This window comes from Peromyscus eremicus, chromosome 19 (genome assembly GCF_949786415.1).
Source record: "Peromyscus eremicus chromosome 19, PerEre_H2_v1, whole genome shotgun sequence".
In the NCBI taxonomy this organism is placed as follows: Eukaryota; Metazoa; Chordata; class Mammalia; order Rodentia; family Cricetidae; genus Peromyscus; species Peromyscus eremicus.
The window spans coordinates 69,511,580-69,583,668 of record NC_081435.1 but is presented as its reverse complement, the minus strand read 5'-3'; the positions used below and the strand labels follow the sequence as shown (position 1 = coordinate 69,583,668).

Sequence of the window (72,089 nt, the reverse complement as noted above, 5' to 3'; positions counted from 1 at the left end):
TGATGATATGATTGAGTAGTGATGATATGATTGAGTAGTGGTGATATGGTTGAGTAGTGGTGATATGGTTGAGTAGTGGTGATTGATATGGTTGAGTAGTGGTGATATGATTGAGTAGTGATGATATGATTGAGTAGTGATGATATGATTGAGTAGAGGTGATATGGTTGAGTAGTGGTGATATGATTGAGTAGTGGTGATATGGTTGAGTAGTGGTGATATGATTGAGTAGTGGTGATATGGTTGAGCAGTGGTGATTGGTTGAGTAGTGGTGATTGGTTGAGTAGTGGTGATATGGTTGAGCAGTGGTGATATGGTTGAGTAGTGGTGATATGATTAAGTAGTGGTGATATGGTTGAGCAGTGGTGATATGGTTGAGCAGTGGTGATATGGTTGAGTAGTGTACAGATAACCCTTGAGGAATGTGAGCCCTCTTTGTCTATATAATAACCAGTATTAGTTACTTTCTTTGTTTCTGTGACCAAATACCCAGCATATGCAGCTTAAGGAGGAGAGTTCATTTTAATTCACATTGAGAGTCCAAGCCATTATGGAGAGGATGTCAGTAGCAGGAGCATGATGTGGCTGGTCACATTGCATCCATAGTCAGGAAACAGAGCCATGAATGCTGATGCTCAGATTGTTTTCCTTATGAAACCCAGTCCCTCACCCCATGGAATGCTGTCACTGATATTTAGAATGAGTCTTCCCACTTCTCAGGCTATAAAACTCCTCTCGGACATGCCCAGAGATTCATTTCCATGGTGATTCTAGAGCCTGTCAAGTAGAAAATTGATATGAAACATCACTGGAGGGTAAGCCACATAGGGAATACGTGTCTGTGTTTCAGATCACAGCATAAAAGTGTGAATGGATTTCTGTTTGTAAAGAGAATGGTAAGGGGAAAGCTGTCCATGGGACACATGCAGACAGAGCAAGCAGAATAGACAAATGACTAAAGCTTCATGAAGTTCAAGTTCAAACCAAAAGCCACCTGGGGGAGGAGCTACTCCCTGCTTCCCCACTGAGTCCATCAGCTCTTTGCTCCTGTGCCACTAGCAGATATTTGTTTTATGGTCCTCCGTGTGGTGGAAGGCAGTTTGTTGCACATATAAAGGTAAACAAGACACAGTGCAATACGAGAGAGGACAATCAGCGAGCAAGTGTTGCTAGTGGAAGGCTCAAAGCACCCACCAAGGTGATGTGACTTGGCCATATTCATTTTTTTCTGGGCTCCCACAGCCATTGAGAGAATAGTCATTTACTGGAGGGAAGAGGAATTAGGAGACATAATAGCTGAATTAGTATTTCCAGCAATTTCTGAGATGGTCCTAAACATACCTCTTGTGTGATATTTTGTATGTGTTCTAACAAATAAGCCAGCTTGGAGTCAGAGGGCAGAGCTAGCCACTACTTAACCATAGAGGTCTGGAGGTCTGTACAGAGAGGAACAGGAAGTGATAAAACAGAGTGGAGACAAGATCTCAGCCTTTTTGGATTAGAGGAAGGGAAGAGGAAGGAAGCGACTGTGGCTGCTCTCCTGCTTCTCTAATTTTTCAGGTTTTATCCCAATATCTGGCTCCTGTTTTTATTGATAAGATTAATTAGATTTACGCTACAGCCTCTGTCATTTTGTACTATATTTATGCAAAGTGACAGAAATTCTAAGCATTAGTGATTATAAAACTGAAATGGTAATTGACTCTGGAGAACACTGAAGATTCCTTGCTTCCTACAGTACCAAATACTCAGCCAAGATTTAATGCTTTTAGAAACATTTTGCAGTTCTTCATTCATTATTTTACACATGTATGTATGGAGCAGGAGCACATGTCCCACATGCATGAAAGTGTAGGTCAGTTGATAACTTGTGGGAGTCAGGTCTCTTTGTCTACCATATGAGTTCTGGGGATTGAACTTGGGTTGTCGGGCTTGGCTGCAAGCTCCTTTACCCTCTGAGCCATTTTACTGTCCTAAGATTTAGTTCTTTATGTAAAAATATGTCCACCCTTCTTATTAGCATGAGAATTCACTTTGGTCTTTAAGAATGGTAAAATTATACCTATGCCAATGAGTTGTCTTAAAATAAATATCTTTATGACTTATTATTAACAACAATTTGATTTGCATACCTATTTTGAGGTAAAAAGGGACCTGGGGGGAACAAGGACTCAGAAGCCCTGATTCAGGCTGCTCAGTGGAAATCAGTGATCATGAGTGTTCAAGAGTAAGGAAGCTGTGAGCTGGTGAGGAGGATACAGAGGGTTGGCATGGTGAGCACTGCTCCACTGTCTGTAGCTGGAATTACAGCAAGTGAAGCTAATTTTGGCACGCTGAACACAAGTTCTGAATAAGAAGGAAGGTCCAAGCCTGGCAAATGATCAAGAAATGAACATCCTTGAGAGCTGAGCATTCTGGGCTGGCCTTCTGAGGAAGAGCAGAATGTGGGCATGGGCTCTTGTTACAGGGATCAAGGCCAATAAAACTGGGCAAGCTGACCTCTGAGACATGCTGGGAAGTAAGGACAGAATGGTATTTCTCTTCAGTGGAAATGACTCAGGCTTGAGTTCACTCACTGTCTACCCACTCTGCAAGCTGAAACTGCTGCCCCTCAAATGTCTTCTGGGATCTGTTCAGGGGTGGGTGACTTTCTTAAACTGACACCCTCACTCCAAGCCTGTGTGTACATACCTGGAACTGTTACTTTACCCAAACTCTTTAGATAAACATTTGCAAGGGATTTCTTGCCATCATCTTTGAAAACTTTTCTTTCAAAATAAGAAAATATAAATTCTTTCTTAGGGACAAAATAAGACACACACAAATGCTTCCAACTTCTTTTATTTATTTTTTTTGAAAAAATTATACAGTACATTTTGGTCATATATTCCTTTCCCCCAATTCCTCCCAGATCCTCCCCAATTACCTAACCTAACTTCTTAACTTTAAGTTCTTAGTCTCTCCCTCTAAAAAACAAAACAAAACAAAACAAAAAGCAAGAAAACACACACACACACACACACACACACACACACACACACACACACACACACACACCGGAATACAAGCAAAAGACAAATAAGACAAAAGTTGTCCGAACAAAAGAAAATGAAATTAAAATGTCTACAAAATTACCATTGAGTTCGTTTTGTGTTAGGCATCTATTTCTGGGCACTGGGCCTACCCGAAGTGTGATACCAAGTTCCATATTAGGTACCTAATCCCTGTGGTTATAGGTATGGTACTATGCACATTGAAAGCTTCAATGGGCCATGGGAGGGGAGGGGAGCAATGGAAGAATCCACTGCTTTCCTAAACCCGATTCCTTCTCCCTGCCTTGTGCTGTCTTTGCCTGCCACCTAGTTTCTCATCCTGGATGTATCTTGAGCCCATTGAGACTCCATTGGATAGAACTGTCTTCCTCTGCTAGCAGATATCTGTTACAGAAAACTTCTTGGTTAGAGGTGGGAGCCCGTGTCCACTTCTCTTTCTCCACACTGGGACCACATTTGGCTTGGACCTGTGCAGGCCTTGGCATGCAGCCACAGTCTCTGTGAGTTCCTGTGTGCATCAGTTCTGTTGTCTGGAAGACACTTTCCTTGGAGGTTTCTACTCGTATACTCTTTCTGCTTCCTCTTCTACATAGATCCCAATCCTTGAGGGGAGGAGTAACAGAGCTTTCCCTGGACCGCCAGCTCCCAAAGGATGACACAGAGATTTCTTATTAATTATAAAATCTTGCTTTAGCTTAGGCTTGTTCCCAGCTGGCTCTTAAGACTTAAATTAACTTCTTTATATTAATCTACTTTTTGCCATGTGGCTCGTTACTTCTCCTCCATACTATACGTCCAACTTCCTCCATGTCTCTCTGGTGAATTCCCTACCTTAGATTCTTCCCAGAGTTCCTATCTCTGCCCAGAAGTCCTGCCTAACCTCTCATGTCTAGCTATTGGCCATTCAGTTCTTTATTAAACCAATCAGAAGGTGCCTTGGCAGAGACACATCTTCACAGTTTACAAAAATATTATGTATTTAGAGCCTCCAAAGTCTCTCACTCTCTGCACATTGTCCAGTTGTGGGTCTTTGTGCTAGTTTCTATCTACTTCAAGAAGCTTCTCTTAGGATGGCTGAGTGAGGCACTGTCCTATGGGTACAGCCATTAGGTGTCATTTTATTGCATGCTTGTTTAACAGAGTAATACTCTTTGATTTTTCCCCATAGGCCCATGGTCTATCTAGTCTCAAGTTCTTGATCACTTTATCAGTATCAGGTATTGGTTACATCTCATGGAATGGGCCTTAAATCCAATCAGAAAGTGGTTGGTTACTCCCATACCATTTATTGCACGATTATACCAGTACATCTTGCAGGCTGGTTACTATTGTAGGTTGCACGATTTGTAGCTGAATTAATGATTACCTTTCTCTTCTGGTAGCATGCAGAATACCTTCCAGTGCCATGAATGCTAGTCAGTAGCCTCTAGTTAGGCAACAGCTTGATTTCTCTGTGTTCAATGAGATGTGTGTTGTCTTTAACATCAGTGCCAACCAGTAGCCTTTGCAATAGCCTGTGATATTTGGGGGTTCCCACTGGGCCCATTTGGCCAATGATTCAACAAGATATAACCCATTTCTGGCACTGGTTGTTTTACTTGGTGGCAAAAGATGTCTAGTTGGGGCATTGTCTCCCCCATCATTTGGTGACTCCATTTGGACTCCTTTCATATATGTATATATTTCAGGAAGCTTCTACAGGAGTAGGTTTCCATGTGACCTTTAGTGTTAGTTGTTCCATCCCATATTCCCTCCTTTACCCTCTTCTCCCATGCCCTCCACTAATTAATCCTTCTATTCTGGTTTTCCTTTTCTCTCTCTCTCTAACACTCTGTTTTATTTCTCCTTCATTGGGATATCCCTGCTTCTCCGCCCACCCAAGTCCCATATTAGGTACCTAACCCCTGTGGTTATAAGTATGGTAGTATGCACATTGAAAGCTTCAATGGGTCATGGGAGGGGAGGGGAGCAATGGAAGAATTGGCTGCTTTCCTTCTTCCTGCCTTGTGCTGTCTTTGCCTGCCACCTAGTTTCTCATCCCGGATGTATCTTGAGCCCCATCCAGCCCTTTTCTCTGCTCCCTCTCACAAAGGCAGGCTGAGAAAAAGAGAGGAAAAGCCAGTGATAGAGTCCTGGCTATTAACGTCTTACTACTGCTTCCAGTGAGCATTTCTGCTCTCTCTGTCCAGATAACTGGCCCCAGATTTCCCATTTGCACTCTCAGCTGCTCGCTGTTTTTATTGGCTGATTCTTAATCAGAGAACCATTCTCTAATGAGGATTCATTTATTGAACATCTACTATATCAGTGCAGAAGATCAAATAATGTGAGAAATATATTCTGGTTTCAAAGCCAAATCATTCTCTCCTTTTGAGACAAGGTCTTTACCCACAATCCTCCTGCTCTGCCTCCTGAGTGCTGTGACTCCAGGCCTGGACTACCATAGAGGGCTAGAGTAAATGTTCTTAAAGGGATTTGGAAAAACAAGCTGTAATTTGCCATGGAAAGGTGTGAATTCTGCACAGGGAAACTGGACTTTTGTTCATTATGGCTCAATTATACCACATCATTGCCAGCTCCTGGGTTTTATGCACTTTATCTAAAGAAAAGGTCCATCACTCCCCCTGCTTCCTTCCCATTTTGTTTGCAAATTAAGTTCCAGGTGTTCGCATAATGAATAATTATGTAATGCTGAAGAACACATCTTTTAGCATCCAATTAACGTTGTTTGTATCTTATTGAAAAGGGCCCATCAATAAGATGAATGTCTTTCATTTGGTCTGGATTATAGCTTTGTATTGAAACAGGTACAACTTATTTAAACAGGAAAAACAAACCCAAGCTTTAAGGTAAGTGGTGCAGTGAGGCACTTTCCAGCAGACTGAACACTGCTGACTCCTCACTGAGTCACACAGGGTGAGGATTTAGGCTCATTTGGAAGCAAGGCACATATGTTGCCCTGTTCCTCATATTGATCAGCGTGAGTCTTCTGAGCTAATATGAAGTGAATGCCTCTCTTACTGCATATTTTAGGATTGCTTTACTTTCTGCCCCAAGAATCAGAAGTGAGAAAGGTTTAACTAGGAAGAACAAATGCGACGCTCAGCTACTGACAGAAGTGAGCAACTGCCTCGCTACAGTAAGCCCTCAGCTTTCAGAAATGCAGCTTTTAAATGATCTTTCTGAAAACGTAAATTAAAAAATACATTTTTATTCTGACTTCTTAGTAACAAAGGCATCATAAGCCACACACTAAACAGTTCTTATCCAAGTCCCACACACTAAACAGTTTTTATCCAAGTCTTATGTCTTCCAAAGCATAATTGCACGGTGATAAATTATCTGTCATGTCCAGGGTAGGCATTAATATGTTTTTGTCAATAGAATGATTGAACAATGGGGGATGAGGGTCAAAATTTCTACAACAGAACTTTGAAGGATGTGATGAGGCTAATTTAAAAGATGATATTACTTTGAAATACATAGTCTTGCAATATATTAACATAATGAAGGATAAACACATGTATTTTGATAACAAAACAAAAAATCATAAAACTAGAAGACACACTTTCTGGATATCATGTGTTTATTTTTGCAATCAGGGCATTTTGGAATCACATTCTAGTTTCCATAGGTATAGGATGCTTTTGTACAGCAGAAAGCATTGCTAGGAGGAAAAAGCACATGTGGGAAAAAATCATTTAAAATGCTAGTTCACAGAGCCTACCACACTGTAAAGTACGATTGCATAATTCACGTATGAAAGAAATGATCAATAAGCTGAAAACATTAAGAAATGACTCCGGGGTTTCTCTGCGAGATGAACTCACAGCTGTGCGCTTCTCTCTGGTTTCCAACTGCCCAGTAATGGTGCTGAGTCTGAACCTGCAGCAAAATTGAAGTAGAACAGTGACTTTGTGGTAAGCACTTCCCATCCCATCCGAAGCTGTCGCACCTCTTCCTTTAGCCTGCCCTCAGGTATGCCCACTGCTTCCTCTGTGCTGGGAAGGAGCCCTTGGCCATATTATGGCGCCATGACTTTGAATATGTGTCATTTTTTTCCAGGCCATATAGGTCATCTTTGTACAGCATGGGTTGAATACTATTGTCATCTGTTTTTGTTTTCAGTTGTGTGTGTATGTGTGTTTTGTGTATGTGGAGATGTGTGTGTGTGTGTGTGTGTGTGTGTGGTTTGTATAGGTGTAGTTTGTGTGTGCATGTAAGTGTGTGTATGTGTGTGAGTGGAGATATGTGTATACCACAGCATATGCAAAGGTCAGAGGGCAACCTTGAATTACATTCCTGGCCTCTTCATTAGAGACAGGGTCTCTTGTTCACTGTTGTGTGTACCAGGCTAGTCAGCCCATAAACTCACAGAGAGTGTCCTGTCTCTGTCTCTCTTACCACTTTAAAGGGGCTGGGACTACATATGTGTGATGGTGTGTCTGGGATCACATGGACTCTAGGGATCTGAATTCAGGTCTGCATGCTTTCATGGCAGATGCTGAGTCATCTCCCAGCTCTGTTTAAATGCAAACATATTTCAAGCACATACGCATATAAGCATACAAAGACATCAGAGCACAAAAGGTCAACAGTGCTGTCTTTGGTGTTATGCAACAACGGTAGCTGGGGATGAAGCCTCTTCCATCCTGGGGTCTGTGTGGCTCTGGATCTTCTGCTGTTTGTTAAAACAACACCCATTGGCTGCAGGGCCACCGTGTTCAATGGCCTCTTCAACTTGGTGATATTTCCCAAAACTCTACTTCCAGATAAGGTGAGGAGTCGAGGAGGGAGGGCTGCCCATTGTCTTTGTTTAGTTTGGGGAGCTGAGACAATTTGATTCCCACAGCAGTGCTTTTCTAGGATCTAGTGGATCTTGGTAAGAATTTGTGACTTTAAAAAGGCTTCTGGGTTGGAGAGATGGCTCAGTCCTTAAGATCACTTCTTGTTGTAGAGGACCCAAGTTTGAGTTCCAGCACCCACATGGCAGCTCACAACTGTCCGTAACTCCAGTTCCAGGGAATCCAACGCCTCCCTCTGACTTCTTTGGGATCCAGACATGCATGTGGTATACAAATGTACATGCAGGCATACTACCTACACATATAAAATAAAACAAATAAATCTAAACATGTTTATGAAGGCTTGGGAGAGTATGACATCAAATGGGGATGAATCACTATGTAATTCTTCATATTGGCCATTCCCCGATGTTCAGAGGATTCTGAGTATTTACTCTTCCCTCCAAATAGGCACATGGGAAGAGAAGGGACAATCTGTTGGCTACAAGTGGTAGAACAGATGTGTGAATCATTATTATAATAAGTTCTGACACAAAAAATACTGTGTGTGGAGTGCAGGCAAAACCATGCGCAGCAAATCTGTGTTTGCACGGTTGTCTTTAATGTATCTAAATGTTGATAATTAGCACACTTCCAACTGGTACTGAGTAGACACCAATGTTCAAGAGCAACTGGATGTTTCACGTTCTGGGAACTTAGGGTGGGAGACACTCAATGGTCACTGAAAGTCAAACTGAGACAATAGCTCTTGAGTTTGCTGCTCCTGATTAAAGGCATGGGCACAAATGGGAGTAAGCAAAGAAAGAAAGCTTTATTAAAGAGAAGTAAGAAAAAGCAACTAAGGAGAAGTGAAAGAAATTCCAGAGAGTTAGGAGGGGTCTCAAGAGAGGGAAAAACTGTTGAGCTATTTATCCAGGGTTTTTATAGGACTAGTGGCAGAAACTGGACAAAGACTGAGTTATGTTCTCTTGCAACTAGTTAATTCTCTGAGCCTATCATAAATTGAACCAACTGGGGAGTCCCCCACTCTATGCAGGTCCCCCTGGCCCAGCCAGGAAGGTGATCATATGCCCCCCACTCTGTGCAGGTTCCCTTGGCCTGGCTGGAGAGATGATCATATGCTTTTTACATGCTGCCCACCCAGCTGGGGGTGGTTGAAGCTCTACTCTCTCCATTTCTAACTTCTGTTTTGATAGCTGTGACCTTGATTCATCTGCTGACCCTTTTGCCCTGGCAGGCATTGCTACTCTGTGACCTTATTTGGTGTCTCCTATAGAGGCTGTCAATCGTGCTATGCTCTCCCGGTTCTTGCATTTATGTGAGCAGGTTGTAGTTTTGCCACAGTGTAAGGCTGACTCCTATCATAGCTACAGAGATGCGGCTACAATTGCCTTGTTATCTCATATTCAGATCTGTAGGGGGAAGTTTCTCAGTTCCACCTAGCCCTATGGTCCGGATGAATCTCTCCTACCTGAGCTCTCGCAGCCGCTTATAAAATAATCACTCAGAGGCTTTTATCAATTACAAACTGTATGGCCTATGGCTTATGCTTCTTGCTAACTAGCTCTTATAACTTAATTTAGCCCATTTCTATTAATCTATGTGTCTTCTTGGCTTTACCTGTGTTGCATTACATCTTGCTTTCCCAGGTGGCTCTCAGCATCTCCTCCGACCCTGCCTTTCTCCTCCTTGTATCTCTGCTTGGATTTCTTGCCTGCCTCTAAGCTGCCTTACAATAGGCCAAAGTAGCTTATTTATTAGCCAATGAGAGCAACATATATTCATAGCATACAGAAAGACATCCCACAGCACTTCCCCTTTTCTGTATAATCAAAAAGGAAGGTTTTAACTTTAACATAGTAAAATTATATACAACAAAAGAGTTATTAAGCAGGAATTACAGTTAGAGTATCTAGCCTATTTATATTTGGCAAAATTAAAGAAAATATTTTATCATCTATCTTTGTGAGTCTAAAGTTTTATATCTAATTTACCTTTTTTCATGATTAAGGAAAACTGTAACTATCTAGTCTTCATCAAAGACCCCAGAAGGATATAATATTACCTAAGTAAACAAGAAGTGCATTGTAAGGAATTTCCAAAATTCTAGAAATGACAGAGACAGCTGGCTGCCTGACAGTAACCCAAAGTTCTTCTGTGACATTAGTTATCCATCTTCAGCCTACGGGCCTAGAGTCTCTGGAAGAATTTTTAGTGAAGCAGGAAATTTGAAGGATTATCTCGCCTATTGGCAAAGTTCATCAGTCACTTTCCTCTATGTCCTGCAGAACGTCTGGCAGTATTTTCTGTGAAGCAGGAGTTGAAGGACCATCTTGCCTTGTTTTGACAAAGTTCAGTGGTCACTTTCCTGTGGGTCCTGTATGTCCAGGTTACACAATAAACAGTCAAGCAGTCCAGGCAAGAGTAGTTTCTTACCCAAATGGCTAGTTTTGTCAAGAAAAAGATAAACTCCATAATGAGTTTCTTCAATGCCCATATCATCTTTGAAGCAATTGGTGCTGCCAGGAGCAGATGTGTCTCATTGGCCAGAAAAGCCTAAATTTTTAAAACATTTTAAATGCCATATTCTGTAGGTCTTTGGAGTGTTTGAAGATTACCTACCTAGTTGAAATATATCTATGTATACCTAGAAAACTTAACTAACATGACTATAAGTTTGATTATCATCAATGACTAATTATTAATATGTATTTTTTAATTATGCATTATAATTTTAAATGAGTTGCATAAACATAATACCTTAAGCAAGAGCAGAAATAAATATACAGTATAACAAAATTAACTTTACATTTGTATCAATAAACTAAAATCCATAGCAATGTAAAACATTTCAAACAAGTTGTTGCTTTTTAAAAGTAGATTCAATAATCTACCCTTTAATTCTATCATATCTATACAGATCCTTATGAGAAAAACTATTCTTGAGAAATTCCAAGAGAATAGATGTTCAGTGTTCTCATTGCAAGTGTGACAACCAGTGAAGTGCTGTATTGTCTGGCTGGTTAAGCCTAACCATTACACAATGCATACATGCTCCATGGCACCGTACTGTGTCTACTGGACACACAATTCTAGCTGTTAACTGGAAAAAAAAGAATAAATTCAAAAAGAGAAATGAACTATTTCTACCATCCTTCAAAGCTCTGCTTTCCAGCTTGGGTCTTTCAGTGACAACTGCCATTCCAGCCTCTGTAAGCACAGACATTCTACTTATAGTTAATATTCATATAAATACAGTGAATAAGCATGGACCTGCATGTGTCTGGCTTCTTTCTCTCAGTGTCTGTCTGAAACTCCTCTACTCCCAGTAAATAAGTTATTGCTTCACACTTACAATATTATGTAATCAAATGACAAACATTAGTCAGTTTTGAATTGTTACAAAAATCTGCCTCTATTGTTTGGTAAATTTCATATCAGTTACTTTTTAGTATATAATATTGATCTTTAAAATGAATACAATAGAGAATGCCACATATCCATGCAGGCATGGTGGTCCTATGCTATTACCCCAACACTCAAGCGACAAGAGGAGTTCAAGTTCAAAGACAGCCTGAGCTCCATTTGAAAACACAATGAATGCCACAAATCCTGATTCAGACAAAACCAGAAAATCCTCCTGTTTTATACCCCCAAGCCATGTGAGCACATGATATTGGGAACTAACTTGATTGTGTCTATCTATAATTCTATAAATTTAATAAAAATGGCACATGGCAATTCTTATTTCTTAGCCTACTGCAATTTTTATACATTTTCACCAAAATTCATGACAGCTATGAATTTTCTAAATAAAATTTTGGATTTTCAATATGACTTTTTTATTCAGATCTTATTCAAGGCCTCATGTGAGGCACTAGGAAAGTCTTAGAAGAATGTATTAGACTATCTCAGAGCACTGTGGACAGGGAGGCCACATGCCTGAAATTCACCGAGTCTGACATGTTATTCGACTTGATTCTTCTTGAACTGTGATTTTTGGTGAGGGATTTGTAACTGAGTTTAGGATCATTTGTTAATATATTATACATTTTCCAGGATTTCAGAGTCTCTTACTATCTGAACTTCCATATTGAATATGGCTGTCACGTGTCCTTCACTATGGTGGGGTAATGTGTAGACAAGTGATGGTTGACCCATAGGAGTAGCTCAACTTGAGGGGCAGGTGACCTTGCAATTGGCCTTGGTAGTTCTGTGTGAGTCTCCAGGGGTCTAACATTGTGCCACCAACCCTCCACAGAAGCAGAATGAAACCCTAAGGTCTGTGCTTACTGCAAATGTACAGTGTGGTGCTGTCTGTGGGTTACCAAGTCACACCACTGTCCACACAATGTCTGAGGTATTTGAGTCTATTGGTCAATGTTTTCCTTGATGGCTCTTTGGTCACCCTCATTATTAGTATGTGGAAAATGCAGTGGCTGCATTTAAAAGATGAGGACTTATCTCCTGGTTACTATAAACACTTCCAGAAGATATTTAAGATGATTGTTCCAGTGACATCGGGGAACTCTGTTGTCTCCTCATATAATATAAACTCAAGGAAACCATTTCAAACCATGGAGTCACAGTGTGGAGAAGGAGGGACCATGGTGGAAACAGAGATGGTGCCATCTTTGAGACTCCATCTTGAGTGGGTATGCAGTGACAAAATCACTTAGGTTCTTGGAACTCCTTCCTCTCTGGAAGCTAGTGAAGATTGATCACCAGTCACTGCACAGGCTGTTTTGGGTCTCCCATTCTTCAAAGCCCACAGCTCTGTTCTTGGAGATTTGTCTCGTTTGCTTCATGGAAAGGAAAGGCGACACTCCACATGAGGACTCAAGAAGCTTGTGGTTTAGCAAGGCTGGGGTCGATATTTCTAATCAGTGGTTTCAAGTCAAATAACCACAGCTCTGCCAGACTGAAGGCCACAATGGATGGCCACTGGCTGTGATGGAACTGAATTCAGCTAGAACAATGGCCACAGTGGATGATGGATTGTGGGGACAGAAGGGAATTAATTGATTAGTTAATTAATTTGTTCATTTTTCTCAAAATTACCCCAGAACATACGCCCTAATAGTTCTGTAAAATCTCACTTGAATATTCTCCAAACTAGTTTAGCTGCTGGTAAAGGGTCAAGTAGTAAATGCATTGGTGTTTCTGGGTCATTGGATTGCTGTAAACTGTCCACTCCTGCCTGTCAAGAAGAATAGCAGTCAGCCCATGTTTAAGTGATTGGCAAGGCCATCTTCTAACAAACTTCATTTACAAAGAAGGTGATGGGCGGGGCTGAGCTGAGCTGGCAGTCTGGATTTCCAACCCCTGTCCATCATCCTTCAGACGGCAGTTCAGAGACTCTGAGGAGCAGAGTGCAACTAATGCGGAACTGCACCAGGCCATTGTCACTAGGAGGCTCTTCTCCAGGCAGGAGCTGGGATCAGTCCTGAGTCAAGGGAACTTCTACTCCAGTTGTTGGACTATGTCCCTCATTTGAGAAGGGCTTTCCATGCTTCACGCATCTTTCATTGTAAAGCTTGGAAGTGTCTGTGTGAAGACCTCTGTCTTGAGTTATGCAATAATTTTTGAGTTAGTAGCCATGGCACAGTCTACAGAAAAAGTTTTGTTAAATGTGCCTGTGAGAATCTAAACAAGGTGGTAATCCCAGCACTTGGGAGGAGGAAACGAAAAGTGCTGTGGATATCGCTCTGTATAAATAAAATGTTGATTGGCCAGTAGCCAGGCAGGAAGTATAGGCGGGACAAGCAGAGAAGAAAATTCTGGCAACAGGAAGGCTGAGTAAGGAGACACTGCCAGCCTCCACCATGAGTACCAACATGTAAGATACTGGTAAGCCACGAGCCATGTGACAAGGTATAGATTTATAAAAAGGGTTAATTTAAGGTAGAAGAACTAGATAACAAAAAGCCTGCCATGGCCATACAGTTTGTAAACAATATAAGTCTCTGTGTGTTTACTCAGTTGGGTCTGAATGGCTGTGGAACTGGCGGGTGAGAGAGATTTGTCCTGACCGTGGGCCAGGCAGGACTAGAGAAAACTTCAGCTACAAATGGTGTCCAATGTGCCATTCTTAAGATGTAAGAACTAGAAGCCTGAGCCATTAGGCCAAACAGTTTAAATAATATAAGAGTCTGTGTGTTTATTTTATAAGTGGGCTGTTGGACTGCTGGGGCTTGGCGGGTCCCAGGGAGAAAACTTCAATAACAGGGAAGTGATAAGGCAAGGTGGAGAAAGAGCTTGGCCCCTTTTTTGTCTGAGGATTTGGTAGAGGTAAGAAGTCTCTCTAGTGGCTGGCTCCTCCTCTGATTTTCAGCATTTACCCCCATAGCTGATCCCGGGTTTTTATTTTAAGACCAATTAGAATTCACGCTACATCTGGTGTCCAACTTTTGGAGCACTAATTCACAAAAATAGCTGCTTGCCTGTGACTTTGTAGCCACTGGCACAGGCTGGAGCTGCAAGAGGGGGCTTCTGCTGGAGTCACCACCTCACAAGCGATTTAAAGGAAGAGAGCCTTCCTTCACTCACGGCTTCTGCAGTTACAGTCCCTGGCTGGCCACTGTCTGTGGACCTGCATCTCTGGAGCAACAAGGAAGGGAAAGACAGAGAAATCACCTCGTACCAGCAAGGAAACAGAGCAAGGAGTGACCAGGGAAGGAAGCAGGGCAAGACTCTATGAACCATCAGAGTGAGGGGTGACCAGGGAAGGGCTCAGGGCAAGACACTCTATGAAACATGCATCCAGCTACTTATTTCTTCCAATCAGACTCCACTCTGCAGCTTTACCACCTCCCAATACTCCATTAAGATTCTGAATCTATTTGTTCGGTAATCCATCAAGGAAAACAGAAACCTCCTGAGCCAATCACTTCCAAGAAGCCCCAGCTCTGAGAAAGGCTGTACCAGGGGCTGAGCTATCTCAGGAATACCTGCTTTACAAACTAACATTCCTCCTCTGGTTGCCATAAGCCCAATATACATCTCAAATGCAGAATGCATGCATGCATTCTACCCCTAAAGGGCCCCATAAAAACACCTGTTCCAACAACATTCCAAAGTTCCGTTTCTGTTGAGATTCAAGGCAAACTAAGCTTCAAGCCGCTTCAAAATCAAAAAGAGAATAACACACTTCCCGCATACGATGACATGGGGTAGATATACTCATTCCGAAACAGAGGAGGAGGAAGAGCGTAGAAAAGGGGGGTGGATCCAAACACAGACAAACCACAGCTCTATGTAGATCTGTATTATTTAATGTTTCCCCATTATTATTTAATGTTTCTGGGAACAAACACTGTGCAAACGATATCAAGGTCTGCCATCAACCACGTAGACCTCTCTGTGTGTTCAGATGGATGGATATGGGGAAATACTTCTCTAGGTGGCGCTATGTGGGGAAGGAGCCCCAGAGACCTCTCATCAAATCTACAAGTCTTTCAAATCCGTTAAAGCTTGTATCCCTTCGAGCCTATGATGGAATCCAGAGGGATTTCCGGGTTGACTTCACAGAGTCTTTTGTTTTGTTTTAGTGCAAAATACTTGGGTTCTTTTTTAATGGCCGTGATCTTTTCACCAGCCACAGTTTCCCCGGCACCAACTTCTTACGTGTGTCTTGTCATCGCCAATGGCAGCCATCTCAAACCTTCTCAATTGGCTCTTCCTTTACTGTCATCACTGTAAAGTGGCTAAAAGAAGCCGGCGCTGTCTGTGCGGTGTTAACTGTTCCTCATTCAGAGGAAGAGGACGCATTTCAAAGGGCATCGAGATTAACTCAGGCACAGAAGGTGGTGGTTGAGACAGAGCTTTGTCTGCCTGATGTGGGCTTTCAACTGCTCCCTAAGCAGGACAGGGGCCCTTCCTTAGGACTCAGTACCCAGCCAAGTCTCTCTCCCTGGCCCTTTTCTTATTACAAATATATTATCTTGGCATCTTTAGGTCCTGCCCTCTTTCTTACAGATCTTAGAATTAGTTTATCAAAATGTACAAAGTACTCTCCTGGGATTTTTTGGGGAATGTGATGAATTAATAAATAAATTTCTGAAGAACTGATATTTTAGCAATACCTAGTATTCTACTTTATGAGTTTAGAGTATCTACTTATATACTTGTATGTTTAGTCAGAACTTTATAGTTTATCATAAACAGATTGTGTGCATTTTTATTAAATTTATATATAAATATTTTATTTGAGTGCTGTTGTTAATGGCATTTAAAAATTTTAATTTCTGATTATATATTAGATAATGGTTTCAGCTGATTTTTACTTAAGTAGACACGGTTCTCTTTCTTGGCACTATTAAAGAAGTCATCTTTTTAACTGTATCTTCTAACCCATTGTGTACATATATTTATACGTTACATGTGCATACATCACCTTTTATATTCCCTCTTTTGTCTTATCTCAGTGTTCTCATCCTGAGGCGAAGGTGACTCCTTTCATCTCTGCTTGTTATGTGTTTCCTTTCTGGTCTACTGTCTCCAAGGCTGGTTGTAAGCCTCTGATTTTCCTCTACTAAGGTGGATGTATTCGGCCTGAGCCTTATGAGAAAACAGTCACAAATAGCATTTATTGATTGCTCTTGACATGAATGAGTGATTAATTCCTCCCATAACCTTTCTGTAGCCATGAAATTCCCATTTGTCCTTCCTCACATTTGCAGGATGCGTGCATTTGGAGTTTGTAATAAACCCTCAGACTCAGAGAGCACTTATTTTTCAGACAGGATTTTGTCTTTAATTCATTTCATAGCAGCTATGAGTGAGAAAGAGTTGCCTGGAATTCTTTCTGTCGCTCATTTTTAAGGTATTTTTTTTTCTTTATTTTATGAGAGAACTGAACCAAATCCTTCCAGCCCCCAGTCTCAGAGCTCACTGTCTGGCCAGGGTGCTTTCATGTGTGTTTCTAGGGCATGATGAAAGATGTGGATCCATCATTTCTGGGTCCTTTACTTCTGATCTTTGCTACTTTCATTCTCTCTTTCCTTTGTTGTGTTTGATCTGCTCACTGGAGTCTCCCTTGGGAAGAGTCTGTCCCTGAGGTGTCTGATTTTCAGGTCTGAGATTCTCACATTCTTGACCCCAAGACAATTCCATGGTGTAAGAACTCCCTGCACGGCCTGTGCAGGTGCATTTAGATTTGCGTCCAAAAAATGGCCACACAGAGTGTAATATGTGACACATGAGAGGTAAGTGCCTTGCTGAGGACAGCATGAGATTCACAGAGGTAAGGTCACCAAGAGGACCACTTAATGATGCTTTGCTGGTGGTAGACACGGGGGTCGGTAAACTGGTACGCCAAACTGTGTGCATGGGACACACACTCCTTTTCCTGTGCATCTGAGGACTGAGAACATCTGGTGAAGGGGTGGGTGTAAGAGATGGATACTGGCTCAGGACCGCCAAGACCAAGTTCTCAGCACAAAGGAATTTTTTTTTTTGCCCCAGAGGGACAAAGGGCAGGAAATAAGAGACAAAGACAGAAGACAGAGGACCAGGGAAAAGGGGAAGGGAACCAGGGAGAGGGGGCAGAGGGGATTTGCTCTGGAGGGAAAAAGGACTGCTTCTGGGTACAGAGGAGACAGACATGGCACATAGGAAAATGGCAGTTTATAAAGGGAAAAGAGGAAACTCTGTGTTAGAATGAGGTGTTTAATTTTAATTGGGCATGTTAATTAGATGAGTCAAGGGGGCTTTTGATTGCTGGACCTCAGTACTTCGATAGCTGGACCTTGGTAGTCAGCCTCAGGAAGAGGGACTAGACCTTGGTGGCTAGCTTTAGGAATTGTAATCTAATGTTTTTTGGCAAGGCAGAGGAATGGGGGAGAAAGGCAAGGCCTGCCAGAGCCATGCTTGCCATGCTTGGGCCAGCTAGAGTCCCTTCAGCGGGGGACAGCATCAGTTGCTGCCTTAACCTTTATTTCCTGTATTTTGTGCCAGTCTGTGCTGAGTAAAACCTGTTCATCGGATGGTATTCTTCCCTTTGCTCCAGTCACTCTAGAAGAAGAAAATATTGAATAAGCTATGACTGCAACACCTTAGAGGTTGAAAATTCTACCTTCGTTTTCACCGTGCCTTCCGAAGCCATACCGTGACGCCTGATGTCACACTCTGTGAGGAGTGTTAGTGTGTTTGTGTGTAAGCCAGAGGTTAACCTCAAGTATCTTCCCCAGCCACTCTCCATCTTGTGTTTTGAGACAGAGCCTCTCACTGGTGTGAAGCATGCTGAGTCTGGTAGGCAGGCTGGCCTGTAGGCCCCAGGGATCAGCCTCCCTCGGCTTTCCTCACGCAGGATGTACAGGCAGTTGCCACCACACCCAGATTTTCATGTGGATTCTGGGCTGGAACTCAAGTTCTCACTCTTTCACTATGAGCATTTCCCCAACTGAAGTCATCTCTCCAGACCTGGGGTTTTATTTAAACACTTACTGTTCACAGCTGTATTTCAGTTTTATCAATCTTTTTTATTTTACTCAGACTTCTGAGGCTTTTCTTTCTTTTTTTTTCTTTTTTCTTTTTGCTGAAAAATCCCCTGATCAAAGCTTAGGGAAACCTGCATAAATAAAATATGCATCAGATCCAAGTGCTAATGGAAATGAAGTTTTAAAATTCATAAATATTAAATTATTACATCAAGAATTTCAGAATACATGTGCTTGATCAGAACCATGAAAGCTTCTCTAATTGAATCACAAGTTGAGCCCATTCATTATTTATGGACACTTTTTTTTTTAATTTAGAAGTGTTCTGATCATTTGATACACACTTGAGAGAGGTGTATAGAAAAAAAGGGACAAGAATTGTATTGGTTGCATCCTTTGTTGCTATGACAAGATACTTGGCTAGAAGCAATGAGGATAGGAAGGGTTAATTTCCTCTTACAATTCAGGGGATAGAGTCCATCACAGTGAGGAAGTCGTGGGAGTGGGAGCATGCGGTGGCTTGTCTGCTTTATCCACAGTGAGGGATCACAGAGAGATGAATGATGGTATTGAGCTCACTTCCTCTTTTTTATGTAGTTCTGTACCCCAGAATGGTGTCACACAGTGGGGGTGGGTCTCCCCTCCTCCATCAGCTTATTCTAAATAGTCCCTCACAGACATGCTCATCTTTTTAGTCTAGATCGTGTCAAGTTGATGATCAACAGTAACCATCCACAGAGGTATGAGAGTGAGAGGGTAGCACATTTGGTGTGTCTGGTACTAGATATGGCTGGTGTTCTGGGACTAAGTCCTCAGTCCATGATTTCTTGTGTATAGTCTACAAAATTTTACATACAACTAGATAGTAATATTGATGTCTTGAAAACTTGTCATAGATGGGCAGGTATTTAATTTAGCATCCAAGCAAAAGCACATTTGAAAGTTAAATGAAAGCCAGTCAGTGCCCCTCTACAGAAAGAGTGGAGCTCCAGAGTTCGACAAGCCAGCCACTTTGGTCTTCATGGTCTGTACCTAGGTCTTGGGTTTGGAATTCCATCTCCCGCCTCTGCTCAACACTACCACTGGGACATAGCATGCTGGCCTCTTACTTACAGTTCAAGTTGGCCTCCACACTTCAGACCTTTGTTGGCCCGTCTCTGCCCTGAGACTGAAAGCCACTGAAGGGTCCCCTCTCCCAGATGTTACCTTAAGTTCGCCTTTCCTGTTTGTTGCTATTTGTCTTCAAAGTGCCCCAAGTCGAGTTCTCTGGTCCTCAAATTTAGATATCAGTCCCTGTATTTCTACCCAATGATTTGTTTACTCTTGCCAAACTTATACACTGGATTTTCCCAAACCTGCTTTTCTCCAATTCTCTGACCTGCCTCCTATCTGCAGATGAATACTCATTCCTTACAGAATATTTCCAGACCCTTTATCCTGACCCAGAGTCTCACAGTTTTATGGTGAGACATTTGAAACTCCACTTTCCACAGGTCCTTTCAGAGTCCTTCAGTTGACCTCTACTGTGTACCAAATACACCACCAGACTTGACGGTGGGCTCTTCTGTGCTGCCCACAGATGCAGAACTCCAGGGCCTCCGTGCAACACTCGGCCATCTTTACAGAGCTCTTCCCTCATCTGACTGTGGTATATGACCACATAAAGGAAGTGGCTGAGCCTTGCTCTCAGACCAGGGAATGTCAGAGCCTCAGTCTCACATGAATGAGTAACTGGTGAAGCCACTGTCTGTCTTCAAGGAGAACTTGTCGCAGTCATAGGATCCTCAGGGAGCTCTCACAGCTTTAGGTAATGGCAGCAGCGACTTTATTGGTCCCAAGTGTCTTGGATGACAGGGCTGGTGACGTTGGGTGGGGCTTGCTGAAAACAAATCTGTGCCCCATCTTTCATCAAAGGCTCAAACTGAACCCTGACAAGTGAGTAAAGTATTGACATTATAGTCATGTCTGTGGACGTCCCTTTGTACCTACTTTAAAAACTAACATTTAAAGTTAGTTTGCAGAGTAAGAGTTTCATATGGCGTTTTCATACCTATGTTGTTGTGGTTGATTTCTCCCTCCAACCCTGCAACCCTGCTCCCCCTCATCTCCCTGCCCCTTTCCTGCTTTGCCCCCCATTCCCTCCTATACTTTAATATCTCAATGCATTCTATTGTCTTCCTTATTTCATCCTTAAGTGCTCTTTTCCCCCATCCCTTGCCTCTTTATATTTCCTGGCCAGTACCCACATGTATTCCCATCCACCCCCACACATGTCCTTAATGAGCAGATGTTAGAACTCATGTATGAGAGAAAGAACATAGAGCATGTGTCTTTCTGATCCTGGGTTACCTCACTCAATGTAATGTTTTCTAGTTGCACCCATTCCCCTGCAAATTTTAGGATTTTAATTTTGTTTCCCACTGAATAAAATTCCACTGTGTACATAAAGCACATTCTCATGATCTGGCTATCAGTGGTAGACATCCAGGTTGATTCTGCTTCCTTGCTGCTTTTGAAAGATCAGCAATGAACATAAGTATGCAAATATCCCTGCAACGAGATATACAGTCCTTTGGGTAGATGTTTGGGAGTGGTATAGCTGGATTACCAGGTACTTAACCAGTATTTACTGCCCCTGCCATTCAGCACACAGACTTCCACTCAGGGTGCTCTCTCTCTCCTAGCGACTAGGCCCTCCCATCACATCTCCACTCTAAGATTGTGAAAGACCTCATATGACCTTCTTTGTGCTATTGTGATTCTATCTTGTTTTTGCTGTGTACCCACTTATAACTTCCTGACTGAATAGCTACAAGCTCATTAGCAGCAGATATCCTCCAAGCATGGCATGGCGTCTCTGGGTTCCCTTTCCATGGGATTCTGCAGCCTTCCTGGCTTCCTCTGGATTTTGCCTCCTGCAATGATCTGCCTACAATCTGCTTTTCTGCTCTTCTGAAATGGGAGCCTTTTTTTTTCTTCCAGACATAAAATTTAAGATCCTCATGGGAAACATTCATAAAGTAATTCTGTCCCAAAGAGGCAGGGTGGAAGATTTGTGAAACACAAAGCATAGGAATTCTTTTCTGTTCAGACTTCAGATTGGAATGCTGGTGTCTATGCTCTCTGTCACGTTTGGAGAAAATGCTTCCATCCCAGTCCAAATTGAGGTTTTTATTGTGATGGTGACCCAGTGTTCTTTCAAAATTGCACTCATGTTTTTGTCTCTGTAGTTACTGCCACAGAAATACTTACATTTTGTTATTTCCAAAGGGAAAGTGCCTTTGGTCAACATGTCTCATCTGGAGCTTTACCACAGTGCATGCTCACCAGGAATGGAAGTCAAATCCTCTGGGTTTCATATTAATTCTGCCTAAGAAACAATGCGCATATCCCTTAGTGTTTTGGGCTGATGCAGGCTCAAAATTCCTTATCTGCTACTGAAAAGTCAACAACAAACAAACAAACAAACCCCAAACAAAAACCTTTCTTGAGAAATTGAGATTCATATACATTTTTACTTTTAAGTCATACTTTAACTTATGTAGACTGGTTACAGTCTGTGTCCTATACATACACATTCAACAACTGATAATAGGATACTTTCAGCTCTCATGGAATGCTCTCTAAGGTGAAAAAAAAAAGACTTAATTGCAAAACACATCAGGCCCCAAGAGATTGAGTAATTGGAATATGGACTTTTAATGTGCAACTATACATTGAATATCTCAAAACTGTAGAATCATAATAGACAGAAAATAAAATGTCTCTGTCTTCAACTCCAATCTATAATGCAGGAAATCCATGGATTACTGAGAAAGGAACTATTTATTAATGGACTATATGAGGGAAGAACTCATGGTACAGGATAAGACAAATTCAGTCTCAGAGTCCCTGGAAGGCTGAGACCTGGTCCCACGCTGCTTCACACTGCTTGACTCAGTCTTCATCATCCAAGAGCATGAGAGAGAAGGGGCCCCGCTTATGTGTTTCCCAGATCTTAAGCTAGCCAAGAGGCCATACCCTAGGGGCTGGTAACCCAAGGCCATAGGAGGAACAAATACCCACTACAAGTCTACTTCCTTTATATACATAAATGTATTAGTCAGTTTCTGGCTATTCTAATGAATTCTTGGGGGCAACTAATTTACACAGAGAAAGGGTTGCTCTGACTCACTCATGGTTGTTTTCAGTCTGAAGCTGGATAGTCCACGGCTTTGCTTTCTGGCAGAGGATAGACATCATGAGAGGTGTAGATGTGGAGCAAGCCCCTCATTTCGCAAGACAATGAGAAGCGAGATTTCCAATGGCGGGGAGGGAAGTGTTCATAGACTATTAAATATTATCCCTTTCACAGGTGGCCTTCAGGTTTCTTCGGGGTTTTGTTAGGACAGATCTTTCTGTGTAGCCCTGGCTGGCCTAGAACTTGCTATGTAGAGTAGGCTGTCTTTGAAATTGTACTGATATACTGGATGCTGGGATCACAGGCATGGACCTCCTCCCCTGGCTCAAATTCTGATAATTGGAAAGGTTTAAGATCTTCTTTTCTGACCAGAAGGAAATCACCTTCCTAGCTGAATCACAGGTCAAGGAATCCATTGGAAGATGACCCAAACTAGAAATGTCTCTGGTGCCATGAAGAACAACAGATATCCTTAATAGAACAGCATCTCAGGGAACAAATCGCAAGTTAGCTCCCACTCATTTAAAATGATTACATAATCTATCTTAAGATTTGAAATTTGGGGTTTTACTGACATTGCAGCTCCCTTTTGTTAGTGAGCTGGCTTCACATGCACCAGCTGCTTTCGACAGAAGTCTAAAAGACAGTTTAGACAAGCCTTATTTTAAGAGAGTTCTTCACTTATTGTTGAAAAAAAAAACTTCCAGATAAGAAGATGAAGCCCTTTCCATGGTTCATATTATCATTTTCACATCCTTCCTGACTCCAAGGTGTGGTTTAGGTGTAGATGCTGCACAGAACTTAACTCCCAGCCATGCAGTCTAGGGTTGCCTGTCTGTGCTTGTCTTGTGCCTTTCAGGCAGGGCTGATGGCCATTTTATTACTTCTCAGACCTGTTTCCACAAAACTGTATAATCACATATTGAACACTTCACCTGTGAATGGGCAGCTGGTCTTTGTGAAGATAATCTTTACCTTGAGATGGTGTGGTGGTTTGAATGACAGTGTCACTCATAGGCTTATGTATTTGCATGCATTTGCATGCTTCACCCCCAGTTGATGAACAGTTTGAGGAGGTGTGTCACTGCGAGCGGGCTGTAAGGTTTTAGAAGCCCACGCCAGGCCCAGTGTCTCTCCCTGCCTGCCTGTGGATCAGAATGCAGAGCTTCCAGCAACAATGCCTGTCTGCAGAAACAAGGTGGACAGTTCCTAAAGAACAGCACCCCAAGGTCAACTATGGCCTCATACACATTCCCACAAGAGCATGTCCTCACACCTACTTCGATAAAGTTTCTCTCGTCTAGCTGAACCTCCTTTCCAGCTCATTTGCTTGGTTCTGAGAGTATACCTCTGGGTACCCTGGAGCCATGTAAGTCCCTTTCTCCATCACACAGGGCCTCCTAGGTTGATCCAAAGTCCTGGCAGATAGTGAGTGTCCTAGCAAGAAGGAGGTCCAAGCCAGGAGCCACAGAGCTCTAGACTAAATAGGACCCTTGCAGAAAGTAAAGGAATGTGTGCTAAAAGGAACTGTTTGCTCAATGCAGTCAGCATGTATTGAAAAGACAATATTAATTTTGTTCTTGCACGGTGGGAAGACTCTTCAAGGCAATTGAGCTCTATTAGCACAACAAAGAACACATTTTGCTGTTGTTTTTATTGTACTTGATTAATAGTAGTTTTATGCTTATCTGACAGATATCATATAGTTTCAAATATGCCTTAACTTTTATGTTCAAAGTGAATCCATTTTCCTTCATCGACTTTTATGAATACAAGATCAAATAAATACCAAAGGAAATTTGGAGTCATATTAAAATCACAATCAAATTAAGCTGCTCAGATCACACAGAGTACTGTGTGGCAGTTCCATTTACATTCTGCTCTTCAGGATGGGGCTGGGGGTTCTGGGTTTCCACTGAGCTCCTTCTGGGTGAAGGCCACAGTCAGGTTCAGAGACCATGACTTTACATCAAGAGTACCTGGCAAGCTAGATGGAGAAGGTAGAGTTAACAATGCTTCTAGAAATGCATGTTGCTTATTTTCCAAGGAAATTGACTGCAGAACCCACGTGCTATGTGTGTGAAAAGGTGGTGTGCCGTCTCCTGTTTCACCCCATAGCATCCATCACAAACACAGAATTCCTTTGTTTTACAACTGCATTGTTGGGGTGGGGCCTGACACCTGCAGGTCCTCAAGGGATGCTGGTTAATGTTTGCCCAGCGTGGGCAGCATATGTCAGCATTTCATACTTGTTGGGCCTCATAAGGCCTGGGCATGAGGCCCAGTGTAACTTCCCGAGCCTAGCTTGAGTTTGGCAACCTGTCTTCAGACATGACTTCAGCGTACGAGTGACTCAGCTCTACCAGACCTAGAATCGCCTCTGCCTAGTAAATGCTGAGATGGCATCATCTCATTGGCCCGCTATCCTTACCCCATTCCCAGTCACCCCAACCTATATAAGTCCACTCCTGATGCAATAAAGCGAGTTCCTGCTTTGACAAGATTCCCGGCTCAGTGTGCTTCTCTCTGGTGGACATGGGGAGGTCTGGGCTGTCGACACTCACCATCCTGCTCAGCCCCAGGGAGAGACAGGCTGGACCAAGCCTACATCAGCCCTACTTGTTGGTCAGACCAACACATACTCTCTACCCCAGGACCAATTGAAATTAGAAAGATTAATCTCTACACACGAGAGCTCCTAAATTGGATCAAAAGATTAGAAAGGCCCACTCTAACTGTGAGTGGTACCATTTCATGGTCTGAGTCCCAGGCTGAATCAAAAGGAGGAGGTGAGCTGAGCACCAGCTTTCATCTCTCTCTGCTTCCTGACTGATGATACAATGTGACCAGCTGCCTCTTGCTTCTTGTCTCCATGGTGATGGACTGTATCCTCAAACTGTGAGCTAAAGTACATGCTTCCTCAAGATTTTTTGTTTGTTTGTTCCTGGGTTTGTTTGTTCTTGTTCCAGCAGTGCAAAATGTAACTGATGCAACAATCACACTCCATGTTAGGGCATCTTCGGTTACACAGTAACAACTACGAACTTTCTGTTCTTCATTTGGACAGTCATGTGGTCAGTTAAGCTTATTTTAGCAGGTGTTTATTGTGACTCCTTATGCTACAGCATTACCTTCACACTGCAAGAAGATGCACACTGGCCAGTGGGTCCTTGGGTTTTGCAGTTGTTTCTTTTTAATTCCATTGGTCAAAGCAAAACAAATGCATGTACACACAGATTGCCTAGCATCAAAGATGAATCCATGCAGAATGCCAAGTAAGGGGCGCAAACTGTGTCCACCCACACAAAGGGCACGGACATCACCTGTGGCTCTGGGAGCATTTCTCATCTGTCGGGCTTCCATGGTTGGAAGAATGGCAGTGGTGGGAACTGAGCTCAGAAAGCGGATCAAAACATGGAAATACAGAAAGATCTTCACGGCAAAGTAGAACACAAAACAGAACACTGTTTGTGTTCAAGAGAGGCGGCATGACCCAGGCTAGAGCAGAGTGCACAGTGCAGGGTCTGAGCAGGGTTTTTGTAGGAATGAGTAGGGGAGTAGGGTAGCAGAGTTTCATTAGTGACAGAATGGGGAAGTGAGTTATTTCTCTAGAGAAGTTGTTTTTCAGAACTATGGGATGGTCGATAGGTGAGCGGCCAAGACCCTGGACAGCTTCTGTGGTGCCCAGTGAAACCACCACCTTCAGTTTTGAAAACATCAAACAATACATTTTTTTTCTCCATTGATGGAACTGTGTTTTGGTTTTCTACAAAACAACTTGTATGTTGTCATTGATAATAGTCTCACTTTGTGAAGACAGCTGAAGCCTTTCCTGGCCCAGCTCTTTGTCACAAGTGCTCACCTCTCACCCTTCCATCCTGCCCCACCTGACAGAAACAGTCCCTTTCTGGACATGACAAACACTGCTGGTGACTTACAGCTGTAACTCACACACCACAATTCCACATCCATCAGAACTTGACCTGTTTGGGGCTATAGCCAGTGAGAAAACAGAAACCCCAAAGTTCAGAGGTCATGGGGGGTTGTCAGGACACTGCTACGGTTCTCTTGTTCATCCAGGACAGAGCCTGGCACCCCAGGGACTGTACCGGCCCTTCTTTCTGTACCCCACATTCTTTTCACGCAGAAGATGAAGCCGACGGAGATTTAAACCTTTGAAGTCTTTGCTCACTGTCCTTGCTCTACAGAGACACCAAAGTGTCCCAGCATTCAAGTTCCAGATGTGCAGATGCTGGCACGCCCAGATGTGCAGATGCTGGCACACCCAGCAAAAGCACCATCTTCCTCACTTTGTGTCTTTGGACCTCTGAAGTGATTCATTTGTTCCATTAGCTATGCCGCCCGTCCATGAAAGCAGCTCTAACACCACAGAGGAGTCTGAGTGTTTGTGGTGATCTGAGTTTCCATGGGAACAAGGATCCACAGCTCCTTCTGGGGTCTTGCGTTTGTGCCATCTATTCCTCTGAGGCAAGAAGGTTTGTGATGAAGTCAGACGCCAAGCCTGCTGAAGCAGCAATGCTGTCAGGCTCTGGCCATGGATGTGCTTCCCATGGTGGTCAGAAAAGAGAGCTCAACTCCAGATACAGAGTTCTAACTGAAAAGAAGCCAACCTCAGTGACCATGGTATGACCTCTGTCCCTCATTCTCGAAGAAGGCCGATGGCATTAGCGACAGAAAACCTGACCATATTAACAGATTGAGTGGAGTGCTCTGAGGGGTAACTCTCTTCCTCCCTGTGGAGAGGAGGTTGAGTGGATCACTCGGTATCCTTTATCTGAAGTATTCCACCCCCTCCATGCAGTCTAGATTTTGCTAGCCAGGATAAACTACAGCAGTTCATGAAACTGGTGCCCCCTTTGTATATTGAGAAGTTAACATGAACTGTCTTAGTCACGGGTGCAAATCATCGTGGACCACAAGATAAAAATGAGAGCCGTCACGTTAGTCAGCCCTCTGAGACTTCCAGCCCACTGTGATGGCTGACCTGCTGTGGTGGCTGAGAGCATTCATTGGCTGCTTTAGTGAAGTTTATTCCAGTTTCCACTCAAAGACCACTATACTAGAATTCTACTAGAATGTATATATGTATGAATTCTTTAGTGTCTGGACAATAAAGATGGACCCTTAGTCTCCAGACACCACAGAGAACATGATAATAAATCATTGAAATTTTAAGTAAATTTATTTTTTTGAGATATTGTATTAGTAAAATCATAAGCAATATTCAGTAGGCAAAGATCTTTGATTTCAGGATAGTCAAAGAGTTAATAAAATAACTTTTTAAATGTTGTCTTTTGAACATGAGAGGACCATAATACTCATGAACTCACTGCTCATATAGTTACCTTGCACATGGTCAAGCCAATGAGATCAGTCAATATTCTAATAGGCGGAACTAGCCGGATTAAGTGGATTACAGAATTATAATGGAAAGGACATGAGTGTGGGAAGGGGACATGTTGGGAGTGTCAGGGGGTGGGGAGGGATAGTTAGGGATGGTTACAATCAAGATGCATTGTATATATATATGAAAAGGTCAAAGAATAAATAAAAGATATTCTGAAAAAAAAACCCCATCTTTTAAAAGAATACCTAAGACTTTTTTCAAAGAATGCCTAAGATCTGGTTAGACAGAGAAGAAGAGGGACTTCCCCAGATACCAGAGCTGCTACAGGGACTCCATATGAATTTTAGAGTTTTTATTATTTCTCTAAAAATAGTGTAGATGTTTGTTGGGAACAGCATTGAATCTATATGTCACTTTGGGTAATAAGGATGTTTTAACACCATGTCTTCTCTTCCATGCACATGACTTCTGAAATCTGATGACATTATGCACTTTGATTCCAGGGTATGTTACAATGCTAGAGTGACTGAAAACTTGTGATCACAGCATAATAGAACATACATGGGCCAATGGAATAAAAAAGAGAGACCAGAAAGAATCCTAATATATATCACCAACAGGATGCTGGGAACATCTGATGTTAAGAGAATGCTGTCCTTGTTGACTGGTGTGGGCAATTGGATATCAGCATGAAGAAGAATGAAAGTTAACCTTTGTTCTATGTAGACAAATTTCTAAACAGCCAAATACAAGGGTAATAGCCAAAGAGATCAGAGAAATAGCGAAGAGCTACTGATTAGCCTTAACTTACCACCACGCCGTAGCTTCCTAAGAGAGAGCTTCTTACTGTCTAACTTATGCTTTTATTGCCTTTCTGTTCTGCCTTCTCATTGGCTCTAAGCTCAGCCACATGACTTCCTCACCACTGCCTGTCTATACAGACCTCCAGGTCTCTATGGTTGGTATTGGGATTAAAGGTGTGTGTCACCACGCTTGGCTGTGTCCTTGACCACACAGAGACTCTGCCTGCCATGTGACTGGATTAAGGGCATGTGCTACCACTGCCTAACTCCTGTTTTTTTGGCATGCTATGACCTCTGATCTCCAGGCAAACTTTATTTATTAACATGCAAATAAAATATCACCACAGTCCTACACGATTAAAAAAAACAATGAAACATTGACTTAAGACCGACAACTATTAAAAACTCAGGAGAAAACAGGTGAAGCTTCCTATCATTTACCCTGGCAATGATTTATTTACTGGACTTCACACCCAGATCACAGGCTGCAAAAGCCCCCAATGGGCAGGCAGGGTTATGGTAAGCCGAAGAGTCATGTGGGGCTGCAGCAGACAAGAACCGATGCTGGTCAGTGAGGCAGACAGTCAGCCGAAGCTGGAGGACGCAGCTTCAGGCTTCTGAGTGCAGACCTACAGTTCAGAAGCAAGTATTTGCCAATTGTGAATTGATAAGGGTCCTGCATCCGAAATATACACTAAAGTTCCCCACCAGTGATGGTTGGTCTTAATACAGACTTGCCACAAATTAGAATTGGTGAGTAGGGAGCTTCACCTGAGGAATTGTTCTGGTTTGCCTTCATGGATGTGAAAGGCCCACCCTTACTGTGGCCACCCTTGGTAGCAACCAGATTATAAAGGGGCCTGGCAGAGAGAGATTGCTCTAGTTAACGCCTAGCCTCCCCTTTGCTACTGAATTTATTTGTCCTGTTGCAGCTGCTGATGGCTTCCCTGAAATTAGAATCACCTTTCCAGGCTTCCGTGAGGGGCTCTCCAGGAACTCTCCAGGTTTTGGGTGCTATATTGGGACTGCTGAGGCACCCAGCCTCCTGTCCTGAACCACTACTGGGTTCTGAACCTCTCCGGCAGAATCTTGATTATTACACTGACAAAACCCAGTAACCCGACTAAAAATCAGACAAGGGGCTTGAATAGCTGTTTTTTCAAAGTAGATACACAAAAGCCCAAGAAGTGGCTGAGAAAATCTTCCATAGGACCATTTTGTATTCTAAACTTTGTATTCCAGATCTTGCTGGGAATCAGCTGGAATGCAACCACGAGAACACACTTCCAGGCGGACTGAGGTGCTCTATTTTTCCCATGACTTGTCTTTCTGTGAAAGCATGCCTTCTTAGAGCAGATGGTGTGCTATAGCAGGGGCTCTCAACTTGGGGCTTTCGAGTTCTCTAATCCTTAGAGGTTTCTCCAGAGCCTGGGGAGATGATTCAGTAATTCAAGAACTTGCTGTGTGAGCCTAGGGAGTTTAGTGTGGATCACTAGAGTTCACACAAAAGCAGGAAGTGGTAGTGTGTATGCATCTGTGGTCCCAAGTCCTTGGCGAGAGATGAAACGTGGAGACCAGAGGCTCTCTGCAAGGTCACATGCCAGCCAGCCAGCCTGTGTAAGCCATGGTAAACAACAGGAAAGACTGAAAGAAAAAACAGACGCCAAAAGCTGTTCTCTGACCTACACACACATGCTGTGGTATATCTGCAGTCACACATGCACACATGCATGCACACACGCACACACATGCGTGCACGCACACAGTGATCAAATCTCAGAGTCACTGTGCTGGTGGGGGTCTGTATCCAAGTTTCTAGAAGAAAGGATTAAAGAGCATATCTTCGCAGCTGATGATGACACCGCGTGTGGCATACCACCTATAGGAATGCTTTCCCAGAAGGGCAAGGTCCAGGGATCACAAATCACCTCAATCTGCCTGGAAGTGTGTTCTTACGGTGGCATTCCAGCCAATTCTCAGCCAGATTTGGAACACAAAGCTCAGAATACAAAACAGTTGTGTTGAGGATCTTCTTAGACAGTTGAGCTTTTTGTTTATCTTTGAAAAAAATAACTATCCTTGCCCCTTTCCTGGCTTTTAATTGGCTTTTTGTTTTCCACTGCAGAGAAGGTGCGGTGAAATCCTCACGAGTGCAGGGCCATCCTGTGCTCCATAGTGAGTTCCAGGCAAGTCTGAGCCATAGAGTAAAACTGTGTCTCAAAAAATGAAGGAAAAGAATAAAGAAAAGAAGACATCATTGTTCCAAAGAGAAGAAAAATGTTCAATTTTGTAAGTGAAAGAAAACTTGAGCCCATTCTAAAATGACTTCAGAAAAGCAGCAATTTTGTAATCTTACATTAAGTAGGATATCTGCACCCAACCTAAGTTTTCTTTTTACATTTTTAAAGATTGAGACATTTCGAAATCTAAACAGACATTTAAATCCACTTCAGAGAATGAAAACTGGAATGTGTGTTTTATTGCGTTGAACTTCCGTATGGACCCATGACAGACAGGCCTTAACAGGCCTGTCTAAATGGGACGGCACTGTCTAAGGAAGAGCTGTGAACTGATAACCCCAGGGGGATTCTCCTGATTGTGGAATAACGCAGGCCAACTGTGTATTAGCACTTCTCCTCCCAAGAGGATTTCTTTTCCTGGATAAAAGCAATATGACCTTCCTCCACTAAACTGGTCAGGAACTTAAAGAGAAGCCTGTTTGATGCTGTAGTTGCTGGAGCAGAGACTCTGGTTGCTAGGCATGGCCTGTTGCCATGGAGTCTAGGCTGAAGTCTCTCCTAGTTATTCCATTACATTTCCATCTTCAGTTAACACCACAAGATCACAACTGACACTAGCCATGGCAGTTCTGCTCTGAACAAAGACCTCGGGTATTTCTGTCCTCTGTTTATGTTTTTCCTCTCTTCTCACTCTGGGGCTCTCGGTTAATTAAAAGCCAATAGTTAGATCACATGGGAAAAAGCCTTTATTTCAAAACACCAAACTATACATTTCAAATATTACATTTTCTAAACAGCTGACTTTATAAAATCTCACTATTACCTGACAAGTTCATCTATGTGTTTTTAACATTTGTTTTTGTTTTACCTTTTTTAAGATTTACTTTTTAATTATATGTATTTGAGTATGGGTTTGTGTGTGAATGAAGATGCCCTTGGGGGCCAGGAGATGGCATTAGATTCCTGAGAACTGTAGTTACAGGTATCTGTGGGTTGCCCATCATGGGTGCTGGGAACTGAACCCAGATCTTCTCTCAGAGCAGTGTGCGCTCTGCTCTCAACCATGGGGCCATCTCTTCAGCCTTTTATTTTATTATTTATTTATTTTTTTTTTTAAACTGAAGTACAATGTGATGTTTGGGTACATGCTTATATTAGGTTCAACTCAGGATAAGCATACCTAGCTCCTCAAACATTTATTATGTTTTCATAGTGAAAATACTCAGAAATCTTTCTTTTAGGTTTTGGGAAATAATATTCCATTATCCAGTTATCAGAATATAGTAGCAGCTGTAGAAATGCTGTACATAGGCCTGTTGAAGTGGGATAGGGCTATCTCAGGAGGCCTGTCCTACCCTAGTTGGGAAGTCCTTTGCCTTTCCAGTTCTACTTAACTCCTGCTCCTTTACACCTATGACTTAGTGCCCACTGACATGTTTTTCCCCATTCCCAGGCCCTGCTGTCCCAAGTCTCTGGTGACCCACACACTACTGTCACCTGCTGTGAGAGCAGCACTCTCCACAGGTCAGTGAGACAGTGAGCTGTGTTTCTGTGCGGGACATATTTCACTTAACATAGTGACATCTACTTCCACCCGTGTGGTTGAAAATGGCAAGATTAAATTCCTTTCATGGCAGACACACTCCATTGCTCCTTTACCCATTTTTTCCAATGGACATCTAGATGGTGTCTACCACTTAGCTGTTGTGCATAGGGCTTCAGAACACACAAGGCTGCAACTGTCTCCTCAACACACTGATTTTATTTCCCTTGGCCACATAATTTATTTCCTTTGGCTTTCCTTTGCATGGCTGGATCATACGGTAGTCTATTCTGTTCTGTAGAGGGACCTCCATGCTACATAATGGCTGTGCTAAATTATTTCCAATAAGAGCTGTGCAAAGCTTGCTTTTCCACACATGATTGGTAACAGTCATTCAAAACGTAATGAGGACATCCCTCGCTGTGGTTTTCATTTGCATTTCCCTGGTGGTTAGGGATTCTGAGCTCTTATTTGTGTACCTGCTAGCCATTTGTACATGTTTTTTAAAATGTCTATTTAAGGGTTTTTTTTTTGCCCAATTTTAACAGGATTGTTGTTATTTTGCTGTTTGACTGAGTTCCTTATAGATTCTGGGTGCTAACCCCTGACTAGAAGGAAGCTTTGCATGTACTATACCCAACTCTGCAGGGTGGCTCTTTGTCATTTTGAAGATCATTTTCTTTGCAGTGCAAAAATGTTTTTACTTCGATGCAGTTCCACTTGTGTTTGCATTTTTCCCCCTGTGCTTTTGAGATTGTATACATTTTTTCCCCGTTCCATGTCCTGAAGCATTTCCTGTGTTTTCTTCTAGTGGTTTCATAACCAAAGTCTTTAAGCTGTTTGCAGACACCTTGTGTAACTGTCGAAACATAAATTCTACTTCTGCTCTCATCCACGTGTGTCTCCAATTTCCCCAGCACTGCCTATCGATGACTGTCATCCCCAATGCAAATTCTAACTACCTTTGTCAAAGGCTCAGTTGCTGGACTTGTGTGGGTCTCTTTCTAGGCTATATATTTTAATAAACTGGCTCAGATGTCCATATTTAAACCAGTAGCATTCTGCTTAGAGAGTTACTGCTTTGTGTGATGTGCTTTGAAACCAGGGTGGGAAACACTTCCTTCTTTGTTCATGTTGTTTGCAGTTGTGTTGGCTGTTTTAGGTTTTTTCCTTTGGTTGTTTTTGTGGTTCCTTACGAAGTTTGAGATTTTTTTTTCAAGGTGATCGTGGTGAATATTTCCTTTCCTTTCCTTCTTGTAATACTAGGTATCGAAAGCAGGCCTTTTTTTTAAGACTAGGCATAAATTTCCCCACGGGGCTCTATCTCCAGCCCCTTTAAAAAGTTTTTAGTTTGGTAAGGATCTCATACTAAGTTGCTCAGGCTGGCCTTGAACTCACTCTGTAGCTCAGGCAGGCCTTAAATCTACAATCCTGCTTCTTCACTTTCCTGAGTAGTTGGGATTGTAGGCCTGTGACATTGTGTCTATGTTCATGAAAAATATTGACACCCAGTGTCCTTTTCAGAAGAATTCCCAACCCAACTTTTTGGAACTATTTGAGAATTATTATTCTGAAACTGTAAGTCACCCTGCTTCCCATCACCATAGGCAAAACCAGGAACTGAATCTTCAAGTTGTCATTTATTTGGAGAACCAGCAAGCTGAGAAGAGAGCAGATTTATTAACCTAAATATCTATCTCTTTGATACTTCTTTCTTTTATTAAACTTTGCATTGAAAGAAGTTTCATGTAATAGATTAGATCACGCTTTTTCTTGTCCAATTCCTCCCAGGTCCTCCCCACCTCCTTACCCACACCCAAGTTTATAATTTTTTCTCTCTCCATTGCTTTAAAAACAAACAAAACAACAACAAAACCAAGAAACACACACACATACACATACACACCCCACAAAAATATAAAAAACGAAAATCAAAATGAGCAAGCCAGACACCAATAAGACAAAGAATGCCTGAACAAAGCAGAACTAGACAGAAAGTGTACAGAACTGCTCTTGAGTTTGTTTTGTGTTGGCCAACCACTCCTGGGCCTGGGGGCTGCTCTGAGCTGCAGTTCATGTATTCAGTCTGATTCCATTGGCAAAAACCAAGTTTTTCTTTTGCAAGAGGTATCCATTGCAGACAGCTTCTTGGTTAGGAGTGGTCTTTAACTAGATAATTACATACAAAGGGGAACCAAGGGGAGCCAGTGGTTCTGAAGTGTAAGCATTCCCCTCTGGTGAGGCCCTCTCCTGTCTCTGAGATTATAGTATATAGTATTTCTCCATACCATCTCCTCTCCAGTGCAGGTGAAGGGTCCCAGACACCAGTGCCCCGAGTCTTGCATTTCTCCTGAGCCAGTTGTTTGGAGGACATTCAGAAGGAAGCTTAACATAGAATGTGTGCATAGATCCCTTCCTACACAATGAAGTACACATGTGTTCTTCTACTGTACGGTGTTTCCTTAACTAAGTGTTTGATAGAATTCCACCAAGCAGTTCTTTGATCCTGGGCTTTTCTTTGATGGGAGACTTTTGATTAGTGGTTCAATCTACTTACTTATTGTTGTGGAAATGATCTTTGTGGGAAGGAGACAGAGAAAAGCCAGGCAGCCACTCCCCACAGACACAGTTGGGCTTACGAGTGCCTCCCACATGGAAGGCACAATTGGCGTCACCTGTTATAAAGGTCATTTCAGGCAAGTGTTGTTTCAGAAAATGCTTCTGAGTAAATTGAGATTGGAGCTGGGTCACTTTTAAACCTCTTTTGTCTCGTCAGAAAGAAAGAAAAAAAAGACAGGACAATGAGATTTGAGACAGTGTCAGCCATAGATGAAATAACACTGGGAGAGAAAATAGCATGGTAGTCAACTCTAATTTGCAATGGATTCTCTTCTCCAATAGGGACTTTTCTGCTTGCTCTGGGTTGTTAGAAATGAAAGTTGGCTTGGCAGATACTTTCCCCCCACCTTTTATTATAACCTAAAAGACTTCAGCTGATAATCTTGTTCTGTATGAGAGTGCTGCAATTAGGATCCTAAACAAAGTGAACTGAAGCCTGTCGCAACTTTATTTTGCAATTGAAAGAAAATGAATTTGAACCTAAGAGTAAAATATCAGTGATCCTCTATCTCTTTTGTGTCTATGGATTCTACCATATTGTCCAGAGAGAACTATGCATAGCAGGTACACAAGAAATCCAAAGTACTTGGTTAGACTTAACCCTTGCCACAAATGTTAATTTTAATTTTGTCCCCTTCCTTTCTGCTGGTATAGGGTAGGCTGGCTTCCAACTCATGGCAATCATCCTGCCTCAATCTCCCAGGTGCTGGGAGTATAGGTTGTACCACCACACCCAGCTTGATGCTTCAATTTCAGTGTTAAACATGGATACATTACATCATAGATCCAAAGTCCTGTGAGAAATTCTGGATGCATCAGGTCTGGATGTCTCTTGCCCTACCACTGGGTCTATCATGAGACTGGTTCTCCCACAGTACACAGGACTATACATCACCTCAGCCAACATCTGCCTGGGACCAAGGACTCAGAATATAGTCAGGCTCCCAGTGGCCCATCATGCAGTTTGAAATTCTGGAAAGCCTTCACCCTGGGTGCCTACCCTCTCCCTTTCCTTTCTTTCCTCAGGTTTTTTCAGTTAATTAAGACCTGATAGAGGCTGGCTTGTATAAAAGCCTTGTGCTAATTTTCCATAAATATGAGTTAAGTTGTGCCGATTAGTTTCAACTGTCAACTTGACACAACATAGAGTTATCTGGGAAGACAATCTTAATGAGGAATTATCTAAATCAGGTAGCTGTGGGCATGTCTGTGAGGGATTGTGTCGATTGCTGATTGATGTGAGAAGACACAACCCACTGTGGTGGGTGCCATTCCCTAGCCAGGAGATCAGACAAGGATCTGTGTGTTTCTTTTTTCTCTGTGCTTACTGCGAATGTGATGTGACTAACTGCTTGAGTCAATGTCCCCCAAATGATGGGCTCAGCCTGGATTTATAATCCAAATAAACTCTCCTCCCCAGTTGCTTTTGTCACAGTAATGAATTGAATTTAGAATGCAAGTCTTATCATCAGATCTTTACAGTAGTGAGGATGCTGTTTATATATAAACTGTAGGACGAAGAGGAGGTATTGACCCTTGTCAATTTGTTGAATCCCATACATTATGAAGGCCTCTAGTGGGCCTGAACATGGCAAACATGGCTCTGGCAGGTCTTGCCCTTTTCCCTGTTCCCCCTGTCTTGCTAAATTGTTAGAATTCATTCCTGAAGCTAGCCACCAAGGTCTATTTCCTTATTTGGCCACTTCCTCCTCCTGAGGCTGACTACCAAGGTCCAGCTATCAAAGTATTGAAGTCCAGCAATCCAAAGCCCCATTTTGACTATTCAGATTAACATGCTCAACCAAAACAAACCAACTCATCTTAACTCAGACTCCTCTATTCCCTTTGTAAACTGCCATTCACCTAAGGGCCACATCTGTCTTCTCTCTAACTAGAGGCAGTCCTTTCTCCCTTGGGGCAATATCCCTTCCTCCCTATACCTTGTTCCCTTCCCCTTCTCCCTCATCCTCTATCTCCTGCCTTTGTCTGTTATTCCCTGCCCTTTGTCCCTCTGGGGCAAATAGCTCTCCTTTGTACTGAGAACTTGGTGTTGGTGTCCTGGGCTGTCCGTCATTTCACCTTGTGATTAAGGTTTTGGAGAATTGAAGATCTTTAACCAAACTTAAACCATAATGAACTTGTACTTAGACTTGGGATCAGAAGACCCTGTTTCAAATTCTGGCTCCACTATATTCTGGATGTCTCTATTTCTTTATTAGGGGAATGCAATGATAAGACCCATGTCGGATTCTCTTGTGTATAGTGAAGCATTTGAGATAACATTTGAAGTAAAAGAAATTGTGTTCAAACAAGGTGACAGCTGAGAAGGTAACCTTGATCCTATGATTTTTTGTTGGAAACAAACAAACAAACAAACAAACAAACAAAAGAACAGGTGCTGGGTTTATCTGACAAGGATTTAGAACAGTCTTCTTAAAACTGCCTCAGAAATTAAGTATGGACTCCATTGGAACAAATGAAAAATAGGGAACTTCAGGAAATATATAGAGGCTTAAAAAATGATACAAGAATTGAAAAGCAAAAAAAAAAAATCAATGGAATGTTAAAATTCAATTGCAATGAGTTCACTTGACATGAAAACAAGGGGAAACTCACTGAGTGAATCTAGTGATGGGTTTGGGAGGGGCACAGGAAAGTGGATTCAACTGGGCTGTGACACCAACAGGAAGGGTAGACCTACAGGACAGATGGACCTACAGAATGGATGAACCCACAGGACAGATGGATCCACAGGACAGATGGACCCACAGAACAGATGGACCTACAGGACAGATGGACCTACAAGATGGATGTACCTACAGGAGGGATGGACCTGCAGGAGGGATGGACCTATGGGAGGGATGGACCTACAGGGCAGACGAACCTACAGGACAGATGGACCTACGGGAGGGATGGGGCATTTCAGGCTTGCTGAGAACCACCCAGCCAGCATCCACTGAGACCCTACCTGGTTTGAAAGAATAACCTTCCACAACAAAGCAGTGTATTATTCCCTGAAAGAAGCAACCAGCTGACACAAATGGCAGGAGTTTGTCCAATCTGTTCATTTCAAGATTGGAAACTAGAACTCAAGAAGGTGTACTTTTTGTCTGTATTTAGCTACAGTTGGAGGCTGAGTCAACGTTCCCTTTAGAGCACTCTTGCTTTGAAAAGATGTAAGTTCCCCTAGAGTTTGGAGGCTGGAGTTTCTTAAGACTTTCTTGCTCTGTGCCTCAGTTTACCATGGAAAAGGAAGGGAAATGGTCAGGAGAGATCCTTCAGTCAGTAGAAGTATATGAGTTAGCTGAAGTGTATCATGATGGGCGGGGATGTTAGCTCAGTGTTCAAGGCACTTGCCTAAGATAGAGGGCAGAAGATTGGATCAGCAGAAGACAAGTCAATGTCAGGTGAGTGCGGCAACCCACCTGTCATTCTAGATCTGGGAGGCATACTTGCACATGCCTCCACAGACCTCCACACACATGAAAAATAGTAAACATGCACCACACACACACATGAAAAGAAAACAATCACAGTGCTTAGTTAATAGCACTGCCAGATAAAATAGAGGATTCCCAGATAAACGGAAATTTTAGATAAAACCCAACCATTATAACATAAGAATGTTCCAAATGAATAGTGCCAGTTCAGGTGCTCTTGTACCCAAATTTATTACTTATTTGAGATTTAAATTTAGTAGGGAACCTCTGTTTGGTGTGGTAGCTTTCTTCTTCAAGCTCTACTTATTCTGGGGGAAGGAAAGCTATAAATATCAAGGTGCCCAAGGTCACTTAGTATATTGGCAAAGGGGCCACACACACTCATATTCACCACCATTACATTGCTTATTACATAGTCTATGAACTTCATGATGATTATGACTGGTTGTCAACTCAACAGGACCTAGAATCACCAGGAGACACACCTCTGGGCGTGCTGGTGTGGGATGTTATAGATAGATCAGTAGAGGTAGGAAGAGCCACTCTAACTGTAGACAGCACTATTATATGGGCTGGGACTCTAGAGGGAATCAAAAGAAGGAGGCATGCTGAGCACAAGCGCTGGCATCTTTCTGCTTCCTGACTGCAGTACAATGTGATCAGTTGTCTCACTTTCCTCTGCCATGACAACTCCACATTTCTCATGGCCTGTGACCCAGAACATGCACCTCTTTCCTGGAGCTGGGCTTGTCACTTGTTCTGTCACAGCACAGAGACAAGTGACTAATACTCTCATGGATTGTTCAATTTCCTCCGTAATGGCAAGACATAGATGAGACACATTGAAAGACAAAAAAAAGCATCACCCCAGATGATGCAGGATGCCCACACTTGCAAAGTCATGCCCGTAGATCAATGTCTCTCTCAACTCTCATCAAAGAAGCTTTGTTTTGCAGGAGATGGTGATTAACACAGAGATCCACAAGTCAAAGTGCTGAGAATAAGAGACTATGGACATCTCCTTCTTCCAAGGCTTGGGGACCACTGGAACACTGGCTGGAAGAATGGTAAGAGCCAGAGATGGTGGATAGCTATGAGGGAACAGTGTTCTCCAGACACAACAGATTATCCATCACACCTGGGGTATGCTGGGAGCTGGGGTGTGGCTTCAGCCGCATCTCTATATAGAACATGGTTTCCTGTGGGGAAAGAAAACAGAACATGAATGGCTCTTTCATATTAATGCCCAAACACACTTGTGGACGTTTATGGCAATTAGCCAAGTTTGTTCAGAGCATTTAAAATATGACTTGACCCTTCTCTTTGTCTTCCAGGGCTCTAATTTCTGCTTAAAAGTCCCAGGTAACTTTTTTTTTTCTTTAAAAAAGACTAGTACTTTGTCTTCATCCCATCAAACTGCCTCCCTTGAAATGTTTTTGAACTAGAACTATGGAAGGAAAATTGTTAAATTAGATTTTAGTGTGGTAATTAAGGTCAGAGTGTGTTCTCTTTGGGCTTCTGCAGTATTTCCACACAGTCACTATTTTATCTTGACAGTAGTCAATGGGCCAGGCAGATGTTGCTCCCCTATTTCCAGCACATGGAACCTGGAATTAGTAGGTGTCTTAGGGTTTCTATCGCTGTGAAGAGCCACCACAGCAACACTTATAAAGGAAAACATTTGATTGGGGCTAGCTTACAGTATCAGGGCAGGTGGGTTAAAGCAGCAGTCACTGTCCCAGTGTTGGGATTACCTTTTTGTATACTGTGTGAAGATGTGTCTCTGTTTAACCTCACCTGCCTAAGGCACCTTCTGACTGGTTTAATAAAGAGCTGAATGGCCAGTAGCTAGGCAGGAAAAGACAGGCTGAACTTCCAAGGAGAGATAGAAACTCTGGGAAAGAATCAGGGGCATGGGAGGTTTGTTATACAGACACAGAAGAAGTCAGGCATACAGTACTGAGGAGAGGTAATGAGCCACGAGGCAGAGTGTAGATTAATATAAATGTTTTACTTTAAGTTGTATGAACTAGTTGGGAACAAGCCTAGGCTAAGGTCAAGCTTTCACAAATAGTAAAAAGTCTCCATGTCATTAATAGAGAGTTGACAATATAAAGAAAGACCTGTTATATTTGGTGTCCAATATAAAGCATGTATATCCTGATCTTTCTGCTTCCTCCCTGCAAGTGCTAGGATTAAAGGTGTGAGCCACCACTGCCTGGCCTCTATGGTTAGCTAGTGGCTAGCTCTGCCCTCTGATCTCCAGGCAAGCTTTATTTGCCAAAACACAAACAAAATATCATACATCACAACTCATTTAAAAATATAATGTAAAGTTCTAGTCCTTGGTTGTTGTTTTTTTATTCTTTACTCTTTGGCTTTTTAATCTTTTGGGGGCCTACCACCCAGCTTCCAAACAAGTGTACATTGAGGCTTATTCTTACTTATGAATGCCAAGCCTTAGCTTGGCTTATTTCTAGCCAGCTTTTCTTAACTTAAGTTATACCATCTATATTTTGCCTCTGGACTTTTATCCTTCTCTACTTTATATACCTTTCTTTACTTCCTATGCTGTGGTTTGCTGTGTAGCTGTGTGGTGGGCCATTGGAGTCCTCCTCCTTCTTCTCTTGCTTCTTGATCTTTTTCACCCAGATTTCCCCTCTTTATTTTCTCTGCCTGCCAGCCCTGCCTATCCTTTCTCCTGCTTTGCTATTGGCTGTTCAGCTCTTTATTAGACCAATCAGGTGTTTTAAACAGGTAAAGTAACTCAGCTTCACAGAATGAAACAAACGAATGCAACAAGAAAGAATGCAACACATCTTTGTATCATTAAATAAATGTTCCACAGCATAAACAAATGTAACACATCTTCAACTTTATATTCCATAACAGTCCTTGAAAGCTACTATTATAAACTGTTCAGGATAATTAAGAAATGCAGATTAGTAGTAGTTAGTAACTATAACAGTCAAAACTTGTAGTCATGTTAGGTATGTTTTCAAGGTTAAACAGAGATATAGTATAGATAGGTAGGTGGTATTAAAACACTTCAGAGATCTACAGAATATGGCATTTAAGATGTTTTAATAACATTAGGCTTTTCATGACAGTGAGCACATCTGCTTCTGGCAGCACCAATCTACTTCAAAGCACATGATGGGCATCGAAGAATCTCCATATGGAGTTTGCTTTCAATGTGTCAAAGTTAGCAATTGGGCAAGAAATGGCCCTTGCCTCAACTGCTGACAGTATGCTGTCCAAATTGGACAAGCAGGATACAAAGAAAGTTGACTATTGAACTTTGCCAAGACAAGGTAGGCCAGTCCTTCAAAATTCCTGCTTCACAGAAAAGTCTGTCGAATATTCTGGGCCTGTAGGCCAAATATGGATGCTCCAATGTTACAGAGGAACTTTGGGTGACTGTCCAGGCAGTCAGCTGTCTCTGTCATTTCTATAGTTTTAGAAATGTCTTGCTTTGTACTTCCTGTTTACTCAGGCAATATTTATCCTTCTCGGGTCTTTGATGGGGTTGAATAGTTATAGTCTTACAGTTTTTCTTGTTACCAAATTCAGAAAAGAAACTCACAAAAGAGATGTAAAGTTTATAAAGGTTGAAAGGCATAAAAGCTTAATTGTTTAACTAAGAAAATGTTTTAAGGTCTAAAAAGATATTTTTAGTTTGGTAATACAAATTAAGATAGAAAGTGATTTAGGTACAAAATTTTGGACTCACCAAGATAGGATAGATAATCGAATATTTTCTCCAAATTTACCAAATACAAATGGACTGAATATTATGAATGTAATTCTTACCCAGTAATTCTTATTGTATATAGTTTATTGATGTTAGAGAAAGAGCCTTTTATGGAACTAAAAGGTGGAGATATTGGGAAAATCTTTTTGTACGCTGTGTGAAGATGTGTCTCTGTTTTACCTCACCTGCCTAAGGAACCTTTTGATAGGTTTAATAAAGAGCTGAATGGCCAATGGCTAGTTAGGAGAGAATAGGCAGAACCTCTGGGGAGAGATAAGAACTCTGGGAAAGAATCTGAGGCATGGGAGATTCACCAGCTAGACATGGAGGAAGTCGGATGTACAGTACTGAGGAGAGGTAACAAGCCATGTGGCAGAATGTAGATTAATATAAATGGATTAATTTAAGTTTTAAGAGCTAGTTAGGAACAAGCCTAAGCTAAGGTCAAGCCTTCATAATTAATAAAGAGTTTCTGTGTCATTATAGAGAGCTAGCGACATAAAGACCTATTATACTACAGACTGCTCATGGGGCCAGCATTTTCTCAGGTGAAAGGAATCAACCTTCCTAGCTTTGAAAGAATGGGGTCTCAAGGCTGATACAATCACAGAACTGAATCATAAAAAGAACATCACAGGACCTCGGGAACAGGAAATACACAAGACCACCCAACAGCAGCTCTGATGTGACTGATCTATCGCGATGACTGCATGTCACTGCTCTCTGCTTCATTATAGTGGCATCTCCATGTGTTTAGCCTTGCAAAACAGGTGCTCCCATATGCATCTGATGTCATACCAGACCCCAAAGCCCGTATAATGACAAAAAAGAGCAAATTCAGTTCTGGGATTTTTTCAATCGATTCCTGGAATTCCCCGTCTCTCATCTTAACTCAGGAATAATCCTCCCACCATCATATTTTTCCACACAATGAGATACACACAGATATAACTCTCTTAAGAAGCCCACACTTTGTTTCATGTGTGTGTTCATATTCCTGTGTGCATGTGCTGGTATGTGCATGCATGTTTGTGTGCAGAGCCCAGAGGTCAACATCTGGTATCTTTCTTCAGGCGCCATCCCCCTTGGTTTTTGAGACAGGATCTTCTCTCAATAGGTTGCCTGGCCAGAAAATCCCAGAACCCTTCTGTCTAGCAATTTCAGTTCTTGCCCCAACACATTTTATGAATGTTCTTAACTAATGAGCAGGAAAGGGACCAGGCTAAGGCTATAAACCCTCAAAGCCCACCCCCAGTGACGTTCTTCCTCCAGCAAGGCTCCACCTCCTAAAGGTTCCATAACCTCCCAAAACAGTGCCACCAACTGGGGACCAAGTGTTCAACACCTGAGCCTATGGGGGACGTTTCTTATTTAAAATATCAAGCCCCTCTTCAGTCTTTTTCTCCTAGTTTTGAGGACTTAGAATCATCAAATTGTTGATATCTTCATCAGGTCAGGTTTTCTGTTCTAGGGGCAGCTCTTCATCAGACTCAGTCCTCTCTTAGCCCCTGTGTTCAGGCAGTGGAGCACCCACCTCAGTGCTCCCCTAGGGGGTAGAGCTTTTAGAGAGAAAATATCAGCAGGTTCTAGAAATGAATGCTCTGCCTGCTGGGTTTTGGATATGATTGTGGATTCTTTTGGAGAGAGGCTATTCAGAAGGAAAATCCTTTGATGTAAATGTTTGAGTCCTAGGAGCTAATGTTAAAGGCTTTTACTCAATGCTAGCAAAAATATACAACCACCAAAGAGCTCTGGAAGCTAAGCTCAGAGTGAAAGGGAGGCATGGCAGTATCTAAGCAAAATAAGCCAGAAACTGGAACAATGTTTTGACTTTTAAGCAGTAGAATTTGTGTACACATCATGGACTTCCCTGGAAGTAAATGCAGAGAAAGAGGGGGAAAAAAAAACATTGTGGAGAAGGACAATTGCTGAAACCTTCTGTAACAGCCAGGATGAACATGTGCCATAGCCGGGATTTACTAGATCAGGTTATATTGCATAGGCTGAACAGGCTGAGAACCTAATAGCTGTTAAGTCCAGCAGGACAAATGGCTCATCTGTCCCAAATTAATGCTGAAGGCGTAGAGAATTCTTGGCGAGCAGCTGATCTTCAATCCATGCTGGAATGTCTGAGATGCTGGATTCCGACGTCCGTGAAAGATAGCAGCAATAGGGTAAATTCATCCATCTCCAGTAAGGCCAGCTACTAGGGCCTAATGACCTCCCCAGCCTTGGGCTTCTGACCAGGTATCAAATCCAATCAGAAAGAAATTGGTCTTTCCACTGCACCAGTGAACTCAATACTGTTTTTGTTGTTATTGTTTGTGTGTTGACAGGTAGTACAGACTGAGCCTCCTGTCCTCAGCTTCCAAACATTGGGATTTCACGCCTATGCCACCATGCCAGGTGAAAAAAGAGCAGCTTTTAGACTAAGAGTTGATCTAGGGATGTGGTGAGGCACTTTCATCTGAACGTAACAGCTGTTACCATTGTCATCAAAAGTGTATGTGACTCTATGGACAATACCTCCAAAGTAGGCCTGTTACCACTGACCGTTGACATTCCCTCCTAGAATGGGGGTCACTGGATTCTCTTTTGACATGCTAGAGATTCCCTCTTGCACCTCCTAGTCAGTTGTATGTTATTCTACTCTGATTGTTGGAGTATACAGTGTGTAGAAGGTGGGACTTCATGGATGCAACCTATGGGAAAGTCATCCATGTTCGGGTAAGACTTCCAGAGGTGTGGCTTTGTGGGTTCACCAATGGTCCTATACCTTCACCATGTTTTGTAGGTAAGCCCAGTACCCTTGTTGGTTCCCTATTTTGGACTTGGTTGGAATTATGCTTTACCCAGTCATCAGTGTCCTCTCTGGGATGAGTAAGTGTTTGTTCATCTCTTCCCAGGCAAAGTTCCTGGAATGTGGGGAAATGTTTCTCCATAAATATTAGAGACTCATCTGCCAAAATATCCAAAAGTACTCTAATATGAGTTATGTACATAAGAGTCATAAATTACTCTCCCAGTACTTGCTCCTTTGAAATTTCATAACTGAAAGAGATTCAACTGCCCACTGCCTCAACAGAGGCATACTGTGTGTGTGTATGTGTGTGTGTGTGTGTGTGTGTGTGTGTGTTGTGTGTGAGAGAGAAAGTGTGTGTTCATGTGCATAAGCATATTGTGTGCATGTAGAGACTAGAGTTCAACCTACAATGTCTTTCTCTGTCACTTCCTGTCTTATGTTCTGTGACAGTGTCTCTCACTGGAGCTGGAGGTCAGCAAATGGCCAAGCCCAAGAGATCCTCTTGTCTTGAGCTCCCAGCACTGGGGTTATATATGCATACCAGGCCTGGATGGGTCTGGGAACATGTCTTCATGCTTGCACAGGGAACACTTCACTGACTAAACCATCCCCTCAGGCCCTGGCATTCCTATGGTACAACAGGCACAGAAGTTCTTAGTTGTGTGAGCCTTCCTTTAGGTCAGTTAATTCAAAACAAAACTAACTCTTCCACTCCAAATTTAAAAATAAAACAAAACAAAAAAATGACAAAAAAATCCACTTGTGCAGAGGTGTAACATTTTCATAGCAACAAGAAAGATAAACAAAACTCCTTGGCATTACAAAGAGAATGGCATTTTAGAGATTTTAGAGGTCAGGACTTAATTAGCCATGTGGCCTATTCATACAAAATAGTGTTATTTTTTCCTTTACAAGTGTGACCAATATGTGGGGAAATATGAAGATTATTTTCTTTAAGACTTCGCTGAAGATAAGCAGAGTGCTGCAGACCCTCTTGTATTCTGTACTGGCCTGAGCTCAGAAACACTGCAAAATGTTGTTTAGCTCTCAGTATTGAGACTTTGTAGATAAGAGATATGACTCAGTGTGTATTAGGTACTTTTCGTTGCTGTGATAAAATACCACAATCCAAAGCAATGTTAAGGAAAAAGAAACATTTATTTTTCCTATACTTCCTGAGGGTTAGAGTCCATAATTGTAGAAATGGTATGACAGCAGGAAGCTGAGAAATCTCATCCTAATCTACACGCAGGTGGGGTGGGAGAGAACTGGGATTGAGACAAGGCTTTACCTTCTCAGAGCCTGCCTCCCTCCTGTGAAGTGGTTCTTCTATCTAAGCTGCACCTCCTAGGGGCTCCATACTTTCCCCAAACAATGTCACCACCTGGGAACCAAGGGTTCAAATACCTATGCCAATGGGGGACAGTTTTTCATCCAAAACCCCACATGATGAGTCAAATAAGAAGAGGGAATTCCTACACAAAGAACAGTGCTAGGGATGAAGTGCTCATGCAGCTTAGTGGTAGAGTGCTTACCTAGGATACATGAGGCCCCAGGTTCAACACCCAGCACCAAAAATAAAAATGAAATAAAGTAATAAATAAGAGAAAGGAATTGAGTCCAATGAGAGTGACTGCTTCAGTTAAGAGTTGTGATACAGGAGGAAATCTTACTGTAAATATCTAGTTATGAGAAGACCAGGTGCATACATATTCAAATATTCATGCACAAGAATAAGCAGATCAGAGTCTTGAGAGGTGGACAACTTTGCCGTGTCTGTAGGATGCTGAGAAGGCTGCAACCGATGGGGCTATGTGAGACACGTTCAGTGACATTTGGGGCACAGCTTTATACACATGGCCCTGCGCCTGAACCTTCTCTTCTCTGGGACAAGTTTTTCCACACTCAGTGGCACAGATCTTGACTTTAAACATCAGGAAGACATTTAGCCAAGATCTACTCTGTATCTCTACCCAGTTTCAGGTAGTTGTCTTTTTGGGAATGCCACTGCCTTCCTCTTTACACATCTCACCTGTAGAATCTGGGCAGCAACGGGGATGAAACAACTCTTCCAGTTCCTTCCAGCTCTTGCTTCTGGAAGATCATGTCAGGACCTCGAGAAGCCATGACTGGGAATGGAGAACATACCACAGTGCTCCATGAGGGTGTCTTTAGGAGTAGAGCCTTATCCTGTGCGTGATTGTAATGGCGTTGTCTCCAGGGCTGTGTGATGCTTTCACATCTGTTCATTCAGCTTCTAAGTTGTGCTTTCTACAACTTTAGTTATAGATGTTGAGCCATTGTGTTCAGTTACAAAGAGGAAACCCTCGCGGATGTCTGAGGGCTGTTGAAGTGAACTGCATGGCTGAGCAAGAGGAACAATGCCAGCTGGTTGAGTTCAGTTAGGTGGTAGATTAAATGGAGTTTTCCAAACCTGACTTCCATATGGAATCAGGTAAGGTCACCACAGTTGGCTCCACTGTCCACACAGATGTAATTGTATTCTAGATTGCTTTCTATTGCTGTGATAAAACACTGACCAAAAGCAACTTGGAGAGGAAAAGGTTTATTTGACTTATGTGGTCTCATAATTGGTCATTAAAAGAAGTCACAGCAGGAACTCAAGGTAGGAATCTGGAGCAGAAACTAAGCTTCTGATCTCCATGGCTTTTTATGTCACCCAGGACCACCTGACCAGGGGTGGGACTGCCCACTGTGGGCTGGGCCCTCCCACATGAAAACTGAATCAAGAAAATGCCTCATAGACTTGCCTACAGACAATCTGATAGAAGCATTTCCTCAGTTGAGGTTCCTTTTTCCTGGATGATCCAGTTTGTATCACATTGACAAAAATTAATGAGCACAAGCTGGTTAAGGATATCAAGATGATTATCTCAGATATAGGACAGCCTGGAAGCCAGTCACGGGAAAATTTTTAAGAGAAGATGAGGACACAGAGAGTCACATGTACAGAGAGGCCACGTGAAGACACTCCCATGGAGGCAGAGCTCAGGGTGAAGAGATAACCAGTTCAGGAATGCCCAAGAACACTAGTCACTGGAAGAGCTAGGAAGGGGTCCTGTGGCCTATGGCCTGTGAGTGACAGCAGCCCAATCAATACTTTGATTCCTGACTTTGGTCTCTAGAACTGTAAAATAAAACTTTCTAGAAAAAGATGTATTTATTTGGGGGACTAGAGAAATGGCTAAAAGCATTTTAATGAATAAAAGCTTTCCCTGCTCTTTCAGAAAACCTGGGTTTGGTTCTTAGTGCCCACACAGTGGCTCACAACTGCCTTTATCTTCTGTTCCAGGGGATCGGATGCCCTCTTCCCATCTCTGCTGGTGCTACATGCATGTGGTACACATGTATATTCTCAGTTACACATGTATACACATAAGACAAAGTATTTTTTAAAGATTTATTTTATTTGTATGTGTGTTTTGCCTGCATGCATATGTGTGCACAATGTGCATAATGTGCATGCTTGGTGTCAGAGTTTGTGACCCACAATGTGGATGCTGAGAACTGAACCCTGGTCCGCTGCAAAAATAGCAAGAACTGTTAACTGCTGAGCCACTTTTCCAACACTAAATAAAACACCAGTGTAGTTTTAAGCCATCAAATGTGTGTTAATTTGTTATGGTATTCAGAGGGAACCAACATAGATACAATAAAAATAACCCATGGTTAGTAGTGGGTATCTGTAATTCCATCACTAGGAAGGTGGAGGCAGGAGGATCAAGAGGTCAGTTTGAAGGTCACCCTCAGCTACCCAGAGAGTTAGAGACCAACATAGACCACACAAGCACATGTCTTAAACAAACAAACAAACAAAACAAAAACAAAGAGGAAAAATAACTCAAAGAAATTGCTAAGCCTCCTGGTAAGCCTGTGTGTGGAAATCTCTATCTCTAGGGTCTAAGGTAGAAATAGAGTGGCCAGAAAAATGAGTTCCTCTTGCCAGAAAAGTATGAAGGGGTGGCAGGGGTGAAAACAAAGAAAGAAGCTCAATGAACATAAGGTGGATGTTGTTGGGGAGGAAGGAAGGTGCCAGCATTGGGGAAAAGGGTGGGGCATTCCCATCCTCAAAGCCCGACTCAGACCAGAAGCACTGTCTGTCTGTCTTTCTTTCTTTCTTTCTTTCTTTCTTTCTTTCTTTCTTTCTTTCTTTCTTTCTTTCTTTCTTTCTTTCCTCTCTTCCTTTCTTTCTCTGATGGATGGTGGGGAAGATGGTGTGTGTTTTCATTGCTATACAAATGATTGAACACAAGAAATTCTGACAAACGGGAAACAGCTCAATGACTAAACAGACAAGCAGCAGACTAGGCGGGAAAGGGCAGCTTTGGGCAATCACCGGCTTGGGCAGTAACCATGGGCAAGAGGAAAAGTTACTGGGGCAGAATCTGCTGATGGTAAGGCACAAGGTAAGAGAGAGGGTGTAGGAGAGAGGGAGGAAGGGAGAGAGAGGGGAAGAAAAGAAGAGGAAGAGGAAAAAAGGGGAGGACAGAAGGGAAGAAGGAAGGAAGGGAGGGAGGGAGGGAGGTATGGTGATATTTTAATTGGACTGAAATGTGATTTTATTTGTATGTTAATAAATAAAGTTGCCTAGGGGTCAGAGCTAATAGCAAGCCATAGCAGAAACTGGGCGGTGGTGGTGCACACCTTTAATCCCAGCTCTTGGGAGGCAGAGCTAGGTGGATCTCTGTGTGTTCAAGGATACAGACAGTGGGGAGACACACGCCTTTAATCTCAATACCAACCATAGAAGACCTGGAGGTCTGTACAGACAGGCAGTGACAAGGAGGTCATGTGGTTGGGTTTACAACCAATGAGAAGGCAGAATAGAAAGTCAATTAAAAAAAAGACAAACAGACAGGAAGTAGGTCTCTTGCTGAAGAGGACAGCAGCAGCAGTGAAGGGTAAGGCTCTTAGCTCTGACCTCTTGGGCTTTCATCTCTGCATTGGCTCTGTGTTTCTTATTTAACAAGACCGTTCATCTACAGGGAGGGAGGAAAGAAGGAAGATGGTTAAGTAGGTTGTACTAAGAAACTGGTGTAGATACTGTAAATCTGCTGATTTGGTGAAGTTCAAGGATGCAGGTGATCTTAGGTGGGTCTCCTGAGGTGCAGATCCTGCAGGATCCTCCCTCAAGCCCCTCTAGGTCACAGGTTCACAGTGGGACCTTACACTCTCAAGGTCGCTACAAGCCAACCATAGGCTCCCTGTCTACCCTCCCTGCTCAGATGCTCCCTACATATCTGTGAGAATCAGGGCTTCTAGAGGCTTTGAAATCATTAAGAAGTATAACCCTATTAGCATTCACTTGCTATAGGGAGCTACCCTGTGGAATCAAGTGTCTGAATATCTGTGCAGGAAGCCAGGACTGTGCTGATCTTGGGTAGGACCGTTAGGGAGCAGGCAGCTGATGCCATAGACCAGTTCTGCCTGGGGACAGCTGCAGTGGGTGTTCTCACTCCTAGGAGGCTCACAGCCTGGTAGGAGTGAGAAATGGGGAGGGAAACCTTGGGTTTTTCATTTCTTTTGCCCATTTGAGCCTTGAAGATGAAGACCTTCCACCTAAAACCTTCGTTTCTTTGGATGTTAAGTTTCAACTTGGTCTTGGTCCCCAGATTTTCTGCACAGGACTTACGATGAAAATTCACAAGCCAAGTGGGAACACCTCATTCTGGAATCCCAGTACTGGAATAAATCAATACATTTTCTTCTATAGTTAGGTGGGTGTTATCATTTTATCTTGTTATAAGGACTTCTGAGCTTTATGACCATGTCACCAGATGTACTTGAAATTTTAAATAAATGTGTTTTTGTGCCCACTTGTGTGATGGCTAATTATTGTCATCAACTTAATACCTGGGAAGAGGGAATGTCAACTGGGGAATTGCCTCCACTGGAATGGTCTGTGGGCAGGCCATCAGTGGAGAATTTTCTTGATTGCTAATTGGTGAAGGAAAGTCCACCCCACTGTGGGAAGCGCCATCCCTAGGCAGATGGGCCTGGGCTGAATATGAGAGCTAGCTTAATGTGAGATTGAAAGCAAGCCAGTGAGTAGATTTCCTCTGTAGTCTTTGCCTTCAGCTCACACCCTGACTTCCCTAGCAGATGGACTGGAAGCTGTAAGTTGAAATAAACCCTTTCCTCCCAAAGTTGCTTCTCGTCATGGCCTTCACCACAGCAATGTGAACCTGACTAGGTCAGAAGTTGGTGCCAGGGTTGTGGGGTATAGCTGTGGCAAACCTGACCATGTTTTTTTGGGAAAGAGTGTTTGGAACTTTGGGCTGGAAAAGCCACTGGGTGTTCAGTGCTTACTGAGCTTTTCTGTGGGAACCTGGAAGACAAGGCTGAGAATGGGAGTTGGAGGGAGGAGGCTGAGGAGTTCAAGGTTATCCTTGGCTACACAGGGAGTTAGAGGCCAGCCTGGGGTACGTGAGACATTGTTTCAAAACAACCAAATATAAAAATAAATAATAATATTTTTGGGTGGTGGTAGTGCACACCTTTAATCCCAGCACTCGGGAGGCAGAGCCAGGTGGATCTCTGTGAGTTCGAGGCCAGCCTGGTCTACAGAGCAAGATCCAGGACAGGCACCAAAGCTACACAGAGAAACCCTGTCTCAAAAAAACCAAATAAATAAATAAGTAAATAAATAAATAATATTAAAATACTACAGGAAACAATGAAGCCATGTGAAAAACATTCCCAGCTGTTTTGGGGGGCGGGCATTAACCAAATCATAACCATTAGAGAAACAAAATATTACTCTACTTGACAGGCTTTGCCAACACCACCCCACAACCTGGTGAATGCTGTATTAGGGAATATTTGATGAAGTAAAGAACAAGGTCCCTGAGGCAAACTGCCCCAGATGAAGATGGAGATGGGATTTCAGCCCAGGCTGTAAAGGGCTTTGCAGAACAGTAGCCAGCAGAGGCTTAGGAACAGGCAACAGATGTACTGACATGGGCTGTGCTCCAACGCTGTGCTGCAGAGGGCCCTTGGTGCACAGCCTGGCTGTGTGGACCTGGACCAGACTCATCCCCAGTGCCCTGTCTGCTGGCAAGGATCTGGGTTCCCTGACAATGAACGGAGAGTTGTGGTTTGAGCTGGGCCCCTTCCAAGCCACTCAGCTCGGCTTGGCTGCTGCACTTACCTCCCTTTAAACCTGTAGATGTGCTTCTGCAATTAAACTCACCAAGGCAAGTGGTCTTCACAAAACCCAGGTGTTTGCAGCTGCTCTCTCTAAAAGGAGAGAGAGAACTGCCAGTTTCTGGCCAGCCATCTCATTCCACGCTTGTTGAATGACGGTTGAGGCTAGGTGCTTGTGAGAAAGATGAACACAGAGTCCAGCTTTTCATGAGATGCTCTGGGAATGGACACTAACTCTCCAGGTGCCTCAGGTGTGCCAACATACCATTGAGATGATGAGCAAAGGCGTTTCTGTGCTGTGCCTTCCTGCCTCAGAATCCCCACAGGGTATGAAAATAAGCTGCGGCATGACCGTTTGGAAGCAGTTTTGAGGTCCCTGTTGCCATCAGGCCAACCAAGTAGACAAGCTTATAAATGCACCACACTGTGGTAATCTATGTAACTTCTGGTTCCCACAGTGGAACACAATTCTGATTATATCTTGCGATGCCCAAAGGTTGTCCTGTACAAGAGACAAAGACCTCAACTCTAGCAAGCACCTGTGGAAGGTGAAGGCCATCTACCCACAAGGACTCTGGCTCCCAGGACCTGGAACCAAGGCAGAGACTCTATCATCCAGGTCTTTCTTCCCTTCCTGTTTCTTCTTAATTCAGATACGCCGGCAATAGCTTTCCTGTGATCTGCTTGTTTCCAGAACTCTAAATTTCATATTTCTAATTCTGTAAGATGCACTTTAAGGAATCATTTGTCATGGTTACTTCCACGATGGTATGACTAAGACAGGCTCAGAGACCGCCAAAGACCCGAATTGTATGGGAAAGAAATGCTAGGTGGAGCCCCAGTGACCCCTCAGAGAGACGCTTCCAGACTTGGGGCTTCTGCTGACGCTTAAACTGTATGGAAAACAGAGAAAAAAATCCAAAATTCAGCAGCTCCTATCATCAAACACATGCCTGCCACTCCACAAGATGTCCACAACATCTCAGCACCAGTAACAGGAAGGCTGACCACGGTGGCTTTAAAAATAGTCCCCGTGTGGACGGAAAGGATGATGCCGTGAACTCCTAACACCCAGTTTCCTGTCACAGTCACTACTGCACAGGCTCTCATCCACTCCTGGATGTTTGAGCACGTATCTATAAAGTAAGAACTTCTATCCATGACCATCATAACATTGCCAGGGTTGGAGTAATAATTCCTTCCCATCTTCTCAAGCTCTGCGATTAATGTCCCTGTGTGTCACTAGCATTTCTGTATCATTATCTTTTTATCGGAAGCCACACACGTTCTGGACACTTCATGTCCTGGTCATGTCCTGTGTGGCTCTGCCAGCCTCTAGCTGCACTTTCCATTTCATTCCCTGTCATTGTTGACAGACCAGGTCATTTCTCTTTGGACTTCTCATGGACAGATGACCCAAACACAGATCTTTCCCATCGTTTCTCAGGGTCCTCTGCTTGGCCACAGATTCACAGCGGCTCCCTGTCCTGTCTAGACAGCATCTTGATTGTGGATGTCCTAGTCCAGCTGGACATCGGGATTTTCTGTTGTCCTGTGCACACAGCCTACTTAACACTTGTCCAGACTGCAGGGGTGGCATTCATTGGTGTGACTGACTGCTTTCTTTCTTACCGGAGTACTTACTCCAAGAAACCAAGAACTTTGCTTGTAATTGGGGAAAAAACATCTATGCCAGCTTCTCAATCACCACTGTAGATGCAGAGCCCAGCATACAACTTCATAGATACTCGGCAAGTCTCCTGAATTTCAAAATACATTCTCTAGCCTTCCACTAACCTCTTCATTCTCTTGGATAAAGCTGTGCTTGCCACAGTGAGGAACAAAGAAATGAAAGCTGTGGAGTTTGTTTTAGAATATGCCCTGTCTCTGCTGTCCTTAATGTACCTCATTGTCAGCACCGCTGCCACAACAGAGATCCGGTTCACTATTCTGAACTTTTGAGTACCAGAGATTTCCTAAATTTTAAATAAAATTTCCTTTGAGGGAAAATATATTTTAAGAGAGAGCCAGGAAAGTATAGAGGAAAAGCTAAAGACTCAGAGGGGTTATTCTAAAGCAGTTATCATTGCTTATGTATTAATTTGCATAAATATATGTAGCTAGAGTTTTCCTGCCTGGCCCACAGTCAGGACAAATCTCTCTCACCCACCAGTCCCACAGCCGCTCAGACCCGACCAAGTAAACACAGAGACTTATATTGCTTACAAACTGTATGGCCATGGCAGGCTTCTTGTTATCTAGTGCTTATATCTTAAATTAACCCATTTCTATTAATCTATAAGTTGCCACGTGGCTCGTGGCTTACCGGTATCTTAACATCTTCTCATGGCGGCGGCTGGCAGCGTCTCTCTGACTCAGCCTTCCATTTCCCAGAATTCTCCTCTCTCCTTGTCCCACCTATACTTCCTGCCTGGCTACTGGCCAATCAGTGTTTTATTTATTAACCAATCAAAATATATTTTAAGAGAGAGCCAGGAAGTGTAGAGGAAAAGCTAAAGACCCAAGGGGGTTATTCTAAAGCAGTTATCATTGCTTATCTATTAATTTGCATAAATATATATATACCACACACATACACACCTCACAGCACACACAACCACACACTCAAATCACACACATACTACCACATATATACACATATCAAACCACACACACACACATCATATACCACTTGTAATGCATACACAAAATTATGTATACACCAAACACATATACCTCACACACATCAGATACCACTATACACACATACACACACACACACACACACACACATCCCATACACATATCATTTACCACCACATACATCTACACACATACAAATAACACCACATATACAAACAACACTGCCCCCACACACTCCAAACACACACATCTCCCATACACCCCACACACCAGACACCATCATATACATACATACTCTTGCACTTGGCACACAGCACATTCCACACACCACACACCATCATGCACACACCTCCCACTGTGTGTTGTTTTATTAACTGGGTGCTGATCCGGTGCTTAGAAAGAGAAAAGCGATAAACAAAGGATGTTAGTCCCGGAGTGTGTCTTCTCCGTAGATTAGCTTCTTTCTATCTCCTTATATCTCAGAATGCCCACCTGCTGGGTGAGAGAAGGCAGTCTTGGATCTGGTTACTAGCGTTCACCATGTACTCAGTGTGGGCCCGCACGTCTTCAGAGCTGGTACTGTCAGCCACAGAAATCAGACTCTCCCAGCTGGGTCCCTCACGTCTTCTAACTCTGACCACATTTAGGAGTTACTTCAGAATTCTGTCACCTGGAAATGCAAACAAACCATAGTCCCAGGTGAATAGTAAGTATTTTCAGATGGGAGGGAGGGGAGTGGAACTACTCTGTCTAAATGCCTGTTTTAGGAAGAAGGCAGTGTTTCCTAACCCAAACCAGCACCCCCACCCCCTTCCTGGGTCCCCCTGGAAGCCTAACAGCTTTTCCTCAGGCTGCCTTGCTAACTCTCACCTGACCTGGACCAGCAGGTCGTTCTTCAATGTCAGTCCTGAGGAGGAAGGTCCAGGGGATCGCAGATAAGGAAGATAGGACAAGTAGGCTCAGGAGGTCTTGCATAAGCTGTCTTGTGTGAAGCAAACTTATTAAGAAGCACAGCATCTTATATACTACTCTTTCCAGGGGAGAAATGGGACAAAGTCACCAGCACCTATCAGTCATACAGTGGGACCAAGTCAGCAGGAAGCTAATCAAATGATGTTGCACAAAGGGGACACAGGATATCTCAAGACTGTTACAGTTCAAGGCCTTATGGTGGGGAGAATTGGCTTTAGTATGAGTTTGGGCTCACAGACATGTTAACCAACATGACCACTAGAGGGGACACACACCTACAGACCTCAGCTCCTCCAGGCCCAGAGACCAGCCATAGAGAGAGAAATGAGCATAAATGCTCACAAAATAGCCCAATGTGTGTTCAAATCTGTATGCAGATATGCATACAGTCTGTGTTTACCGTTGTCAGGGCTGCTGGAGGCTAGTCATCTCAAACCAAAGATGTCTTATCTCAAAGACATTTCTTCTGAGTACCCACAAATACTTGTCTCCATAATGTGGCTTTATCAGGAATGCATGTGTCTTCCCACTTCTTCAGGGAGGTCATCAGATTTAATCTTGGTTGTCAACTTGATGGGCTCTGAAATTGACAAAGAGGTACACCCCTCAGCAGGGCTGTGAAGGTCACAACCCTCGGTGGGGCTGTGCAGGTGTTTCCTGGAAGGATTAACTGAAGAAGGGAGGCCCTCCGCCAAAGCAGGCAGCACCTGGGTTCAGCTAAAACAGCATTTCCATCAAGATGCTTCTGTTGCTGTGTTGACTACAGCGCTCAGTCACAAATAGGATCTCTATATCGCCCCCTTCAGGGCTCAGGGAACTTCATATAAGTAGGAACAGAAAGACCGTAAGAGCCAAAGGAGGGTATAATGATCAGCTGTGTCTATTATTATGCATATATATAGAGTATATGCTCATCAAAACATTAAAATTTTAAAACCCACCTTTTTTGATTGAACTGAAAAATTTTAATGATCTGTGACTAATCAATCACTAATTCTGTCATGTCAAAAGTATCCTTAAGAAAAATGATTTATGAAAAATAGTCTTTAAAGTAATTGAATTCAAATGAAATACTGCAACAATGGTCAAAATAATATGTTATGTATATGTTGCTATCATTATATGTCTCATGACAGTGAACAAAATTCTGCAGCACTTGTAAATCAAGAAGTAGAGAGAGAGATGAACACATGCTCAGCTGCTTTTCTCCTTTTTATCCACTCCAGGATGCTAGCCCAATCTGTTTTAAACACATACTAATTTTTGATGTTAGCCCAATCTGTTTTAAACACGCAAAGATTTTTGATGAAGGTAACTAAAAGCTGGGAGCAGATTAGTTGTCCACAGTTGCTTATTGATGACCAGTTACATTCATGTAAGTTTGGCTTCTAGAAACTTCCAAATATCATTGTGCTATCAACTTGGTGTTACAAAATGGATATGAGAAAAATGACTTAATTATTTTCTAAAGATGTTGGTCTAAGTGGCAAGAGTCTTTGTTGATAGGGAAGGATGTGGACAGCCTCACCTTCACAGCCTACTTCAGTAGATCTGCAGAAACCTAAAGGACTAAAGAAGCCTGTAAGAACTACTGCTTGTTGATACACACTTTATATAATTAAAATCTTTTCATCATGTATACTCATTGTACATGATCCTGTGTTACATAAGGACTTTTGCATACAAGAGTTCAATATCCTCTGAGTGTATTTTCAACATCTTCCTACTCTGACTGTCTTTCTTCAGTTCCATTTCTGCTCTCATGTCACATGTGCATACATGATTGTGTATCTATCTATATAAAATCTAGACTGTATGAAATCTAGGAACTGCAAACAAGAGAAGACACAGTATTTGTCTTTCTGAACAGGCCCAGTTTGCTTAATAGGATTGTCTCCAGTGATATCATTTTCCTGCAGATAATAAAACTTCATTCTTTGTTATGGTTGATTGCTAACAGAATGGTCATCCTGACAAAATATAAACAGTAAAACATTTCAGTTAAATGACATTATCAAGCAAATGAACCCAAAAGACATCTTCAGAATGTTCTATGTAAAGGCTGTAGAATATATATTCTCCTCAGGTGCCCAGAGACCTTTCTCTAAAACAGGCCATATTCTAGGACACAAAACAAGCCTCCTAACCAACATAGGAATATTGAAATAATTTCTTATATTCTATCTGACCACAATGGAGTAAAACTAGAAATCAACATCAAGAGAAATTACAGAGCATGCACAAACTCATGGATTGAACAAAATTCTGTTGAGTTATAGATTAAATCTTTGAAGGAATTAAGAAAGAAAGACAAATTCCATTAATAGAATCAAGTGAAAATTTTCAAGATACAACATGCCAAAACCTATGGGATATAATAAAGCAGTTCTGAGAGAAAGTTTATATTTATAAGTGCCTACAATAAAAGGTCAAAGAACTCTCAAACAAATAACATAATGGCACACCTTAGGACCTATGCAAAACAGGAACTACCCAACCCCTAAATCAGTAGATTAATGCACATTTTGTTCCGTGGTGTTCCTTCACTCGTTAAAGCCATGACTGCAAGGTTGAGGAAATGGCTTTGTGACTTACTGTGCAAGTGTGTGGCCCTGAGTTTCGATGCCCAGAACCCATGTAAAGAGCCAGGGATGCCTGACGGGAGGAACCACAAAGGTTGATGGACTAGACAGTGCGGCTGAATAGGTTCAGTGAGAGACTCTGTCTTAAAGTACTAATTAATGCTAATAGTAATAAGTTCAACAGCCATTGGGAAAGACATCCAACATTGATGTCAAGTCTTCATACGTGCATGCAAGGATACATGAATTCACATTCACATAAACACAAGGGCATGGTATACACACACACACACACACACACACACACACACACACACACACACACGGAAATAAAAAGAAAAGCTGTTCCTACAATTGACTTCCTGAGGGTTTTCTTGGCATGGTGGTGAATATTTATTATCTACTTGATTTGATTTTGAATAACCATATAAACATAGCTCTGGATGTATTGGTGAGGGCGCTTTTAGAAAAGTTTAACTGAGCAGAGAAGAACCACTCTGAATGTGGACAACACCATCCTATGGGCTGGCAACTAGAATGAACTAGAAGGAGAAATCAAACAGAGAGCCAACACTCATCTCACTGCTCCCTGAGGGCAGATGCCATGTGACCATCCACCTCATGCTCATGGCAGCATGGCTTTGCTATGATAGACTTTATCTTCAAACTGTTAAACACTTCCTTAAGTTGCCTCTTGAGAGATTTGGTCACAGCAATGAGAGAGGTAAACAACAACAACAAAACACTCAGCATCTTTAACTTGTCTTGCTTAATTTCATCCTTACAGTCTGCAAGATGAATGTTAATTGAACAGATAATGGATGCTTTCAAATGCCCCACCATTTATCATGATGTGCCTTCTTACAAATAGGTACAGTTGTCACTACATCTGCCTGCTGGGTGGCATGGAGAGCTGCTGTTCTCCCTGTTCTGTCATGCTCCACTCTGGAATCCACAACGGAAACTCAGTTTCACTTCAGCAAACACTCTGTCTCAGTGGTTACCACCACTGTGCTACCGAGCAATTGCACAAGCTTGTTGTATGAGTTTCCTCAGAGCTGTGCATACCTCTGGGATTTACACTGCTGTGTGTTTTCTCTTGGCTTTCTGCCCCACACTGGGACGTTTCTACTTGGCCACAATCTCCATGACATGACCTCACACATCTCTTCAACCTTTTGGAAGTCTTCACCAAGACCACAGCAGTCACAAACACACAAACCCAGCCCTTTCTGTCTCTTGGTGTCTCAGTTTACTTCTCTTTATTATTAGATATACAGAAAAGGTTTCTTCTGTTACATCACTGTCTTCTTCTTGGCTCCAAACTCAATGTCTCTATCCAAGATACTTCCTTAGTGTGCACATACATATTTCTCACATACTTGGATATGCCTCTCCTCTTATTAAAACCACAGCATTATACTCAAATGTGTTGTTTTTTAAACAAAATCTCAATCATTCAATTTTATCAATAAAGACTTGAGAGCCAAATGCTGGGGTGAAAACCTGATAGCTCAGAGAGGCAGAGAAAGCACCCAGCTGACCTTCAACCTCAGACAGCATCCCAGAAAACTCCTGCCTTCTTCCACACTGCTTCAAACTACTCTCCTCAAACTCAATGTCCCTCCCTTCTACTTCCTGTGCATCTCTCTATGTGTCCTTCTGTCTCCTTCTTACTCTCTATGGTTTTTTCATGATAATCCTATGTTCCCTTTGGGTCAACTGGTTCCTTGCTCCACCTCTTGACTTTTGGCTGACTTTATTTAATTCCGTTTATAATATTCAAGCAGAAAGCTCTTTAATTAAAGGTGTGTGCTAGGGCTGAGCCACACAACAACTAGAAACAGGTTTTTCCAGTAAATAACGCAATCTTGAAGTTCAAAACATGATCAAATATCCTGCAACACAAATGAGATTTGTGTCCTGAAGTCGAGTCACTAAAGAAACTACTCCACAAATTTTTCTTTGACTAACTCTTGAAATAGTCCTTTTCTGACACCAAGTGTCCCTGTTTTCTGTGTATGCCCTGTGCAATTCTTGTCCTTGTGGTTATTGATTTAGAATTGAGTTTTAGTTGTTTCACATGAATCTAATTTTGTCTTCTGATTAGATGTTTATGCTGAGAAAACCATCTATTCCTATTACAATAAGCAGTCCTCTCCACCTGTGGGTGTAAAAAATAGATAACTAATGAAGTTTACATGATAAAAATAAGAGGGAAATAAGAGGCATGATTTCAATATGTGGCTCTGAGGTTTTCAAATTAGTGTCATGACAAAAATAATCAATACACAATATCTTTGAGCTATATAAGCTGTACAGGGAGGAAACAATAAACCTTGAATTTGAAATGATGGCTACTTCCAGTGGGGGAAGGCGAGGCAGGGAAGTGTGTGGTGGTAGAGTTAGTGTGGTTACAATTAAATTAACCAAATATACACTGTGTTCCAGGGTCTAAGTTTTATTTGGGGTAATGAGCTAATGTTTCTGTGCAATCCTGGTAATTCTGTCTGCATTAGGCCCTGAGCATGCTGGAGTTTAGCTAGTGTATTGGTAAAATCATCAACTCCCTGGAGACTATGTGAAACAAGCTCCTCAGCCTCTAGGCCAGAATGACACCTGATCTGAAGAATGCCCGGGCGGCTTGGTCTCAGAGGAAGCAATCCCAGGGAGCACTCGTGAAAGGCTGACTCTTTGCTAAGACTTCTCACCCTAAATTATTTAATAAACAGGCAATTTGATAGTGCTGTAAGTAGAACTTACTCACAGAATGAATTGCTAAATTGAACATATCTCCCTATTGTCACATAGAAATAAAAGTCATTTTTTACTCTAAGCTACCGATAAACCAGAGGACATCTCTCCATTATTGACTCTTTGTGATCCTAACATGAGTCACTAATTATTCCAACTTTATTGCTGAGTCATCAGAGACAAAGAACCATTGACAAAAAGTGGACTTCTGTTACTCATTTGTCAAGTAATTTACTATCCTAAAGTGATAATTAAAACGGATGTAGAGTCTTTTTTTTTTTTTGAAGAAAAATGAATAGCTGTAAATACAATAGTTTTTTCCACACGTTGAAAATTACATGCCTAAGGTTAGCATTTCAAAGTCTGACTTGTCAGGAAATGATTCAGTAGCTATGAGTCTCCTGAGTCACAGGTTGTGGATCTCCGTGTTACCCTGGTTTCTCTGGATAGAAAATCTAACACCCTGATTCCTCTGTGGAGTAAAATGCCCATAGTAGAAACTAATGAGTGTGTCCTAAACTCGACTGTGTCCTCCTCAGATAAGCAAATGAGCAAAAATTAAATCAAATACATGTCCGCGATGAACTCTGTGTGCCTTTGCACTGGACTAGAAGGTGCTACAGTGACACACCACAGACAAGTGCTGTGGGAAGGACGGCGTGGGCCTGACAACAGATACCACAAATAGCTCCACACATGCCCCAAGGAAGAATCCACCATTTCTTTTAGAGATGCATAGTATTCCTCTTTGTGTCCACCTCCCCCCTCTACACACACACACACACACACACACACACACACACACACACACGTGTATATGCTATGATATCTGTGCTGTTTTTAAATATTTTTCGCTTATACACAGTTCTAAATTGATGACTTATATTACTTCAGTGCAAATCCCTGGATATGCAGATGCTGTATAGAAAGTATGTACCCCGTTAGAGGTTACTGGAGTCCCTTCCAGAAGGGACTGGAAGTATGTACCCCGTTAGAGGTTACTGGAGTCCCTTCCAGTTTGTGTTCTGACCAGCAATGTGAGGGCCCATTTGTTTCTACAACAGCATTATTATTGCATTTTAATTTTCAGTCTAATGTGTGAGAAATAGTCTCCCTGTTTTCTGATACTCATGTCTCTAGCTCTGCATGGCGGGTGCAGATCCTCATTCATCAATTCTTGCTCCTCCGAGTTTCCCTTCTTCCTTCCTGGTGGCTTTATTGAATAAAAGCAGTTTGCAATTTAGCAGGGTATGTTGTTGGTATAGAGAACTCACTCATCTTATGGGGCTATAGCCTGCAGACTGGTGTGTTACTATTCCAGGGGTATGCATGGCCACAAGCGGCATCGCGATAGCATTCTTCCAATGCACTATGCAGGGCTCAGATTTGAAAAAGTAAAACCTAAAACACTTCAGATACTTCCAAAATGTTTTACTTAGACACTATCTTAGTTGGGGTTTCTATTGCTATGAAGAGATACTATGACCATAACAACTCTTATAAAGGTAAACATGTAATTGCAGCTGGCTTACAGTTTCAGAGGTTTAGCCATGGCAGGTAACATGGTGGTATGCCGGCAGACTTGGTGCTGGAGAAGAAGCTGAGAGTTCTACATCTTGATCTGTGGGCAGCAAAAGGAGACTGTGTGCTACACTGGGTGTAGCTTAAGCATAGGAGACCTCAAAGCCTGCCTCCACGGTGACCCACTTCCCCCAACAAGGCCACACCTACTCTAACAGGGCTGCACCTCCTAATAGTGTGACTCCCTATGGGTCAAGCATTCAAACACATGACTCCATGAAGGTCATTCCTATTCACACCACCACAGATACCTATTAACTCTTCTGATGTTTAGGTGCAGGGATGGGGGGAGGATATCTTGGAGCTAGAGTGATGACTCAGTGGTTAAGAACACTTGTTGCTCTTGCAGAGGATTCATGATCAGCCCTGAGCATCCACATGATGGTTCACAATTATTGGCAACGCCAATTCCAGGAGCTTTGATAGCATCTTCTACCACCATAGGTATGAGGCACACATGTGGTACACAGGTATACATGCAGACAAAATGCCCATATATGTAAAAGAAGTTAAACTTAAAAACTTAGGGAGAGAGGAGAAAGAGGAAGAGATGGGGTTGGGAGAGAGAGAGAGAGAGAGAGAGAGAGAGAGAGAGAGAGAGAGAGAGACAGGAATGTCTCTGACTCTTTTGTCCACTCTTGGGACCCTTTTCCTCCTACTGGGTTGCCTCATCCCGCCTTGATATTAGGATTTTTGAATAGTCTTATTTCATTGTGCTGTGCCATGTTTCTTTGATATCCCTGAGAGGCCTTCTCTTTTCTGAAGGAAAACAGAGGAGGAATGGATCTGGGGGAGAATGGGGGTGGTGTGGTGTGGTAGTATTGTGTTCCCCAAAATATTGTGCACGCTAATAAACTTATCTGGGGCCAGAGAATAGAACAGCCACAATATTAAACATAGAGGATAGGCAGTGGTAGCACACACCTTTAATCCTAGCATTCCAGAGGCAGAGATCTACTTGGATCTCTGTGTGTTCAAGGATACAGCCAAGCATGATGACTCATGCCTTTAATCCCAGGAAGAGAGACTTTAATACCAGGGAGTGATGGCAGAAAGCAGAAAGGTATATAAGGCATGAAGACCAGGAACTAGAAGCTTTTAGCTGGTTAAGCTTTTAGGCTTTTGAGCAGCACAGTTCAGCTGAGAGGCATCCAGTCTGAGGAAACAGGATCAGCTGAGGAATTGGCGAGTGAGATGGCTGTGGCTTGTTATGCTTCTCTGATCTTCCAGCATTCACCCCAATAACTGGCCTTGGGTTTGATTTTATTAATAAGACCTTTTAAGATTCATGCTACAGGGTGGAGCCAGGGAGGAGTGGAAGGAGGGAGGCTGTGTTCTGGATGTGCTGTATGAGAGAATAAATAAATAAACAAATAGAAAGAAGATAGCGAATCAAAGACTTATAAGCATGGTAAGTTATATTGAGACATGAATAGAGGATTGACTTTCCCGTGAGGCTTGTCAGGGCCAGCAACAGAGCAGTCCTCTGAAGTGGCAGTCAGAGGAAAACTAGGGTCACTGCTTTATTCCTATTGGATGCTGATAAGCTTTGTTACTATTGAAGCCTGCTGAGCTTTGTTAGTATTGGACACTGACAGGCTTCATTGCTGTTGGACATTGTCTAGTTTCTTTTGCTATGATGAAACACCATGACCAACATATAAATTGGAGAGGAAAAGGTTTATTTGGCTTATACTTCCAAATTACTGTTCACTATCACAGAAAGTCAGGACAGGAACTCAAACATGGCAGGGACCTGGAGACATGAGTTGATACAGACATCATGGAGGGGTACTGCTAACTGGCTTGCTTCCCTTGGCTTGCTCAGCCTGCTTTCTTATAGAACCTAGGATGACCAGCCCAGGGATGGAACCACCCATAATGGACTGGGCCCTCCCTCATCAATCACTAATTAAGAAATGTTGTGCCCGGCGGTGGTGGTGCACACCTTTAATCCCAGCACTCGGGAGGCAGAGACAGGTGGATCTCTGTGAGTTCGAGGCCAGCCTGGGCTACCAAGTGAGTTCCAGGAAAAGGCGCAAAGCTACACAGAGAAACCCTGTCTCGAAAAACCAAAAAAAAAAAAAAATGTTGTATGATATTTTGTTCGTGTTCTGACAAATAAAGCTTGCTTGGAAATCAGAGGGCAGAACTAGCCACTAGTTAACCATAGAAGTTGGGCAGTGGTGGTGCACGCCTTTAATCCCAGCACTTGGGAGGTTCATGCCTTTGATTCCAGCACAATCGGGAGGTGGAGACAGGAATATAAGGTGGATGGAAACAGGATCTTGTGAGCTTTCAGTCTCAGGATTCAGAGAGGTAAGAAGTCACTAGTGGCTGCTCCTTTGCTTCTCTGATCTTTTAGCTTTAACCCCGATATTTGACTCCTGGTTTTTATTGATAAGACTAATTAGGTTCATGCTTCAGAAAATGCCCTAGAGCCAGATCTTATGGAGGCATTTTCTCAATGGAGTTTCTCTCCTTTCACATAACACTAGTTTGTGTGTCAAGCTGATATAAGACTAGCCAGCACACACATGGATGAGCTTCCTTATAATCTAGGTCTGAGTTTTGAGAAGTACCTTAGACAATTGGGATATAACAAAATAAACAGAGACCCAAGGTTTTACAGAAGTCACAATACTGAAGAACAATAATGTATATTTTTTATCACAAATATAATTAACTACTTATTTTAGGTTAACTAATATTGTTTTGCATTTGTTTCTAGATGATTTAAGACAAATGTAAGGTGTCTTAGGTTTCTGCTGTTTTTTCTCTTTTTTTGGGGGGGGGGCACCAGCCAGCTCTCAAATAAATCACACACAGAGGCTTATTCTTAATTATGAATGCCTGGCCTTTGCTTGGCTTATTTCTAGCCAGCTTTACTTAACTGAACTTATCCTATCTGTCTTTTGCCTCTAAGCTTTTCCCGTTCTCTTACTTCTGTAAATCTTACTCGTACTCTGTGGCTGGCTGTGTAGCTGGGTGACTGGCCCCTGGAGTCCTCCTCCTCCTCTGGCTTCTCGATCTCTCCTCTCAGTTTTCTCCTGTGTATACTCTCCGCCTATCCTTTCTCCTGCCTTGCTATTGGCCAGTTCTTTCTTTATTAGGCCATCAGGTGTTTTACACAGGCACAGTAACACAGCTTCCCAGAGTTAAACAAATGTAACATGAACAAAAATAACACATCTTAAAATAATATTCCCCAACAGGTTTCTGTTGCTGTGATGAAACACTATGACCAAAGACAACTTTGGGAGGAAAGGGTTTATTTCAGTTTATAGTTTATAATCCATCACAGAGGGAAGTTGGGGCAGAAACCTAGAGGCAGGAGCTAAAGCAGAGGTCACAGGGAGTGCTGCTCACTGGCTTTCCTTGCTTCATTCAGCTTCTTACACAAATCAGGACCACCTGCCCAGGGGTGGCATTGCCCACAGTGGGCTGGGTCTGTCCCTGTCACTCATCAATATGAAGTGCCCCACAGACTTGCCTACAGGCCAATCTGATGGGGGGTGCAGTTTCTCAACTGAGGTTCCCTCTTTCCAGATGACTCAAATTCAGGTCAAGATGACAAAATTCTGTCCAATGCATAAGGACACACTTCAAGGAAAGTAGATTCATAAACAGAGTGCTCTAAACTTAAAATAAACAGAAAGGAAATAAACAGTGAGAATTTCAACTTTTTAAGCTGAAGAGGAATTATATGATTAGTCGATACCAATGTTTTCTTTCCCACACTAGCTCACCAAAATTGACTTTAGTGGCCACTCCACTAATCTTTGAATATGGGGTTTGAATGGCAATCAGTTTTTATTCCTCCTAGTGAGTACAGGAGATGCTTATTTGAGTTTTTTTTTTAATTATAAAACAAGTTGGACTTGTATCTTATGTCGACAGAGGGAATAAATGGAGGTAAATTGGTGTAGAACGGTGGTGCCTGGAGCCAGCTGACTAGCCAGGTCCACAGGTGACTGAGTGGGCTAGAGATGGAACCAGTGGATGAGCTAAGTCCACAGTGACTGAGATAGAGACAACGAAGATGGAGAACTCAGAACATTTGGAACTAGAAGTGGCTTTCCATGACTAGTCTTCACAATGGCAACATTGTGAAGATGCAGCATGGCGTCTAGGAAATCAGGAAGGAAAGGCATTAGGAAAAAGCAATAGGGTAGCACCGGCCTGTGGATGCCAACACAAGATGTCAATGAAGATACTCCAAAGGAGAGGGCTCAGCAGTCCCCAGGGGGAGGGCACAGGGCTGGCATGGATGTTCAGGAATGAACTCCAAGGAGGTAGGGGTATTGCTCTAGTAGACTGTGACATCCTTTAACCACCCTGAGGCTGTCTTTTGTGGCACCCCCTTCCTGCCAAAAACCAGCTGGCAAATTTATCATGCAGTGACGCATATGTCATCACAGATGGACGATACTGAGAATAAACACATTTCCTTAAGGGCTGGAAAGCAGGTGACAGTGCAACAGAGAAGAAAATCATTAGCAATCATTCTCTCATTGGTCCTCATGTAGTCCAGAGGCCATGACACTGGGAGCTGTCCCTGACTCCAGGGAAATTTGAAGACTCACTGCCCTGCTGCCTGCCTGAAGCCCTACCTTCCCACCACAATGAATTCTAAATCTCTCTGGAACCGTAAGTCCAAATAAACCCTTCGTTCTTCAAGTTGCCTTGGTCGTGGTCTTTTACCACAGCAACACAAGACTAATTCAGCTGGAGAGCTAGCTCAGAGCCACAGATACCTTCACTGCCCTTTCTCCTCAGTCTCCTCTAGTCTAGAACATTCCTCTAACCTTGAAAGTACTGCGTGGCAGAAAAACTCTTGAAATGCACGACTCACACAGCCTATGGAACAGACAGTAGGAGAATCTGAACAGTTCACCGTGACTCCTCTGTGCATGTTCCCTCGACCCTGTAGATGAAGTGGGCATACCTAAAGCTCTACATTTTAATAACTGACACCAACTGACAACTTGGTGTCACTCACCAGCCATTACAGTCTCCACTGGGAATTTCTCCTGCATAGCCATCTGAAATAGGATGTACACAGAGCACATAATAAGATGATACGAGCCTCTGAGTTCAATACTCTTAAAAGTCATTTGGTATTTAGCCATCTGAGTGCAGAAAATTTGGAATCACTTTTGTCTTAATTTTTCCCATTTCACAGCTGATAAGAGCTACTCTAAGAAAACTAATTTGTTAGTTGAAGGGAATGCTGCACTTTCCCTTTTCTGTTTTAAATTTAGTTGATTCTAGAGTAAAAAGGAGTAGAATTTCATCTCACATTTGGGCAGTCTTGGGGAATGGCAAGACCACCCTGAACTGATTCACAGGTTTGTTGCTGTTATTCTTCTAGAGGAGGAGTTACATCTTCCTTCCCCAACAGGCCTGTTCTCCGAACTCTAAAAAAGATATTTCAGTGAAAGCCACTCATCTGCCACTTATACTGACATAAGCACACACACACACACACACACACACACACACACACACACACACATCAGAGCACACAAATGCACATGCATACACGGGGCACACATATGTCTTCACATATAAGCATGTATCCACCTGTGTATACACCAATGTATGCAGAAATACTCATATACCCAGAAAAACATGTGCATATGCATATACATGCACACACAGACTTACACATAAGTCTGCACACATAAGTATATACATATATATGTGCATGTGTATACATAGGTACATATAGAAACACATAGGTGTATGCCCATGCACATGCATGCATTAGATACTCATTCTCACACAAGGTACAGACACGCACCTGCTTGTGCACACATATGCACACACAGCCACACCCAGGAGTGCTCATGTATGTAGACACAGGCATGCCCACAGACACTTGGACACTAACCAAATGTACACACACAGAGACATATACTGGCAAGCATACATGCACATACACATCTCAGATACATGTTCTACCTCTTTCACTCAATATCTAGCTCCTAAAATGAAGAAAAGATGCATGGAAGTTCACAGGAAAATGCAGAGCCAGAAACCAGAGACAGGGAGGTCTGGGTAACACTCCAAAACTGCGCAGTTTAAATCTGGGATCATGTTAGTGTTGAGAAAGATTCCTCTCATTAGACACAGGTCATTGTAAGAGTCCACATCTTCCAAGGACACAGGCAGAAGTTTTAGAACGACTCACAACGTAAGCAGAAGTAGCTCCTGGAGGCTGGAGAGGTGTTGCAGTGATTAAAAGCCCTTGTGGCTCTTGCAGAGGACCAAAGGTTGGTTCTCATTGCCCACATCACCAGGTCCAGAGGATTCTTTACTCTCCACAGCCTCTGAGGGCACCAGTACACACATGGCCCTTCCCACACAATGTAAAAATGAAATCAATACAATAATCTTGGGAAGGAAAAGGAGCCTCTTTATGGTGCCATGGGCCCTTCATGGCGATGCTGAAGAAGGGCAGTCTCTTTCTTGTTCTGTGTCCTCCAGGTCCCTGCCTGGGACTTGGCCTGATGATCACCACCTTTACCACACACAGGGCTGCAGATGTAGGTGGAGCCAGCAAGGCCCCAGGAGGGGAAGTAGGAGCAGCAAGTCCTTCAGTCTTACAAGTCTGGGATGCTAAAATCTGAAACAGTGATATTCTGCATGGCACTCTGTAGACGACAGTCCTGGTCAGTAGAATAAACCACTGGCTTGTACAGACTGTGAGGCACGTGATTATGGATCGGTAGAGCTGTTTCAGATGATGTGTTCAAACTTGGCCTTTTTGTGTAGAAAGACAAATTAAGCACAAGCAGCGGCAACGTCTTAGTAGGATCAAAAGTGTTTTCTTGATCAAATAGAAAAAGTGCTGTTCCTCAACAGTTTCAATGCTATTTTACAAGCCTAAAAACAGCTCCTGGACTATTTTGTTGTAGATAGTTTAGTCATATTTTCTTATTGCTTTCTGGAAGTTTCTGAAAGCCTTTGATTTGTATATAATGAGTATTTGTTTTGCAACAAAGCAAAGCAATTTTCTCCATAATTATCCAATGAAACACACACCCTCCCAGGGGGCTCTTTGCTTCCCAGTCTTTTCCAATCTACTGAGCTGCTCACGGTGACTTATTGGTTCCGTTCACTTAACACAGTACACGTTAAGGAATCTTCTTTTCTGAAGTGTTATGTTCATTTGAAACTCCCTTCTGGTGGAACAGCTCTGGTTTTCTGATAATAAATAAAAACTTCTACTTCCTGCTTCAAGCTCGAAAATAGCTCAGCTTCTTAGCAAATTCTCACAGGAGCAGTAAGTTCGGGTTTCCTTTCTTTCTTTCTTTCTTTCTTTCTTTCTTTCTTTCTTTCTTTCTTTCTTTCTTTCTTTCTTTCTTTCTTCCTTCCTTCCTTCCTTCCTTTCTTCCTTCCTTCCTTTCTCTCTTCATATTCTTATCTTCCCCATATTACATTAAAACATTTTGGTATTTCCCCGATATTTCATAGCCTGGTGTATATGATGAGAGAGGATGTCTGTGGGCCACAGAGTCACCCTTAAACTCTAGTAGTAAAATCAGGAAGGGCACTAGCAGCAGAGATGCCCACGGCAAAAGAAACAACTTCAGATGGGGAGGGGAGCTGCCAGTGAGCACAGCAAGACCTCCCTTTCCAGATGACCCATGAGAAACAGCTCTGAGAGATGGCTTGACACTGTCCTCTGGTGGCTCCTGAGGATGATTTGTACAGCCTAAAATTGATTTTTTTCATGTACGTGATGTCTATATCTCCATTTTTATGGGGCAATATTTATATCAAACATTGAGCTCCATCCCCCCAAGCTCAGTTCAAACAATTAACAATGTAAGTTCCTATGAAGATAATTAAAATGGTTTTACTTACTTTCTGTACTTGTGAAGTTCAGGATAAAATTCTTCAAAGCTGGAGACTACTATTTTGGTTTTACAGACTTTTAAAGTTAGTTTTAATTTAGTTACACAAATTTCAGTTGTTCCCAAAGCTACTAAAATGTTTAAGTGCCAACTCGTAATGGAATTCAAGTGTAGATTTTTCCTCCTCCCATTTAGGGACCTGACTTCATGCTCTGATGTCCCTTGCAAGGCTTTAGAGTCAGCTCAGTTTTGTCATTGTCATAGATATGTGTGCAGTTAACTCTTCCTTAGATGGCTGATGTCCTAAATCTCTCTTTCTTCCTCCCCCTCCTTAGACCTTCTCTCCCCGTCTCTCTCCAGATGGTCAGGTTTTTAAGCCTTATTCCTCCAGGGTCATACTATTTATCTGAATAGATTGGCCTAAAGAGAACCTAATCTCTCTTCTCTGGAGAAAGGTTGTCTTAATGTTATTCCTCGAGACTTTTACAGGAGAAATCACTTTGATCAGAGAAAGTAGGAAGAGAGACATTCATGGAAGTGCCTGTAATGATGAATTTACATCTGTTTACGTATCAGGTAAATCAGTAAAGAGTAACCAGCTGCTCTTGCTTTCCATTCACAGTGTGTTGGGACCAGTGGCGACACCCTACATAAAAGCAGCCATTTACTTGGCTTTCCTGCAGCACTGGGCTTCGTGTGGCCTTCCTGAGAAGAGTCTGGCTGGGCTGACTTGCGATGGCTGTTTCTACACAGAAGGTCTGAAGTGCTGTGCTCTGCTCCTCAGTGTATGCAGCCTGGAGCTAACAACCCTGAGAAGTCCCCAGTCACTGCTGTGGCTCTGTTACTGCTGTCGCCTTGCTTTAAATAGCATTCCAGAATAGTGCTCCTCCATGGGATTCAAGTAAATTTAATAATTTCTATTCAAAGGCACGTGTGCGCACTCCACTGGAAGGCTGCTGAAGTGATGAAGTGACCAGTTCCAAACCTCCCAGCAGCACTACAGACACAGCAGTGTGGATGGATGCCTGCCTCCAAGACCCGTGCTTTCATGGCTCATTTTATTGCCTTTCTCCCCTTCTCTCTGCAAAGGGCAGGGTCCCATGGCACCCTCAGCTAAACAGAGGCACACCTTTAGCATCTACGGGTACTCTCTGATGTCCTTAGCTTACCCACACTGCTGCTTCAGCATCAGGGACAGCCATGTGTCACATGAGCAACACAAGAGTTCCAGGAGGTAGACTGGGTGTGTGTTTGCTCATGTGCTTTTCTGAGACACAGTTTCTCTATTGCCTGCTCTGGCACAGAACTCCTGATTGCTTTGCCTCAGTCTCTGCAATCTTAGGATTTCAGGTGTGTGTCAACTTGCCCCTCACAAATGCATGTTTCTTTAGGTAGTTTACATCAAAAGCAGGGTAGGAGACATCCTGGCTGCTTTATTTTAAGATAGGAAATAAACTGCTGGAAATGATAAATTCTTC

The 72,089-nt window shown here is 42.6% G+C and overlaps 1 long non-coding RNA gene across 2 annotated transcripts; it reads left to right on the top strand.

The window, feature by feature from the left end:
- The first annotated feature begins 31,441 nt into the window (after positions 1 to 31,441).
- LOC131896113 (uncharacterized) lies at positions 31,442 to 39,630 on the top strand. Of its 2 annotated transcripts, XR_009375369.1 has the most exons (4): positions 31,442 to 31,539; positions 32,342 to 32,412; positions 37,270 to 37,378; positions 39,447 to 39,630. It is a non-coding gene; the product is annotated as an uncharacterized LOC131896113 (long non-coding RNA). The 2 variants fall into 2 exon arrangements; XR_009375368.1 differs by lacking the exon at positions 37,270 to 37,378.
- The last annotated feature ends 32,459 nt before the right edge of the window (positions 39,631 to 72,089 follow it).